The sequence below is a fragment of the Podarcis raffonei genome, chromosome 12, assembly GCF_027172205.1.
Source record: "Podarcis raffonei isolate rPodRaf1 chromosome 12, rPodRaf1.pri, whole genome shotgun sequence".
Lineage (NCBI taxonomy): Eukaryota > Metazoa > Chordata > Lepidosauria > Squamata > Lacertidae > Podarcis > Podarcis raffonei.
The window spans coordinates 44,497,944-44,565,392 of NC_070613.1; the positions used below are offsets into that span (position 1 = coordinate 44,497,944).

General features: G+C 42.1%; 3 protein-coding genes across 3 annotated transcripts in view; 1 reads left to right on the forward strand and 2 right to left on the reverse strand.

Moving 5' to 3' along the window:
* Nucleotides 1–454, forward strand: part of CMTM7 (CKLF like MARVEL transmembrane domain containing 7) — a 16,506-nt gene extending 16,052 nt beyond the window's left edge. The window contains exon 5 of the mRNA XM_053410416.1: nt 1–454. This exon is cut by the window's left edge and continues 428 nt beyond it. The gene's annotated coding sequence lies outside the window, so the exon portion shown is untranslated.
* Nucleotides 455–7,627: 7,173 nt separating this feature from the next.
* Nucleotides 7,628–25,341, reverse strand: CMTM6 (CKLF like MARVEL transmembrane domain containing 6). The gene is made up of 4 exons (XM_053410418.1): nt 24,900–25,341; nt 13,472–13,648; nt 11,657–11,755; nt 7,628–9,139 (listed from the first exon to the last, which is right to left on the reverse strand). The coding sequence occupies exons 1-4, from the start codon at nt 25,032–25,034 to the stop codon at nt 8,996–8,998; spliced, it is 555 nt and encodes a 184-aa protein (XP_053266393.1). The 5' UTR covers nt 25,035–25,341; the 3' UTR covers nt 7,628–8,995.
* Nucleotides 25,342–31,304: 5,963 nt separating this feature from the next.
* On the reverse strand, nt 31,305–55,432 carry DYNC1LI1 (dynein cytoplasmic 1 light intermediate chain 1). Its single transcript, XM_053410417.1, has 13 exons — nt 55,215–55,432; nt 54,291–54,364; nt 47,203–47,319; nt 45,500–45,730; nt 41,147–41,316; nt 39,463–39,556; nt 37,605–37,740; nt 37,007–37,118; nt 35,571–35,630; nt 35,420–35,464; nt 34,455–34,575; nt 33,308–33,469; nt 31,305–31,925 (listed from the first exon to the last, which is right to left on the reverse strand). Exons 1-13 carry the CDS (start codon nt 55,373–55,375, stop codon nt 31,813–31,815), a joined length of 1,596 nt encoding a protein of 531 aa, XP_053266392.1. The 5' UTR covers nt 55,376–55,432; the 3' UTR covers nt 31,305–31,812.
* Between the last annotated feature and the right edge of the window lie 12,017 nt (nt 55,433–67,449).

Here is a 67,449-nt window from a genome sequence, read left to right on the forward strand (position 1 = left end):
CTACTTTGAGCTCCTTGAAGGAAAAGTGGGGTGTAAATGTAAAAATGATTATTCTATGCCACGATTTGGTAGGAGCTAGCTCCCCTCTCTTCACGTTGATAGCACTCAAGCTACCTGAGTGATCTGAACTGGGACCTGCATATAAAGGTTGAAGGTGGGAAAAGTACTGTGTTTCCTTTCATCTGCAGCTGGAAAATGCTACATTTTTATCATGGACCAGCAGCTGCTTTATATTAAGTTATACATGCAAATTCTATTGCTTACCTCTGCCTTTCCTGGCTTTTGGCTCCCGGTGCGAGAAAAGGCATTTGATAATTTATGTTTTTACTGGCTTACTGTGAATATGTCTTCAGAAGTGAAACAGAGTTTCCTTTGTGTCCTAGTGTTTCTTCTGTTTTTAAGTATTTTTATTCATGACAAAATAATTTTAAATAAATTTTATACCTCAAAAACAGTACTCGCTTCCATACCTGTTAGACAAAACCAACTCCCCTAAGTTTTCAGTTTTGATAATAAGTTGCTTGGCATTATTAATAGTTAACTTTGGTCTCTGTGAAGATCAGCTCTTTTGGCTGGAAGACCCCAGTTAAATACAATCAAATCTTATTTTGTGTTGCAAAAGAGCAGTTCATAGGGAAGTCTTACGGCAGCTATGTAAAAAAAGAAGCAGCAAGTTTTCTTGTTTCATTATTTCAGTGTTCAACATGCTATTTCGGTTTATAGGGATTCTATTGCTGATGGTTTGTTGTTTTGTATTCCCCTGTTGTCTGACTGCAGTACATTGGACAGTATCTTCTTTCTATGGTAGCAGCAAGCTAATAGAATGCCCCTCAGTGAGGATTAACTTCATGACCTTCAGGTACCAATTTAGGAAAATTCCCTTCCAGAGCACTTTTGAGTCCTAGATGGTCTTAACATTATCATTGCAGGTTATTCTCCCGGTCTCTGGTGTGTTTATGTGAAATTGTGTTTTTTATTTTGTTTCATTGTGCTTTTAATGTTTTTATCCACTTTGCAAATCTACAGGAAACAGAGGAGTGGAAACATTTGAATAAACAAATCTGCAAAAGGGTTTGAACCTTTCCACAAGATAATCTAAAACTGTTTAGCTGAGAGCAAGTTAGTGGGGCTTGCAGCAAAATCCTATGCTTGCTTACTTGGAAGTAAGCATTTAACCCAGTGCTTTCATTTCACAGCCTGACAGCATCTCATTGCTGTTTCAGGATAACAAGGTGGGCAGTTTGGGGTGGGGATTCTGTAATGTTTAGTTAAAGATCAGTCAAGTAATTTATGCTGTCAAGTTGCTAGCACTATTAGTGAGGAAAAAACAGGACAATGCATGAATAGAAGTACGCCTTTCAAAAAGGCTCTAGGTAACCAGAGATGGTTCATGTGATATGCTGTCTGTTGGTGACTTGCTTTTGCATGATCAGAGGCCAGAGCAAGGGTGCAGAAGACTGGCCATTAGTGCTACAGGCTCACGGAAAACCGTCATTAATACTGCATGCACAGCAGTTTATCATGCATGACATCAAAGTAATTATGCTCTTGGCAGACTCGGGATACACAAGCTATAAGCAAAAACAACCCCATTTTCCCTCAAAGCAAGGGTTTAATTTATCATCATTATCTCCATCTTTTATATTAAAAATTACTTAAAAAGAAGCAGTTGCTCAGGTGCCTAAGCGAAACAGAACATGCAAGCGAGATAATAGGACATGGCGAGAAAAAGCTGGTTAATGGAGAAAAACAAAACAAGGTAGAGAAAAGTAAAGGGGGAATTCAACAGCCGTTGAACTTGGAGAATACGTGGAATCAGTGGTCTCTGAGAGCCTTGCAGTCAGACCTGTAGCTAGGTGATCTTGCACCCCTGGCAGAACCGTCCAGATTACGCCCCTAGCCACGGACAAATTAGTTCTTCTTTCTGCCTCTCCTCCACCCCCACCCTCCAATTCAATTCATGCTTTATTTTAAACCATTTCTTATGAGGCAACAATATTTATATTTATAGACTTGTTTTTTAGCAGATTTTTGGGGCCCCAAAATGTTTGCGCCTCTGACGGGGGCCCACCACCCCCAAGCTACAGCCCTGCTTGCAGTATTCCAGTAAAGGTGTCAGGGATATCCTGCAAATAAGTGCCTCCCTGCTTTTAGCACAAAGACGCAGCATATAGCTAACCTGAGGCTCTACTAAGGTGAGGAACATGAGACTTCTGAGTATGGCTGCCAAAGCAGCTCTGAATCCATATGACATATTTAGGGAATGGCCAAGGAACTGATGACTATTCCAGAGTTTAAAGTACTGGTTCAGTGGAGAAGTCAAGATGAATCCTAGCTCCCACATCTCACCCAAATCATCTTCTGCATCATCCCAAAAATATCACGGGCCAAATTGGCATTGGGTTCACAGCAGTGTCAACAGGTGGTCTTGCTTCCAAGACTGAATAATCCAGGCTTCCAAACCTTATATTAAACTTAGAAATGGACAAAAATGCAGTGCCTGAGCAAATTAATACTGAACGAAGAACACAATGGTTATAAATTAAACCTGCACTTTACACCTTTCCTGTTTTACCTGAGCAAGGTGGCTTACAAAGATACCAACGCAACACAACAATTCACGGTGAAGACTGGCTAACTGCTTTAAACAGCAGCAGAATACATTAGAAAAATCACTTGAGCCAATGTAGTAGAATGTCTGACTTAGACCAGGAAGAGCCAGATGTAAATCCAAGTTTAGCCATGATGCACACTGGGTGAACTTGGGCCAACCCTCCTATCTAACCTCCCTCGTAGTTGTTGTGGGGATAGACAAGGGTGGCAGAACCTTATGTGCACTCCTTGGAGAAACAGAATGTAATTAGTAAAAAAAATTCAATAAGAATAAAATGTGTCAACAGCAGGAATGTATCTTGGACAAGCTTGATTGAAAGGGGGGGGGGAATAATCCATAGAGCAAGAACAACAAGCAGCGTACGAAACACTATTGTGGGCTGCACTATAGTTGGCGGAGCATAGCTAGAAAACAGATGACGTCATGCGTGCCTGGAAGTGTTAATGACTTGTTTCTGTCAAGCATCCTTTTTTTGCTCTGCTTGCTTAGAAACCACCCACATTTTTCTTTGCATAGGATGCACCACAAATACAACCTTGAAGCTTCCAGTCAAGAAGCCTGATCTAACACTTTTTGTAGCCCTAAAGAAAGAATACAATATATAGCAAAACAAGTCTTGCGTTGTGATCTGTAGGAAGGGTTGCATCAGGAAGAGTTTAGTGCACCATGGGATATTTTCAGGATCGTTCATGAGAGATTTCCCTGAGAAAACACACTGGAAAAGGAAGGCCGGTACTCCAGAGTGCTCCCTTGTAACACAGGTCAATGGTTCAGCCCTTGGGGGGGAAAGGACATTACCATTTATTCCTGTTTCTTCAAGAAAAAGTGGGTTCTTGCTGCCCAGTTACCAACAGCAGAAAAGAGAAATACTCCACAGCAACATGCTTTCTACAACTTTTTAATAAAAACATAATCATTTCGTAATCAAGTGATTCCAATGAAGATAAAAAATAGGTAGTAAAAAGGCCAGGCTACAATAGAGAAGGTAAAAAAGTTGACATAGCATACAGTTTACAGTAAGAATCTATACAGTAACAGTTTAGGCAAGAGTTGGTTTGTCATTACACATTTCCAAAGTGAAGACAATGCTATAATTCACAGTTCAAAATCACCCAAACCTGTTTCACGAAGCATATGCTGTTAGAAAAGTTTGCGCCTAGCCTACATTTAAAAACTCCATTATAAATAATTTCTCAAAACCGCTGAGTGTCTTCCCATCTTCACAGTGGGCCATTCTTCAAAGCGTTTCCTGTATGGAATGCAGGTGATCATACAGGAGCTGAGATCCAAAGAACAGCACCCTTCTGTGTGCCCATTCACCATTAAGCTTATCCAAACAGTGGCTCTCTGTGTCATGTGGGAAACCACTTCTGAAACTAAGGGGACTTTCTGACTTTCTCTCCTGGGAGAATGGGGAGCTGCTGTACGAAACAGGGAAAGTTAAAAAAAAAAAAAAATCCCACCAAGTGTGGGGGTTGCCACAAGTAGTTGTTTCGATCTTGGCCTGTGCCCCTTCTACTCAAGGACACTGCAAACACAATGGGTTGGATCCAAACAGTCAGCCTTCCTGTTTGGGCAAGGGGCAGCTGACATTTTTGGGGGGCTGACGGCTGCATTGAGCCAAGATTAATTAAATGTTTTGGAGGGGTCTAGAGGCCACAAAAAAACCTTTTGATGTCATGGCGTTATAGAGGTGGGTCCATAGGAGAAGTCAATTTTTAATTTTTTTAAAAAATAATTAATTTAAATGGGTTAATTTGGTGGATCCTAGGGGACCACAAATTGGACGCGGGTGGCGCTGTGGGTAAAAGCCTCAGCGCCTAGGGCTTGCCGATCGAAAGGTCAGCGGTTCGAATCCCCGTGGCGGGGTGCGCTCCCGCTGCTCGGTCCCAGCGCCTGCCAACCTAGCAGTTCGAAAGCACCCCCGGGTGCAAGTAGATAAATAGGGACCGCTTACTGGCGGGAAGGTAAACGGCGTTTCCGTGTGCTGCGCTGGCTCGCCAGATGCAGCTTGTCACGCTGGCCATGTGACCCGGAAGTGTCTCTGGACAGTGCTGGCCCCCGGCCTCTTGAGTGAGATGGGCGCACAACCCCAGAGTCTGTCAAGACTGGCCCGTACGGGCAGGGGTACCTTTACCTTTTAGGGGACCACAAAAGACAGCTTGGGAGGCTGCAAACAGCCCATGAGTTAGCTCCCCCTGCTTTAGTCCTATGTAAATCTATGCAAAAGTTACTCACTACTTAACAAGTCATTTGATTTAAATGGGACTAAAGTGCGGCAAGCAGTCTGGATCAAACACAGTGTGTTCAAAGGCTTTGGGTCTTATGGCACTGAACTACTGGTATAAAAAGGAGATCATTGAATGGGGGGGAGTGATTGTTCTGAGCCACCAAGGAGTGTGTTTGTGTGCACATGCACATTAAGGACGGAAACTTAGAAGGCCGCATGATCAAAATCTGCATTAGATTTTGAAGCAGAAAGTGCAATAATAATAATAATAAAAACTGGCAATTCCAATTTAATCCCAAAACAGCTATACGCACACTGGAAATAAGCTAGTGTATTTTCAGAGACACCACAGTAAGTTGCTTAGTGGTGCAACCTTGAACAGATTTACTTGAAATTAAGACCCACTGTATCCATTCACATGAGCAAGATTTCAGCAAGTCTAATATAGTATCTGGATTCTTTAAACAGCAACAAAATTAAGAATGATAAAACGTTCTAAACTTGGAATGAATATGATATGGGGGCAGTGGTATGAAGGGAGGGGACGGGAACACAGAGGGGGTTTTTTGGGGGGGGAGAGCCCAGGTCTTTACCATTTGTGCTGAAGGAAGTAAGAACAGCCATGTAAATAAATATCTCATTAGTTCACCTCTTAATAGTTCATCTGTCCACAGATATTTTAAAGTTCTAACACTCACGACTTGAAGCCGGGGGGGATGACACTAGCTAGCTTCCTGTCTACAAGAGCTTTCCTGCCGGATCACTTTGAGGCTATCATTACTCTCCATGGAAAAGCAGGCAAGTCAATATTTCCAAACCTACATTGTTAAGCAATAGCTGCTGTGTACCTTTTCTTCTATGTGAACTCAGCCTGAACAAGCAAGAGGCTCTAAGCTGTCGCATTTTCTGCCATTGCCCAGCTATGTGGAAAGATTACCAGTCTAGCTTGCTTGAGGTGGTGCCAATTAGGGCATCTCATATTTCACTGTTTTGCAGAAACTTCCTATGACAGCAAACAGAAATTTACAGCACGACCCTATGCAAATTTACTCAGAGGCAGGCTCCACTGCGTTCAGTAGGGTTTACACCCAGGTAATTGGGTACAGAATTGCAGCCCTAGTTTCCCTTTATTTGCTTAGTAGAAACAAGCTGCCTCCTAACAGCTTTCACAATTCTTCCCCCCCAAAACCCATAGTTTAGGGCACCCGGGAACTATACAAAGGAAACAGCATAATTGCATCCCAGCCCCTCAAGATAACTCCCAACAACACAAACATCGGAAAGGGAATATTTGACAAATGAAGCTTGAGGTCAGTTGCCTGTAACTCTTTGCTCAAAGACAAATCCATGAGAGATTGTGCAGGAGAGAGCTATCAGTGGCTGACAGTTATATTCTCCCTCCACTGTCAGAGGCATTAGGCATCATTATACCAGTTGCTGGAAACAGCAGAAGAAGAGAGAGCTGTTATTGTGGGCTTCTCATTGGTAAAAAGGTAAAGGACCCCTGGACAGTTAAGTCAAATGTGACTATGGGGTGCAGCGCTCATCTCGCTTTCAGGCCGAGGGAGCCGGTGTTTGTCCACAGACAGTTTTTTGGGTCATGTGGCCAACAGGACTAAGCCGCTACTAGTGCACAGAGGACCGTGACGAGTGCCAGAGTGCACAGAAATGCCATTCACCTTCCTGCCGCAGCCATATCTATTTATCTACTTGCACTGGTGTGCTTTCGAAATGCTAGGTTGGCGGGAGCTGGGACAGAGCAACGGGAGCTCGCTCCATCATGGGGATTCGAACTGCCGACCTTCTGATTGGCAAGCCCAAGAGGCTCAGTGGTTTAGACCACTGTGCCACCTGTGTCTAGTTGCTACTGTGAGAACAGGATGCTGGACTAGATGGGTTACTGGTCTGATCGAGAAGGTGGTTCTTACATGTTCCTATTTCACTCTACAACCCAAATACTCTTCCTTTAAAAACAATAAGTCCTATTCTATCCAAAAATACCACAAATATGTCACAACGGCATCCCTTTTCTACTTTCAAGGCTACATCAATGTGCAAAACATGCAGGCTCTGTCCCGGCAGAGTAGGTTGTGTGGGGGTGGGGAGAGGAGTTGTATTAGCATTTCACACCGGGAAGATGTGGAAACCTCACAAGAGGTTACAGTCATACCTTGGAAGTCGAACGGAATCCGTTCCGGAAGTCCGTTTGACTTCCAAAACATTCGAAAACCAAAGCGCGGCTTCTGATTGGCTGCAGGAAGCTCCTGCAGCCAGTCAGAAGCTGCGGAAGCCCCGTTGGAAGTTCGGCTTCCAAAAGAACGTTTGAAAACCAGAACAGTCACTTCCAGGTTTTGATCGTTTGGGAGCCAAAACGTTCGAGAACTAGGCTATTCGACTTCCAAGGTACGGCTGCATTGCCTCACTAGCTGTCACATGTAGGCTGATTGTTATTTTTATCATTACTTGCAAAACAAACAAAAGCCAGGACGCCTCAGAACATTTCACTGCATTCGTATCGCTATATGGGCATTATCCGTGGCCAAATGAAGTTACATTTCTGGGCTTTGATCATCATGCACCACCTTGACTATGATTCCTTCTACACATCAATGAAACTCTTGGGAGTCAATGTGGGCTGCAACACCTTGAGCAGCAGCTATTGGTTAACTTCCTGTCACCAACAGCACACTCACCCCTGCCCTAAGGTCTGCAATATTTCATTCATAAACAGGAGAAGCTGCACATGCAATTGACTACACAAAATAAATAGCCCGAAAGCATCACACTATTAAATGTTTTATGAATAAGATTGGAGGCGGCAAGTGTTGCTCTTTATACTTCCTCAACACATGAACCAAGCCCTTTTTATATGAATACAATCTCCTTTTAAAATTTCAGGCAGCTTGTTACAGTTTTAAAGTTGTTTCCTCTTGGCTGACTGCTTCTTTGTGTCTACTTAAAATTGTAACAGCTCTTTCAGAGTCCTGAACATACAGCGAATGCATATGCCTACATACTGCATTGTACATAATTTAAACCTGGACTTAAAAGACACACAAACACACAGAAATAAAATAAGCTGTATGTACTGCTATGTTACAAAATGGTATAAGACCATATGGACAGTATTATTACTATCATGAAAAATCATATACATCAATAGCAACATTAATTAGACAGTCAGAGGAAAAAACCACCCACACATGCCAGGGAATCCCAAGATTTTCACATGTATAAAAAAAATATTTAGAGGGGAAAAACCTTCAGTAGAGAATGCCACTCCCCAATGGGGTCAGAGTGCTGATTAACTATTGGGGTGGGAATCAAATCAAACAACTGTGATCCTGAATAGAGGACACTCTATGCTGCAACACTATGTTGGAGGCCCCTGGCTACATTATAAAAACCTTATTCTCAAAATGCCAGCAGTAAAAACCCAAAGTTTATGGGCAGGGAGATGAACATGATTTTAAGAGGGGAAAACAATGATCCCCTAGGTAAAGAACTGGGACCACATCCTGGGGTGTGTGTGTGTGTGTGTGTGTGTGTGTGTGTGTGTGTAAGAGAGAAAGAGAGTGCCTACTGATTTTCACATGAGGATACTCCATAGGCCACACAATATCTAATTTCCTGTCTTTGTTTTTATTTCTCAGTTTCCTAGTTTTTCCTATATAAAAACATGAAATGTATCCCTTCTGTAATTAATATGGGCAGAAACCTCCCACTGTCCCTTTCTCTTCAGCTATTATCCCATCCCCTTCATTACTGGGGCCTGTTCCGTACCAAACTAATTTTATTCTGAACTTGAACCATTTTTCACCTGTCGAAAATTTTCTTCTGGAAGAAGCAAAACCCAATTATTTCACGATCCTATCGCAAGTTTCCCTTGCCTACTGGTGATGTACAGTCACATACAAATGAGTGTGCAATTGCACAAAATCGAGTGCTCATTGGAGTGTGTGTGGAGAAAAGAAGCCCACAATTCTTGAACTATTTATGTGTGGGAACTGTGCAAAGACGCAGCTCTAGGACGGCGAGTTGAAAACTGAAACGAAATTTAACTATCTGGGCATTCTTTAAAAGGCAGAATCATTCCAGCTTCACTCGGCATCTGATAATAACAATAAGGGACGGTTTAGACCTCAGGCTTGCTAGTTATTCAGTGGCTGATTCTCTGTTGGATTCAGTGTATTGGCTGGGTTCTCTGTCTTTCTCTCTTCTTTCGCCTTACGTCTCTTCAGATACATCAGAACAGCGTCCACAGAAAACGTTATCGTTGCGAGAAAGCCAAATACCTGTTAAAGTGTGAGAAGAGTCTATATAAATAAACTTCAACTGAGATTCAAAAGTATACAAGAATAGTCTGATTATCTCCAGGTACATTTTCCTGTTGGTCTCTATAAAAAGGGGTGGGATTCCGGCCCTGGTGACTCTTCCCCTACTCAGCCACACCCCTCCCTGGCCCTCCTTTGCACCCTCCTTAAGTGCTTTGGCCTAGCTGGACTGTGCCCTTCAACTCTGATAACGCTTGCCTAGATGAAGGATAGAGAGGGATGTGTGAGTTTCTACCAGTCTCCTGTGCAAAACATAAAGCATTCATTGCTCCATCCACTTTGCCTCTGGCTCCACCCACCACGCATACATGGGCCACCAAAACGTCACCCAGAAAAGGATATAGCCCTTTCCCCATCCCTGCTATAAAACTTGCCAATGACGAATGCTGAAAGGCACTTTGCGGCTTTTGAAAAACAGAAGTGTTTGGAACTACTGCCAATAGGCAGTGCAAACTAAGAGAATGAGATGAGAGTAGGAGGCCCGGTAAGACATCCAGGAACAAAACAAGAGAAAACCGGCTGGTCCATATATCTCCAATCCCTAATAAAAGGATCACAGGTGTAGCTGGTGCTATTTTAACGGATTTTTAAAAAAAATTTTACAAGACCACCTGCAATGAAGGTAGATCTCCCACGCAGTGAGCCCCAAGTACAGAACAGGTTTCTCCCCTTAGATTCAGAGACTACATGCTTGCCCCATCTCACTGAAATTTATTAGGCCTACTAAGTCACAGTTTTATGACAGCCCCAGCTTTGGCAATCCCTACAAAGCCATATGTTGCACCGTCTGATGAAGTGTGAGCTGCAGAAAAGTGTGTGGCTCTACTCTGCTGTAAAGATGTTGTGCGATTTGGAGGCTCTTTATCAAATGCAAACACTAGAAAGGTAAAGGGACCCCTGACCATTAGGTCCAGTCGTGACCGACTCTGGGGTTGCTGCGCTCATCTCGCTTTATTGGCCGAGGGAGCCGGCATACAGCTTCCGGGTCATGTGGCCAGCATGACTAAACCACTCCTGGTGAACCAGAGCAACACACGGAAACACCGTTTACCTTCCCGCCGGAGCGGTACCTATTTATCTACTTGCACTTTGACGTGCTTTCGAACTGCTAGGTTGGCAGGAGCAGGGACTGAGCAACGGGAGCTCACTCCGTCGCGAGGATTTGAACTGCTGACCTTCTGATCGGCAAGCCCTAGGCTCTGTGGTTTAACCCACAGCGCCATCCGTGTCCCTAATGCAAACACTACTAACTTCCTAAAGCAGGGTACCAACCCTCCAACTCACCAGCACAGTGCATCTGGCGTATGTTGAGCTAGGCTGAAAACATTGGGTTTGTTTTTTTGCTACTGCAGTGCTGCATTTCCACTTGTATTTATTTCCTCAAGTTCTGCATTCTGTGCTTCTGCCAGTGTACCTCCCTTCAACACAGTATTTCATTTGGTTTATTTCCTGGCTTTTCACAGTGCAGCACCTGTGAAAAGTTTCGTGCATCCTGTCTGCATTATCCTCTTCTCATGAATACTTGGCTATGATAATGATATGCACTTTGGGGGCAAGCTTAGACTTAAAAGCGTGGTGCAGCAGTCTGGCACCCAGCCAGATGGGTGTGCACCGGTTGTGGGCTGTGGGAAATTATTAAGAAGAAGAAAGGGGAAGAACCATTAAAAGGAAAGTGCATAAGAACATCAAGGCTAAACATTTTATTTAAATGGCAAGAGGAACTAGGAGGGAATGACCTAGTAGAAAATTTATAACTAGCACAACCTTTGTTCAAATGGGAACCATCAGTAGCACTGAAGCGAAATCAAGGCAATTGTAATAACTATTCTCAGAGGTCATCATTTTAGCACAAGAAAACAACTGGGATCAGACATGATGTTGTGGTGCAGACTGTACAAAACAACTAGTGGTATTCATCATTTCACACACAAAATCAAGATGGGGTGAATTTTCCTCTAGCATCAACAAGCCCCAATCTAGACTTTAGGATGTCTGAAGAAATCCCTGCCCAAATCTTAAGTTGTCAGCCCTGGATAACATAACTCATAAAATGACCTGAGGCACTGATATTTTTCTTTTGTTACTAGATCCCCTGTAGAAAGAAAGGGTGCAGAGAGCAAGAATAACCGGTCTTTATCAAAAGACAAGAATGTAGCGAACACCGTATTTAAAAATAACACCAAGACTACCCAGATGGACAAGAGTTTTTCTTCCCAAATGGGCCAATAATCAGAGGCTTCGGGCAGAGGGGAAGCCACATGCGAGGAATGAAGCAATTTTCAATTGACTCTTAAAGTTATTCCACAGCAACTTTTTCACTAGATCTTAACAGCCCAAGTTGCAGCAGCATACTACTGCGTTCTTTTTGCATCGCCTGTGCCACATCTTCCTGTACATATAGAAGGGAAGGCCTGAAAATGCAAAACTGATTCCACACATGAGATATTGAACACAAATAATGAGGAGAAAAGTACTTACAATAGCAGCGGTTTCAGGGGGTGTGTTATCGTTGGTTGCAGCAAACACAATTGAAGCTAGCAGGAAAAAGACCGCCACTATTGAAACAATCAAGAAATCCTACAAAAAGGAAAAAAAAGTGAAAGGTAGCTTCAGAATTATTATTCTTTGTTTTTTTGCTCCTCTTTCCTAGCACACAATAAAAATTATAATGCATATAAATATTTCTATAGTACTACTGCACTTCTGATGCACGAAATGCCTCATCCTTTACCTTGCTGTCCCTCAAAGAAACCTGCCAAGGGAGATCACTAATATTCCCATTTTACAGATGGAAAATGAAGTCAGGAGCTAATGACTTGCTCCGGGCAACTCAGTACATTTGTGGCTGAGTGCAATTTGAAACTGCATTCACCCAGCTCAAAGTGTGCCGCTGGTATCAGTTCACCATACTTGCTTTCAAAGTAAATCCCCTCTTGCCCTCCAACTATTTTAACTGTAAATGCTCAACAGAATCTTTCCACCAACTGCAAAGATAAGTACTATATAGACACCAAAACCAAGCTGAGAAAATTAGGAAGCAAAAACTTCAGTGCTGATGTTATTCATTGGGAAAATGTCAAAAGGAAGCTAGGATGTGAAAAATGTGTACTAGTGATGCATGGTAGTAAAGCATACTGCTAAAGCATACTAAGATGCTTTGAATGCATCTTGAACTGGTAACTTCTGGAGATATAAAAGGCTTTTGTAAACCCATGCAAACAAAGGAACATGACACATGCTTGGCTTGTAAAGCAGAGAGTGGAGAACCTTAGGCACGGGTCATGAAATGAAACGCCTGCTTCCCAGACCATACCCCCCCCCCTCTCTAGTTTTCCTGCCCGCCTTTGGGGCTTTTGCCTGGCTGGAATGTGTCTTTGAACTGTAACCATAATGCTTCTTGCTTGCAGGAATGAAGGGTGGCGGTGTGTGCATTAGAAGCCCCTGGAACGTCGCCAACTGTGCAAAGGCCACAATGGTTGCTCCACCCACAGTTGTCTCTAGCCACGCCATCCGCTAACATGTAACCCCTGGAAGATTAACCAAGAAAGCGAAGTGGTCCTTGATTTGAAAAAGGAACCCCACCCTTAATATAGGCACTGCTACACATCTTGCCTGGGACGCGGGTGGCGCTGTGGTTTAAACCACTGAGCCTAGGGCTTGCCAATCTGAAGGTTGGCAGTTCGAATCCCCGTGAAGGGGCGAGCTCCTGTTGCTCGGTCCCAGTTCCTGCCAACCTAGCAGTTCAAAAGCATGCCAGTGCAAGTAGGTAAATAGGTACCACTCCGGCAGGAAGGTAAATGGCATTTCCGTGCACTGCTCTGGTTTCACCAGAAGCGGCTTAGTCATGCTGGCCACATGACCCGGAAAAACTGTTTGCGGACAAACATTCCTTCCCTCGGCCAGTAAAGCGAGATGAGCGCTGCAACCCCAGAGTCGTTCTCGACTGGACTTAATTGTCAGGGGTCCTTTACCTTTACCTATCTCGCCTAGTCGTCCTAGCAGTGTCATTGTTCCACAGGCAACCCCCTGGGGTGGTGGCAATAGACCCTGTAAACATAAGCTGCCATCCCTGTTCCTTGTCGGACAGGTTCTATGCCCTGCCCACCAGCTGACATTCTCAGTAAATTAGCATGACATGTTTAAGTTGCCAATACAAGTTTGGATTTTCCTAACTGCAACTTTTCCAGGCTCCTCCAAGCGCTGAAGCAAGGCCCTGTTGACTAATCCTGAGCATGCCTATGGCTATTAAAAATGATGATATTCATAACATATATAAAAAGCGGCTCCCTTTACCACAGTTGCTACTTTCTCCTTCCCTGTCCTCTCGTACAAAGAAGTGCAATATGTAACCAGGATCGGGATATTCAAGAGGAAGGCACTGCAGCTGACAAATTCAAAGAAGTAAAGGCCACCGCAACTGCTGCAATGTTGCACGATTTCTTCACACAAGAAGGCTAGGAAGGACAGGACCTGTTGGAGAAGAAGAAGAAGAAGAAAACCACTGGCTGTTAGAACATCCCTTCGGCAGGAGAACAGTTAGCAGATTGCACGGTGTTACCACAACTCAAGCACTATGTTTATGAAAGCACTTTTAAGATCTAGAATGCTTTACAATCTTATCTCCTGCAACCTTGTGAGAAATGTTCTTTAAAGTTCCCATTTCACAGGACTTAAGCTGAACCAGAGACATTTGAGCCACACACGCTAACATGCTTCTCATTTGCATTAAACCGTCCATTTCCCCAGTAACTGTAGGGGCAAACTGCACAGTACCTCAAAGGTGCAGAAAACTAACTATGATGGCATGCGATTGCCAGCCAGTTTTGCAATGCATGTTCTTGGGAATAAGAAGCTCCACTGCAGGCAATTATTGATCTGAAGACTATTTTGATAATATTTATAAGTCACGGGAGAATTTCTAAAATTCCCTGCTTTATCTGAAAACAAAGCAAAATGATGTTCATGTGTCTTTCCAAGAACACTTGGGTAAAGCCACACTGCTCCAGATTCTTATCATTTCCAGAAGTCAGCTGCATATGAATTCTTCCACTTATTGTCTATCTCACTGCAGTCCATTTCCTGACTGCCTCTTGCCTTCGTCTCTCGATTGCTAAGGGAACAGGGGACAATATGACTCCTGCTTTGTTTTACTTTCAGTTTTTGCACTCTTTGTTTAAATACCAGCAATCACTGCTGCACAACAACAAAAAGAAGCACGTATAAATTGTCCAACAGCTCTGCCTCAAAACAGATTTACTGTAGGTGATTAAATCCAAGCCTACACAGAAATAACATCAATTGGTCTTGCACAATAAATGTGCAAAGTAATCTGGAATCTGGTGAAATTCTAGAATGGATCAATTCCTTCTACTTGACACGTATTTCAATGGCACAGAAGAGGGCATGAAAATATCCATATCCAATTACTACTAAGCATCAAGCTTGTAGTATCAAAGTAAGATACTCCAGCATAGAACTGAAATTTTCCCAGCCCTGATTAGTGATGCTACAACTGAAGCAACAGCAGATATTCTCAAGAAATCAATGCACATGGATGATTGCTCTCAACTGTTCTTCCTAGAATGCAAGCTTCCAATTTCTTATTCGTTAATGTGGCTTAAAATTAGCAGCAGCAGTGACATAATTAATACACCTTTGTCCATGTAGATAGAAATGGAACTGATGAAGAAGTCTCGTGCACACGACCAATTTTATTGGTTCCAACTCTTGACAAGTTATCAGAGCTCTCTGAGTATGCATCAGTACAGATCCTTCCTCCAGCAGTATACTTGGAGGCTGCCAAAACTACCTGCCAACTGTAAGCTCAATTAAGCTTGTGAAAAGCACAGATGCTCACTACTAGGCTTTTCCAGCTAAAAACTCAGCTGTCATGTGTATTATCCACCTACCAGCTGAGCACTGCTTCACAAAGAGCCAGGGCTCAGTTGCAAAGTACAAGCTTGAAATGCAAAAGGTCAAAGCTTCAATTCCTGGTATGCCCATGTAGGGCTGGGAGAGATGCTGGTCGTACCCTGGTGAGCTGTTGTCAGTGCATGTGAATGATACGATGCAAGATAGACCAGTGGCTTGACCTCATATGGCACAGCTTCCTATATTCCTCTCCAGTGTGCCAAGCCCATGCTTGATGTACAGTTCTCTGTAGTCAAGTTTTGGCTTTGGAAGGGCTAGAGAGAAGTACAATACCTACCAATTCCTGCTAAGAAGCACTGATACGGTCATGCATGTGTAAGGTAAAGGTAAAGGTACCCCTGCCCGTACGGGCCAGTCATGTCCGACTCTAGGGTTGTGCGCCCATCTCACTCAAGAGGCCGGGGGCCAGCGCTGTCCGGAGACACTTCCGGGTCACGTGGCCAGCGTGACAAGCTGCATCTGGCGAGCCAGCGCAGCACACGGAAACGCCGTTTACCTTCCCGCCAGTAAGCGGTCCCTATTTATCTACTTGCACCCGGGGGTGCTTTCGAACTGCTAGGTTGGCAGGCGCTGGGACCAAGCAGCGGGAGCGCACTCCGCCGCGGGGATTCGAACCGCCGACCTTTCGATCAGCAAGCCCTAGGCGCTGAGGCTTTTACCCACAGCGCCACCCGCGTCCCGCCACGCATGTGTATGGTGCAGTAAATTTACTTCCTGGTGATATGCAAACAGTATTGGTTACGGGAAATGCATCTGCATGTACCACGGCTATACTGTGTGCAAAACCAATAACACTTTCATACCACCAGATAAGAAGTGAATTACACCATACACAGTGTCAATGGCTTTTCCTTCCTGGTAGTATTCAATCTTGCAATTTAGAACAGAATTTCTGCTTGCAAAAGCAAAGCAGAAACCCAAGAAGTCATCAACCGAAGATTGTTGAGAGACAGTCCTGTTGACAGGTAGTGTCACCCAATGTAGAGTCAACATAGAATCACAGAATTGTAGAGTTGGAAAGGACCCCGAGGGTCATCTTGTCCAGCCCCCTGCAATGCAGGAATCTCAGCTAAAGCATCCATGGCTTAAAAACCTCGATGCAGCATCCTGTAGGGACAAAGAAATCTAGGGACAATATTCCATACTTAGGAAGTTTGCACCTAGGAGCCTTGGGTGACAAACTGCCCAGTGTAACTAATTGGCCGAGTTGCTGCTAGTTAGGAAGGTGTTCTTAACACCTTTAGGAGTCGGGAGATTAGGCTGGTTAGGTGTTAATTTTAAAAAATTGCTTGGTCTATTACTGCTAGCTGGAGTTTGGTCTGCTCAGAGCATTGTGAACTGTGGGGCAGTTCTGTAGTTTGGCTGCTTGGAAGTAAGGGCAACCAGAGAGGCTGTAAGTTTTAAAGGGACATGCCCTGGAAGGTGGGGACGCGGGTGGCGCTGTGGGTTAAACCACAGAGCCTAGGACTTGCTGATCAGAAGGTAGGGGCAACCTAGCAGTTTGAAAGCACATCAAAGTGCAAGTAGATAAATAGGTATCGCTCTGGCGGGAAGGTAAATGATGTTTCCGTGTGCTGCTCTGGTTCGCCAGAAGCGACTTAGTCATGCTGGCCACATGACCCGGAAGCTGTACGCTGGCTCCCTCAGCCAATAAAGCGAGATGAGCGCCACAACCCCAGAGTTGGCCACGACTGGACCTAATGGTCAGGGATCCCTTTACCTTTACCATGGAAGGTAGACATTTCAAAAGAAATGTCACTGCTTTATACAGTGTATATGTCATGGAAAACAAAGAAGACTTTTCCTTACAGTCTGTGTCCAAAGGTAGCAAATACTTTGCATTTTATGGTGAAATGACCGTGGCTTTCCTTCTAGCACTAAATAAAAAAATCAAAGTGAACACAAAGTTTAAATCTGAAACCATCACAGTATTGTGGGATTATTGGTTTCTTAAGTCATTTTGATTCTGGTATCTTACTGTAATGGGAAATATTCCATTCTCTCAAATGTGATTTAAAAACCACACAAAATCTAACAGATGGGTTTCCCCTTTCAAAGTGGACTGTTGGCTTTCATTTATTTACCTTGTAAGTCCTCACATTTGGGAAATGACCTCCATCTACCAATTTCCTCAAAAAGGCAGCTATATTGAGACCATGCAAGTTTATTTAATATTTAAGCCACAGAAAGAGGGACATGCAGAAACACCACGGCTGTGTGGAGGCAAATGCACTAAGCAAGACCAGGAAGCAGGGGTGTGGGGTGGGAGGAAAAGAGATGCATTGTGTAAGCCGATTAGTTAGAAAACACCAGAATGAACTGGTCTCTTAAATTGCCTAATAACCACATTGCAAAATGAACCACATGCCAACACTATTTATCTCCAAACAATTGCTGGTGGACAAAACAGGGCAGCAAAGAGTCGCCAGCAACCAATTGTTCAGAAGCCAACAAACCAAATTCAAGTTATGAACGCTGCACAGAACTGAAGAAGCAGTTCCAAATTTTAGGCACCAGAACCACATTTTTAGGAGGCAAGTAGGTCAGGTACTTAGCATATTTTGACACTGGGGGACAAGGGTGGGCTGCATTTGCCCTGTACATAAAAGGGTTTATGTTAACATATTTAGGGTAGGGAACCTCAACAGAAAAGGGTCATAGCTTTCGTCAGAGCTCCTGAAATGTTAACGTATGGTATTAAGTTGCTTCACACAGGTAAAACGACTAGCTTCTTCATCACAAAAGCGGAACAAGCCACTTGGAGGAATATTCCTGGAATATGTGGGGTTGGATTTGCCTTTTGATTTGCCTAGCTTTGGGGTGCATGGGAGCTTGGTGTTTTGAAGTTTAAAAGAAGTGTCCTTGGAGACACACCTGAAATCCCCAGAGCTGGAAACTCTGTCATTTGTACCGCACTGTGTAGCCTAGTGCTTCATGACAACTGCGAATTTCCCAGATGATATCCAATCCCTACCCTCCCAGCTGTGGTCTCGAGGGTGGGGTCTTGCTGCACAGGAACATAATCATGTGGTAGAGTAATAGCCTTCCTATTATTTCCAATATTCACTTATGGAAGCCTTCTAATCTAGCCTGGTTTCAGAACTAGATCAGTCTTAGTGCAGCACTTCTTTATCCTCCAGTGGCTTTTGATACCACTGACCCTGGTATCTTACTGAACCAGCTTCTTGATCAGGCTTAGGCAAACTCCGGCCCTCCAGATGTTTGGGACTACAATTCCCATCACCCCTAACCACTGGTCCTGTTACCTAGGGATGATGGGAGTTGTAGTCCCAAACATCTGGAGGGCCAGAGTTTGCCTATGCCTGTTCTAGATCTATCACTGTGACAAGAGGCCCAAGTGGCCATGTTGACTAAAAGCGTCTTCCATCAGCTTCAGCTGGTGGGATAACCTGGCACCAGTGGCCCAAGCATTGGTTACCAGTTGTGATTGCTCAGTCAGTAGAGCATGCGTCTCTTAATCCTGCATTGCACAGGGTTGGACCAGATTACCTTTGTGGTCCCTTTCAAAACTAGAATTCTATGAAGACTAGATTACTGTAACATACTCTGTGTGGAGCTGCCCTTAAAAGTAGGTTTGGAAGCTGCAGGAACTGCAAAACGCAGTAGATGAGGAGGGCAATCTTAATGCAAGCATGCGTTATCACTTCTGAAAGAACTGCACCAGCTGCCAATTTATCACCAAGCCGAAGTATGAGGTTCTTTTGTTTAAAGCGGTAAACAATTTGGGAGCTGGATATTTGAAAGAACAACTTCTCCTATACAGACCTGTCCTTATTGATTTACAAAACATACTTAACATATCACGATTTCGGGGTGGGGAGAATATTAGAGCAGTTCACAACAATTATATATACAATAAAAACCACATAAAACTATTGTTGCAGATTGTTGTTGTTGTTGTTTAGTCGTTTAGTCGTGTCTGACTCTTCGTGACCCCATGGACCAGAGCACGCCAGACACCTCTGTCCTCCACTACCTCCCGCAGTTTGGTCAGACTCATGCTGGTAACCTCGAAAACACTATCCAACCATCTCGTCCTCTGTCGCCCCCTTCTCCTTGTGCCCTCCATCTTTCCCAGCATCAGTGTCTTCTCCAGGGAGTCTTCTCTTCTCATGAGGTGGCCAAAGTACTGGAGCCTCAGCTTCATGATCTGTCCTTCCAGTGAGCACTCAGGGCTGATTTCCTTAAGAATGGATGCGTTTGATCTTCTTGCAGTCCATGGGACTCTCAAGAGTCTCCTCCAGCACCAAAATTCAAAAGCATCAATTCTTCGGCGATCAGCCTTCTTTATGGTCCAGCTCTCACTTCCATACATCACTACTGGGAAAACCATGGCTTTAACTATATGGACCTTTATTGGCAAGGTGACGTCTCTACTTCTCAAGATGCTGTCTAGGCCTGTCATTGCCCTTCTCCCAAGAAGCAGGCGTCTTTTAATTTCGTGGCTGCTGTCACCATCTGCAGTGATCATGGAGCCCAAGAAAGTAAAATCTCTCACTGCCTCCATTTCTTCCCCTTCTATTTGCCAGGAGGTGATGGGACCAGTGGCCATGATCTTCGTTTTTTTGATGTTGAGCTTCAGACCATATTTTGCGCTCTCCTCTTTCACCCTCATTAAAAGGTTCTTTAATTCCTCCTCACTTTCTGCCATCAAGGTTGTGTCATCTGCATATCTGAGGTTGTTGATATTTCTTCCGGCAATCTTAATTCCAGCTTGTTGCAGATTACCAGCTAGCTATTACAGAATTATTATTATTTCCTTAATTGATGGTGGTATTGAAAAGTTTTCATCAAATATTTAAAGATGAATGCAGAAGCCGTGTACTTAATGTCTCCTGGAATAGCATTTCACACAAATATGCTAAGATCTCTGCATGAGGCCCTCTTGGTAGAAAACCCTGGGGAGGAGCTGTTCCGCTTTGGTGCGCCCAGCCTTTGTTGGATCACCTCCCCTCTAAAATAAGCATTTTGATGTGCTTTGGATGATTGCTAAAGACCCTTCTGTTTACACAGGTATTTGCAGGCTGTGTTAGTAATCGGGCTGTGTAGTATCTGGGTGGTCTGCTGTAGATTGTAGTGGTTCAATTAAGGCTGGTATCAAAATGTTTTAAATTCATAGAATCTTAGAACCTTCTGGTGGTTCCCTCACTGCGAGAAGCCAAGTTACAGGGAACCAGTCAGAGGGCCTTCTCAGTGGTGGCGCCCGCCCTGTGGAACGCCCTCCCACAGATGTCAAAGAGAAAAACAACTACCAGACTTTTAGAAGACATCTGAAGGCAGCCCTGTTTAGGGAAGCTTTTAATGTTTGACAGACTATTGTATTTTAATATTTTGTTGGAAGCCGCCCAGAGTGGCTGGGGAAACCCAGCCAGATGGGCGGGGTATAAATAAATTATTGTTATTATTGTTGTTATTATTATTAAATTTGAGGGTCATCTAGTTCAACATCCTGAAATGCAGTAATCTTTTGCCCAACATGGGGCTCGTAGCCACAACCCAGTGATTAATAGTCTCATGCTCTACTGACTAAGCTATATCTGTATAAAATACAGAAATTACTGTGCTGGCCTGTAGTTGAAGCAGAATGCATTTCCCCTGTGACAAAAAGTGTATCAAGTGATGAGGAAATCTGCTTTACTTGCATAAGAAGTGCTGCCTTGAAAAGAAACATCTAGATCACTCCCAATTTAGATACTAATTTTAATAAAGACAAAAACTGTACTAAGTAGCAACTTCCAAAGGGTGTAGCCATATTAGTCAGTAGCTACGAAAACAATGTAGAGATTTGTGGCAATTTAAAGGCTAATGGATTCATTATAGCATAAAAGTCTGTGGAACAGAGAGGACTTCATTAGATACAAGAGGTGTTATCTTTAGTTGGCAGGTGCACTAGGCATGCTTCTGTGCATATATAATATAATATTATATATATATGGGGGGAGGGACAATGTACAGTCATACCTTGGTTGTCGAACGCCCCAGAACTCATACATTTCAGCTCCTGAACAATCGAAAACCGGAAGTGAGTGTTTTGAACGATTTTTGGAAGCCGAACGTCCGGCGGGGCTTCCCATTGGCTGGATGCTCCTGCAGTCAATCGGAAGCTGCGTCTTGGTTTTCAAACAGTTCCAGAAGTCGAACGGACTCCCAAAACACATTCTGTTCAAGAACCAAGGTACGACTGAATATGTGTGTGTTATACCTGCCATCTGATGAAAACAGTTCCTGCACCTGATGAAGTGGATGGACTCACTCTAGTCCACAGAAGCTTATGCCATCATAAATGAGCCTTCAAGGTGCCACAAGGCTATGCTGCACAGAGGAAGAGTAGCAATTAAGAAGCCAAGCACTACAGCAGAAACAAATAATTCTTTTATTGTGGCTTTCATACAGACCACGCTACATGTCTACCAGGCGTTTCAGGTGGGGAAATGCATGCTAGTGGGGAGGGCTGTAAAGATCTCCCAGGTTTCCATGCTGTGCTTTGAACAGCATACCACTCTCTGAGATTCAGCTAGGGACGGAGCAAGCAATCCTAAGCAGGCAACTATGTCAAGGGGCTGCTTTGCCCCCGTATCTCCTGTGTAAATTAAGCTGCAGCCTAACTGCTTCTGGTGAGGGTGTATTCATTGGGGAGGGGGCAGTGTAAACCTTCATTTCCTGCCCTTCCACTGACTCCTATGGGGCAAATATAGTTATACCTGCATTCCTGAGTTCTGTGTGTAATGGGTTAGGATGCAGCGGAAATTTGCTTATCCCTCTCCCTGCCCACAATATGCCAATTCCCTGGCTCTTGATATACACCTTATTGCTCTCTACACACAACATAACTTCCACTGGTTTAACTTCCATCAGCAGGGTTTCCTCTCACCTAGTGTAAGTAGATACACCATGGTAAGTCATTTATTATTGAGGTCAGCTCGGCCAGGGCAGGGGGGAACGGACGGGCACCATATCCTAACCTCTCCAGCCACCATATATGGGGGTTACAATTCCTCTGCAAGGCTGCAGCCCCGCATAAGCTTATGTAAGAGTACAGGTGAAACTCGGAAAATTAGAATATTGTGGAAAAGGTCATTTATTTCAGTAATTCAACTTAAAAGGTGAAACTAATATATGAGATAGACTCATGACATGCAAAGCGAGATATGTCAAGCTTTTATTTGTCATAATTGTGATGATCACGGCGTACAGCTGATAAAAACCCCAAATTAACAATCTCAGAAAATTAGAATATTAAATGAAATCAGCAAAACCAGGACTGCAAATAGAGCAATATTGGACCTCTGAGAAGTAGAAGCATGCATATGTACTCAATACTTGGTTTGGGCCCCTTTTGCATCAATTACTGCCTCAATGCGGCGTGGCATGGATGCTATCAGCCTGTGGCACTGCTGAGGTATTACGGAAGACATGGCTCCCCAAATCTCATATGATAGTTTCACCTTTTAAGTTGAATTACTGAAATAAATGAACTTTCCCACGATATTCTAATTTTCCGAGTTTCACCTGTAAGTCCCATTCAGCTCAGTGGGACCTACCTCTGGTTAGCCAATTAGAGTTGTGCTCTGTGATACTATTGTTTGATATGTAAGCCAGGCATAGGCAAACTCCGGCCCTCCAGATGTTTGGGATTACAATTCCCATCATACCTAGCTAACAAGACCAGTGGTTAGGGATGATGGGAATTGTAGTCCCAAACACTTGGAGGGCCGGAGTTTGCCTATGCCTGATGTAAGCTATTTCTAGAATCACTTTATTATAGAAGTACCATGAAAAATGTAAAAGACACACACAATGGACATAATACTCCCATATTTGGGGGAGGTTTTTTTGCTGTGATCCTACTGTATGTGCATTCAGTTACAAATGCAGTGCAAACAAAGGGAATTTAAGTCAAAATGCAATTTTGAATCCACCTGCCTAGAAGGATATAAGCCTCAGTTCCCACACATTTTAAACTGCGTTATAGATATTCACACTTGCACACCAAGGAGCATGAGAACTAAGGGTTTCTGGTGTTAGAAGACCTGCTTTGCGTGCAGAAAGACCCCAGGTTCATCCCTGGTATTTCCATGTGGGGCTAGACAAAACACTTCTTCTGAATCCCTTCAGAGCCACTATCGATCAGTAAAGAACAATGAGAGACATACCAAGCCAGAGCAATGGGTCCAAGGCAGTTTCTTCTGCTCTTAAAAAGCCCCAAATTAAGCCACCTGCGTTTAGATGACAAATATAACATCTGCTCATACAGCCGTGTTTCCCTCATTATCAAATCAACAATACACATACAAGGGAACCCTATATGAAAGGTGCCCAGGCTAACTCAGTTGGTTAGAGCATGGTGCTGATAAAGCCAAGGTTGCAGGTTTGATTCCTGTATGGAACAGCTGCATATTCCTGCATTGCATGCAGTTGGACTAGATGATCCTCAGGGTTCCTTCCAACCCTACAATTCTATGACTCTGTGATTCTACTGCTGCTGAAGTTGGTAGAGCATGAGACTCTTAACCTAACAGATGCGAGTTCAAACTCCACGTTGGGCAAAGGATTCCTGCATTGAAGGGGGTTGGGTTAGATAGCCCTTGGGATCCCTACCAACACTACGATTCTATGACCCTATAGATGTGTGTTTGTATGAAAGGTGCCACACTCTTCCCCGGGCATAGTCAGGGGGGCAGCTGCCCTCCCCAAATCAATAAATAAAAATACTTAACTAACTGGCCAATCACATCACAGCTCTGTTCTGTTCCCCCTAACATAAATCCAGGCTGTGCCCATGCATCCCATTCCCCAGCCCCGTGCCCCAATAGGAGAGTTTGCCCAGTGTTTCTCAAACCTGGGTGTTGTTGGACTACAATTCCCATCATCCCTAGCTAGCAGGTCCAGCAGCCCAAGATGATGAGAGTTGTAGTCCAACGATGCTGGGAGGACACCCCCCCCCCATTTGAAAAACACTGGGCAAACGTGTTGTTGGACTACAACTCCAACAACGACAGAAGACCCCCCTTTGAGAAACCCTTCTTGTTGCACTACAACGCCCATCATCCCTAGCTAGCAGGCCCAGCGGCCAGGGATGATGGGAGTTTTAGTCCAACGACAGCGGGAGGACTCCCCCCTTAAAGAAACACCGGGCAAACTTGTTGCACTACAACTCCCATCATCCCTAGCTAGCTAGATGATGGGAGTTGTAGTCCAACAACGACAGAAGCCCCCCCCTTTGAGAAACCCTTCTTGTTGCACTACAACGCCCATCATCCCTAGCTAGCGGGCCCAGCGGCGGGGGATGATGGGAGTTGTAGTCCAACGACAGCCAGCGCCCCGAGCTGAGAAACAATGGCCTGAGCGTTTGCGGGTTCCCCTTCCAAGCACGCCCCGAGGACCCTACAACTCCGGAAGCGAGCGACCCAAGGGCGGAGCTCGGAGGGCCCCAAGCGCCAGGGCCGCTCTCCCTTCCTCGTCCGAGGCGAAGAAAGCGGCACCTGCTGCTGCTGCAGCGCCGCCATGAGGCCAGGCGGACTCTCCTCTCGGCTCCGCCGCAAGACCCGAGCTCAGGAGGCGGGCTGAGAGGCCGGCTAGTAGTCCCGAAGCCCCTCACGGAGGCTGCTGTGGGCCTGGCCGTGCTCGGCTCCCTCCCTTTCCCCAGCGTGTTGTGTGTGTTTAATCCCCGCCCTCCGTCCCTCAGCCTCGGCTAGGCGGGAAAGAAGCCCTGGCTGAGGGGAAAGGGAAGAGGAGGGCCGCCATCCCGCCCTCCCTCACGCCGACTCACCAGCTGCGAGGCCTTCAGCGCCAGTCGCCGCGCTCCCAAGTTGTCGGCGGTGCAGCCGGTGCAGCGGGGGCCCTTCCCCGGCGGCTGCTCGGCGGGGACGGTGGTGTCGGCGTAGACCGGCGCCCCGTTCTCCATGGCCGCGAAGGGAGTAGGCCCTGCGAGGAAAACGAAAGGGAAAGGCGGCCTCCGCTTCAGCTTCAGGGGGAGTTGTCCCCACACAGGGCCGGGCGCCAAGGCCTCGAGGAAGGAGGAGGAGGAGGAGGGCCGTCGAAATTTCCCCGCCTTTTTTCTTCTCCTCCTGCGGAAGGAGGTGAATCGGTCGCCTATCAGGAGAAACGGGGCTTTTGCCTCAAGACCCGGCGGCCAAATTCACCTCACGCCGTTTCACCTTGTTCATTTATTGCCCAGAAGTATTGAGGAGCAGGCTCCAAGCGCCGCCCTCTTGCCGTTGGCAAGCCCTCCCTGCATACCGAATAAATTGGCTTTTTTTTTTTCTTTCCCAAGAGACGAACCCGCCAAATAAGTTGCATTATTAACATAAAACTGCAAAGCCCAGCTGCCACATAATAGGCAGCTTTTCTTAGTTCCTCTGAACTCTTCATCAGGCTGGATGTTTAGCAAAGGGAGGGGGAAGAGAGGAAAAGGCTGGATTTTGGTATTGAGGCCATTATAGCTGTTTTGGTCAAAAAATCATTTTTGTTGCTTAGTCTTAGAAGGGGTGTGGCTTGTGTTCAAGAAGCCCCACACTTAATAATTCTTCCACTACATTTATTGCTTGTAATTCACAGTTTCCACCCCACACTGACTGCCAGAGCAAAGGTATTTTTAAAATGGATAGAGCAGGTTATGTAAGTAATGGCAAAGTGTGTTTTAAAGGACAGACGGTACACACCGCTAAAAAAAGGGTGTTGCTAATAATAATCATATTTATTTATTTATTTATACCCCGCCCATCTGGCTGGGTTTCTCCAGCCACTCTGGGTGGCTCCCAACCGAAAATTAAAAGCACGGTAAAATATCAAACATTAAAAACGTCTGAAGAGGTTTGAGCCCCTGCATTTGGCAAAATTGAGCTCTATCCCCACAGTACCCACAAAAAAAGTTAAGCAGCAAATGTCTCCAATGAAACAGCAACAATTCTATATTTTTAGCCTCTATCAGAACTTATGCCTGATACTGACATTGCAGTTTAACATGACTCTTCCTCTTTCCATTTCATAGAATCATTGAATCTGAAGGGATCCCGAGGGCCATCTAGTCCAGCCCCCCCCCCCGCAGTGCAGGAATCTTTATGCCCAGTGTGTGGCTCAAACCCAAGACCCTGAGATTAAGAGTCTCTTTAAGGGACCCCCTCAGGCAATGGCTATTTCTGCCAGTGTAGCTAAGCCTCATGCACAGAAAACCTGGGTTGGAAGCCTGGGCCCTCCATATGTTGTGATCTCCAACTCCCATAATCATCCTGGAACATTGAGCATGCTAGTTGAGGCTGACAGGGTGAGAAAGTCCAATAACCAGTGTTTCCCCCTCCTGCTTTAAGAGGTGGCACAGATTTTAAAGAGGGTAAGGGCTCCAGATGACCTGTTTATTGTGTGTACTTCTGTACAATAGAGTGTTGAACTTTTGGAGCTGGCAGACTTGGATTTTAGTTCTACTGGTTCACCTTGAGCAAAGCGCTCTTGCACTTATTAAAGGTAAAGGTACCCCTGCCCGTACGGGCCAGTCTTGACAGACTCTGGGGTTGTGCGCCCATCTCACTCAAGAGGCCAGGGGCCTGCGCTGTCCGGAGACACTTCCGGGTCACGTGGCCAGCGTGACAAAGCTGCATCTGGCGAGCCAGCACAGCACACGGAAACGCCGTTTACCTTCCCGCCAGTAAGCGGTCCCTATTTATCTACTTGCACCCGGGGGTGCTTTCGAACTGCTAGGTTGGCAGGCGCTGGGACCGAGCAGCGGGAGCGCACCCCGCCGCGGGGATTCGAACCGCCGACCTTTCGATCGGCAAGCCCTAGGCGCTGAGGCTTTTACCCACAGCGCCACCCGCGTCCCCTCATTAACCAAAAGCCTCATTAATTTCAATGTGATTTACTTTCAGGTAAATATGTGCAGAACTGTAGCACTAGAAGATTAGTGTCATGCATCACAAAGCTATGGGGATCAATGCATCCTTCCAACTCTCACAATTATATTTGAATCCTGAAAACATGCTACAGGAAACCTAATCTACATTATTTGACCTTTACTATTTTTTTCTTTAAGCCTACTCAAAAGTGTGCTACCTCCCCCTTGTGGACATCTATATGAAGTACCAACACATTTTCTTTCTATATTTTAATGTATGTCAATTGATACCCTAGGGCAGGGGTTGTCAACCTGGTCCCTACCATCCACTAGTGGGTGTTTCAGGATTCTAGGTGGGCAGTAGGGGATTCTACGGCACAAGCTGAATCCTCCTTCCATCGAGCACTGGTGGGCGGTAAGGAAATTTTACCGTCAAGAAAAATGCATTAGTGGGCAGTAGGTATAAAAAGGTTGAGTACCCCTGCCCTAAGGGGTATGGGGCACCAGGCCAAAATGTACAAGAGAAGACTGAACTTGTACATAAAGACAGTAAAGCAAGTGGTAACACCTTCCGTGTAGTTATCTCTCATACTATCTGAGCAGCTTATTTTTGTGTGGAAGTTGTTGCAACATTGGGTCAAAATGGAAATCGCAGGATGTTTAAGAAATAAATGCAGAAACTTGCTGCAAACAGAGGAAAAAGTTGTTTAACACACACACCCAGTGAGTGGGGGATATGTGTGAATGGGTTTCCTGCAGCCTCAATACTAGGTGAGAAACTCTTGTTTAGCATTATTTTAAATTTACATTTAAATAATAAAGCTTCCCTTTCTTGATAGGGTGTAGTGTAAACAAGGAGATGACAAGTGTGTGAGAGAAGAATAAAATATTAAGTCATGATATCTGCCAGAGAGCTCAAATTAATTTTAGAGTCATTACATGATTTAGGAATATAAACTAATGACTAAGGCTGTAATCCTATACCTTAGCAGTGGGCTCCAGCCCATGGGTCTAATTAAGTCTGCCAGCCCATTTCCACCAAGCCACACTAGCTGCCTTACATTTGATGCCATATATGATGATAGCAATGAGACAGGAAAAGATGGAGCTGGACCAAAACTTCAGGGACAGCTGATCCGCAGTGGCTACAAAGCCCTGTGCAAAGCAGACTGTCAGGTCTTGTGAAGCTCCATGCACAGTGCTTTGCGAGACTCAACAATTTGCAGGCTGTACCTTTGCCTGCATGGCTTGATTTCAAATCATGAACAGTAATTGGGCATTGCAGGTAATTCTAAGAAAACGTCGTTCTGAGTACAGAATATGCTTTGGGGGAAATTCCAGTAGTTAAAGAAATACTAATTTAGATGTTATTTGTCAAGCGCATTTTCTGTTACTAAGTAGTATGTCACACTGTTTCTGAATTTATGTATATATTTATGCAACAACTATGGCTTAATGCAAATTATTAGTGTGCCAGTTCATGGTGCTCAATAACTCCCAGGGTAATATTCCCCACTCCTCCTCATGCTGTGCCGTAGACAAAACAAGCCAGGCCTGGATTATCATGTCATCCAAACCCAAGCTAGTTTGTTTTCCCCAAATAAATCATGAGCAGCAAGCTAATAAAAAACCTTGTTTACTTCTCATGACTTCTTGGGGGGGAAACAGAACTCAAGCCCAAGATCAGACAAGTCAGACACCGGCTTGTTTCGTCCACAGTGCAACAGGAGAAAGGGATGAGTTATGGGAATTTCTGAGCAGTGTGCACATTAAGCTATGGTGTAATGTTATGTACAAAAAGTTGGAAGGGAGTTTCGTGTCAGTACATCAGTAAGGGGCGGAGGGACCACTTGTATGTTTTTCACCTTGCAAAATATGGACCTAAATTTTCCTGTACTTTTTCTACAATGCAAGACGCTAATGATAACGAGTAAAAAAACACTGAATGCAACAGTTAGAGTCCAGCCTACCTGAAAAGATGCTTCTGCCATTATATCTCACTGTGATCTTTGATTCTGAACTATTTGACACAAACCACGTGCAAAATTCAAATGAAGAGGGAATGGATAATGACATTTTCAGTGATGGTTCCACAATTATATTTTCCCCTGGTAACTCCACAATCATCTCTTTCCCTGGTAGCTCCACAATCATCTCTTTCTCTGGAAGGCAGATAGAGCACAATCTAAAACTATGCTAGGCTTGACCAGCACTTAGTGTAGACAATTAAGCTTAATATATTTTACATTTGTATGCTACCCATTCTTTTACTCATTTCATGATGTTGCTATCTGCGTCATGCTCCCTCATATTTCATCCCCTCCAGCTTCTTGTGTAGGATTGGTAGCTGACAAAGTAAAAGTGCTTCTGGCACCTTTTTGTCCTTTCAAAGCTTTTATTGCTATTAAAAATGCACTTTACACCAGCAGAGAGAAATGTATCTGCCTATACTTTTGTTTGCAAGAGGGATACTTTCTTATGAACTCCACAGTGTGTAATATGTATCTTAAATCATTTGTTTAGTGTCTTTAGATAAGCTATTTCATATATTATTATGTGAACAGTAAAGATACCTTCTACGACGCGTAAGAATTACAAATATATTAAACAAACAATTCAACTCTAGGATACAAAGTAACTGAAATAAAGATACGTTACTTACCGCATCAGTAGCATATACTCATGCACATCTTAAATACACTCAAATAGTTCGCTGTGTTACATAGTAGTAATCTGTTCAAAAGTACAATTTGTGCCATGCATGTGATTGGAAATGAAAAGCTTTGTAGAGCTGCTCCTTTCATACAGTTGCTCCTCGTCATGTTAAGCATTCAGTCAAGAAAGTTAGATCTAAATGATGTAAAATACTACAACCATCAAGTAGTTGTGGAATTCCTTAAGGTCTCAGAAAGGAACTTTTTTTGAGGGGGGGGGGCAGAATTTCAATCCAGAGCGCTTTACATTGATAAAACTATTCTTTAAAAAAAAAACAATAATATGGGAAATGCAAAGAATGCCCCAAAGTAGACTACTAACTTTTCAAGCAACGTTGGCCCAAGAATGTAGACGTTCTACACTAGAGAAGTTTCCTATTTTCTGGAAGTTTTAAAAGCAGCACTTTCAAGTTTGCTATACTGTTCACATATTCATGTTTATTTTCTGTTCAAAGAAACAAGCCCAAAGTATTCATAAACACATGGATCTACTTACAGATCATTGCCAGTCTATGTGCAAGAGTGTTTTGGACTTGTTTCTTTGTTCAGCATCCTTACATGCTACATGGCTTTTGAAAGTGAGGGGAATTGCAAAAGCTGTTGCATATGCCATCATGGCTGAGTGTTTGAAGGAGGGGGTGGAATCTACTGAGGACACACAAGACTGTGGACAATTCTAAAGTAGCTGTATGGCTCCCAACCCATGTATATCTTAATGAAAACTACCAGTTAACTGCTCATTATCATAAAGTGTAGGGTCTTGTGGCAAAGGTTCTGCTCTGAAAGCAAACAGAATCTAACCTTTACGAATTACAGCATTTCATTTGCAATTACATCTATGCATTTGACAGGCATTTGTTAGAAATTCTGGTTTGGAGTCCAATGATTGGCCTGGAAGCGTCAAAGGCTGCAGAATCATTAAGGATAAGCAGGTACTAACCTAATCAGTTTCTTGGTGTGAGACAATTGGGAGTCCTATAAGAGAACAGTTTTGTTTTGTTAAAGGAAGAAATATTACTTTGAGCAAGAAACAGTGAATACAGCACTGTCTTACAGAAGTATTAACACTTATTTAACTGATCCGGAAGACAGCTTATTTAAGAGGTACGTGTGAAACAGATGTAGGCTTTATCAAAGGCAAAAATCAGCATGGCCTTTTGTTAAATGTATTGAGAAACAACTTAGATCTTTGTAAGCCACTTTGAGGGGTGTTTTTTTTTTTTACAATCAAGTAGTGTATAAATTTCATGAAATAAATAAAAATATATGTTGAGAAGAAATTGCTTGATTATGGATAACTAATATACCCTTAAAAATGAAAAGTATGGTAGGTCTATTGTACATATATATCTGCAGGTGATTATACTGTTTAATTTGAGAGCAACCTTTGCTATTTTCAACATACATCCATGCTCCAAAAAGGTTTTCCAGCAAATTTAGTTTCAGGACCTTCTCCAGTTAGACTGGAAACATTTATTATTAAATTCCAAAATTTATTCAGCTTTAAGCCTAGTAATATAAAGACTACACTGAGCTTGGTAGGAAATCCTCAATAGAACAAAATGTTCTTGTTTAAGAGTTCAAGTTTGTTCAATACAGTTTAGATTTCAAATGAGACCAGCACAGTCTGAAGTCATATTCCAAATGAAGTGTTAAATTTTATTTGAGTTAGTTTATTGATGATGCACAAAAGAACAACAGTTGATCCATCTCTTTCCAACAAAAACTAGTAAATCCTCTCGAGGTTAATTTGCAAAATTGCATTAAACTAAAAAGTTTGGGTGATCAATATAAATTAAGTGCCCATGTTGAGTATCACCATTCCAACTCTTCAAGCAGCCTTTTGCATTACAAATGATTAAGTGGACACTTTCAATTTTACAGAATTACACTGACTTTTAAACAAAATTCAGAATTCGATATTTCTGAATGCCACATTGTACTGTGAACAGCAGTCTTACATTGTGTGATAATTTTCCATCTGTACAGTTCCCTTTTACAAAGTTGGGCAACACAAAAGACATCAACTGCTTGTCCTTCTCTGAACGTGTTCAGCTCCCTAGTCCCAGTCACAGAAGGAAGAGGCAGAGGCAAGTTTAAATTATCCCAGAAAATCGAATAAATGGCTATATTTGGTGTCTTCAAGATGTTTCACCTTCTGTGGGGGATGTAGGTGTTGTTGGAGAGGCCAGATCTGGTTTTCGTGACATTCTGTCCAGTTCAGCTTGAACATCCGTTAAGACAGGCTTCTGGCCTATAAATAAAGGAGGGCACATAACACAAGATTTTAAGCTAAATGTTTTTCACAAGTAGCACACACAAAGGCAGGCTAAAACTAAGGTGAAACACAACACACAACAGGTTCAGTCCCACTGCAGGAGATCATGTAATTCCAACATTAATTACTACAGTACTCTGCATTCAAGGCTCTTACTACCATTAGCTAAATTGTCTTAGGGTAAGTTTGATAGGAAAGTATATTTGCTTACAAGTCTGCAAAACAAGTGTCACAATCAAATGGATCTACACCAACACATGAGAAAAGAGCAGTTCTGGGGGGTATAACCCCCCACATTTAGCCACCATGTATGCAGACACAGTGTACCTACAATATATGTGAACAGCCATATGTTCTCTGTGTATGTCGTCTGCTCATACAGGTAGAATGCCATGAATGCAGGCCAGAATCTGAGCTGAACAATGATGTGACATCCATGGCTTTCACCTCTGGATCTGCTTCAACTTCCTTACTTAAAGGCCCCTAGCTTGTTCCTCATAGCATACAGAAAGGACAGTAAGGAAGACCAATATATCCCATATAGATGATATGCAAGTAAAACTTTAGAGTTTGTGAAAGGTCCAGGTTTTTACACTGGTAAACCTAATGTTTTTCCTGGCTACCCATTATGTGCCTTGTGCATATCTCAGTGCCATAACACTATCCGGGGGTTACATGATGCTCAGGTTGTGTATTCCAAACCCTGATGCAATACGAGACAGTTTCACCCCAAGTTCTCTAGCAACCACAGAGGACTCAAGAAAGGTGCGGGTTCAGAGACTGCTAAGGCAAACATTTGTGAATGCTTTCCCTTAGGCATATAATCAACTTGCTCCTTGATCAAACAAGGGCTATCTGCACACAGATATCATTACAAAGGGGCCACACATGCAAAGGAAGGATAATGTATTTCGTACGAAGGACTGCTCACATAGTGATCCTTCTTTATCAGGTTCAGACACACACATCCAAAATGGTTTTGACAGGATCCATCATTTGTTTTGGGAAAATGACAAAACTCAATCCAGTCTGTGCACCCACCCACTCCCCCATAGCTGAGTGAGACTGTCAAAGGGGAACAGCACCATCTATCTTGGGAATTCAGAGACAGTTAGTACACGGAATACCACACAATCCAATATGCACAGGAATGTATGGATCCTGGATCCTACCCAGCACCCAACATTATAAGGTGAGATCAGATAAATAACAGTAAGTAATATTTTAAATGATTTTTTTATGTCATACATTTGGCACTACTGTATAAAGACTCGCTTCAGCAAAAAACTGCATCTAGCTTGGAGTGTCCATTCTATGTAATACCAAAATGTTTTATATACTGTTCATACTGTTCTTACCTGACTTTTTTGCAGATGGTGGCAAGTTGCTGCCACCCCCACCTGCAGGACTCCCTACTCCTCCGGGACTCCCAACACTACCAGGTCCACCAGGTGAGCCAGTTTTCTTACTCAGCAAACTGTTGAAAAAGTTAGCCAGCACTCCTTCGCTTGTGGCTCCAGCTGAAAAGAAGTTACACCCCAGATATTTTGATAATGCATATTAATTGTATTTGAGCTCTTAAAACATGAAATGGCAATACTAAACATTCAGATGTAAATCATCTTCTGTTCTTATTCTCTTACAGTTGTTTTAACTGCGTGTCTTTGTTGGTTTTTAGCTCTTATCTGTTTTAATTATTAGTTTTTTATCCATCCATTATCTGTGTTTAATCTTGTATTTTATTCGGATGTTTTATGTCTGTTTCCCTGTCCTCATTTGCCCTAACAATTATCGGTCAAAAAATCCTAACTGCTTTTTTATCTATAGGCTTTTTTTAAAATCCTGGTCTGTGACCGTTCATTCACCTTCTGTTACACTGATTTCAGTGCGATCAAAAGAAGAAGAAGAAAAGTTTGGTCTTGATAGTCTGCCTTTCACTCCCATTAAGGAGCTACCAATCTCCTTTCCCTTCCTCCCCCACAACAAACACTCTGTAAGTGAGGCTGAGAGACTTCAGAGAAGTGTGACTAGCCCAAGGTCACCCATAAATAAAACTCTATCTTGTCTCACGTTTTTAGGGGACTCCAGTTCAATTAACTTAGTCTGGATCTAACCCACTGAGGAAGTCAACCATATCAAAGTGATTACCTTGCTTAACTACCGGAACAGTTTTTCTTCAACGGACCACATTTCTAGTGTTTACTTAATAGATCAAGCTATTTCTCGCAAAGTCTTAAATAGGGGAAATACGCAATGAACTAGAACTTCTATTTCATTCAATTCACAAGAACACTTCCTATTTTTAAAAAGAAATCCTCATCTCAAAATTTCAGCAAATTTAATCTGATTAAAGTATAAGAAATTGCCTCCCTTAGTTTGAAGCTTAAAAGTTATCAATACTCCATAGAGTAAAATTATTTTAGAAAGGGGGAAGTATGCAACATTTTGCTATCAGGATGTCAATGTTTAGAATAATTAGGTTGCAAAACTATTATTATGTCTTACCTTTCATACTAGGATCTATTTTTTTGGATCCAGCAGGGATGGTTGTAACACTGGCAACATTGGAAGTAACCGATCTGTTTGGTGTCCTAGGGGATCCTCCAGGGACTCTCGGTGAGGTATCCTACATAGAATTAGAAAATACAATGAAGTACTTCGACTGAAATGCTGAGCTGTCAGTTCCATTTTGAGAGGGACATTTCTAAGTTATGAGATATTCATAGCAAAAAAAAAAAAATTAATTAATTAGCTTTAGATTAAGAAGTATCTGGTAAAAAGAAAGCAGTTATAGACTACTTAGTCTATAAAAGCAACTACAAAAATACTTATTTAAAAGATTATGGAAAAATGCGATGCCACTGCCCCAAACACCCCAGTTTTATCAGATGAAGGGCATTACAGAAAAGTCAGGCACAGCCTATGGCAGGCTTTTAAGAAATATTTTCTAGGCTAGGAAAATATGTAATCATTTCTATTGGGAAAGAAACAATCCCCAAATTTACTTCATGGCATTCACATTTAGAAATTGGCAAAGTTTTGAAATGCACACTTAACAAACAAAACAATGTTGACTAGCACTGTATTCCATGTCCCCAGAGAGTAACTTGAAAAATCTGCACATTATAATATATGTTTTGGGAATTTTTTCTGCAAAACACTCTTAAGACAAAAAGCTGATAAAGGCACTGAACTGTACCCGACAAAGTTGTGCAAACAGGATGACTTCGTTGGATACAACCCATTATCAGCCCAACCTTGTACATATCTGAGAATAAGTCCCATTTTGTTCAGTGGGGCTTGTTGCCAGGTAAGTAGGTACAGGACTGAAGCCTAATAGCAGCAAGCAAGCTTTCAGCTACAGATATCAAAGTTACCAGAGTATTAAATACTTCACCAAAATGAGCACCAAAATTGGATCCAAATAAATGTACTGCTAAGTTATTAGTATTTAAGTATTTACTACTAACCACTGGTCTTCCAGCTGCAGTAGGTGGCTGTTTTGCTAACAGAGACTGAAAAACAAAATGAAAGAGAAATTTTGGAACAAAAAGTTGTTGGCAAATTCCAACACAAATTTAATCTTAGTTTAAATGAAATGTAGATTAAATGAATATGTACCTGTTGCTTCATAAGAAATACTTGGTCATCTTCTGCTACTATCTCTTTCTCATGTACAAACTGCAATAAAGGGGGGAAAGCCATTAAGAGATGTCCAACTAATTTTTTTTTCAAAATAACACAATCACAAATATTTACTGGAACAAGTGGATGAAAAGCTCATGAAGATGGCTCAAATGTTGCAGCTAGTGCACAATGAAGCAGCCCATTCATTTGGCTACAAAGAACACATTAGTTGGCTCACCTGGGCTGGCTGCCTATGCGCTACCAATCCCAGTTTCCAAGTATTGATTATGACCTTCAAAGCCTTGTACAGCTTGGACCCAGTCTATCTCTGGAAGTGTCTCCACCCACCTGAGTAATACATTTTTCTTGAGATGTGCTGGGGAAGCCTTGCTCTTATCCTTTATTGGGACATTAAAATATGCTGTGGAGTCAGGATACGTCTCCACCTCACAATGGTGATTTACAGCTTTGTTACAGCTGTTGAGATGCTTATCAAGCTCTGCCATTTGGCTTGATTACTAAAGAGATCTCCTATGTTCAAGATATTACGTCTGAATATGCAACACCACCACAAATAGGGTTCACAGGGCATATGCACTGTCCCTGCCTCCAATATTGCTGTCCCATATTGAGTGGGAAGTCTGAAGGGGATTTCAAAACACATTCAGCAGAATGCACTTAGAGACCTCTATGATCAAGAAACCTGTGTTTTCATGATTCCTGATCACAGGGAGGCTTTTAAGCATGTTCAACAAAATGCAATTAGAAGCTCCTTTCAGACCTCCTTATTCAAGGCAGTAAAGTCAGGGATTGGGCAGGTGGAGCTGGCACATGCAGCCTCACACCCCCTACTTGTTTTATCTTCAAACACAATGTCTGAATGTGGACAGTAACACTGAATACCAGCTGCTGGAGACAAATGAGGGTGAACTATTGCTTTTATTCCTGCTGAGCTTCCCTGGAAAATGGCTGGCTATTGTATAAAAAAAGATGGAACACATGGACTGCTGATCTGATCAGCAGGACTGTTCTTATGTCTGTAATTCAAGATCGTTGCACTGAGGTTCATTATAATATATTATTAGGCAATGGCATTTTGCCTGCTTTATTGTGTGCAGATTTTTTTTTAGCTGGCACAGCTCCTTAAAAACTGCATCTTTGTTGTCATGTAGTGTGAAGGCACATAATAAACGACACTAATTTATTTGACAAACCTTATTACACATTTAGATCAGCTGTGTAGACTAAATTAATATAGAGATGGCCAGTTTATAGTTAGTAGTTATGATGCTGTTATCAGTGATAAGCTTCCTCGAGTTGTTGTCACTGCACTGAGCAATCAGTGTTACAAATTCCCGCCACCCCACCGATCACTAACAAGGCAATGTGTTAAATTAAAGGTATTTCTTCTAAACACAGGAAACAGTTACCTTTCTGACCGGAGGCTTTGTTATTATATCCTCAAAATTGTCACCCACTTTTAAAGTCTGAAAGTTCTCATGTAATATTCCTATCTTCTTTTCATTGTCCCATCCTGCAGGACTGAAAGCAAATACAATGTCACATCTTGAATTTCAGTTGTTCAAGGTTTGGTTCACATTCTGTCCAATCCCATCCTATACAAAGAACCCTGTTTCTTAAGGCAGAGCAGGAATTTTATTTTTCAATTTAAGTCCAAGATGGATGCTCACCATGAAGTTAAAAAAATCCCCCCTGAAACATGGGAAGAGGTTTCGTTTCTTTTTGCAACCCCCACCCAAAATATAATAATAAAGCACTTTAGTTTGGAATTGAAAGTCCTTAGCACTAAATATAGCACAGAAGAGAGGAAGAAGATAAAACAGTAGTCATTTTTCCTCTTCCACCTCCTGAAATTTTACCATACCATTGAACTACAAACATTGTTACAATACTCTTATTTCAGACAGGCTTGGTTCCTGAACAAGAGCACTCTTATTAAGGGTTAGGGATACAATGAAACACTTATATTTTTTATAATGCAAGACACCCAATAACTAAGTAACTTACATAAATACTGCATCTTTTTCCACAACAGAAGCAGATATATTGAAGGGGAATCCATATAATTTCTGGACAATAAATTTATACACGTAATCAATATTCTTATTTTCCTTTACTGAAGTGTAAATAAGTGCTGCACCATCTGAGTTATTTGTTAAAGAAAACACGGGTGTATTTTTCTGCTCGGCAGTGGCAAGAAACTATTCGTGATACTTTAATACTTCTGTAACATTCATCCAGCGGCAAAGTGTTATAACATTAAGTGTGTGATGACTTACTTAAAAATATCTGTGTATATTACCTCCTCTTGTAAAGCACGCACCAGAGTATAGAAGCCAAACATTGACACATAAACTGTTAGGGGAAAGCAGGTTTGCCCAAACTCTCAAGCGGAAGAGCAATTTCATTTCATCAACAATTTCTGTTAAAAGACAAATTGGGTGTCTTCCTAACTTTTGCACTGTTTTCCTACACTAGCCACACTTCCATGTAGGTAGGAAGGCTTCACACCTACACAACAACTACTTTGTTGACATCACTGGTTTTGTGATGTTCTGATACTTAAGAGTCTTCTTCCCCGCCCTGTAGCTCCATGTTGATTTTTCTCCTTGGGAGGAGCAAAGGACAAGGAAAGCCAGTTCTCTTAAGGGTTTTCAGGTGGTTCTTAACAGACTTTTGGGATGGAGAGGGGAGGGCTGAATTGGTTGTTTGCATTTATTTGCGTCTGATAGATCTACCTACCTAAATGCAAGGGGTTAGTCATAAGCTGAAAAATGTTCAATCACCCCTGTGATGGACAAACTTGCTGCTATCTACACGGGATATAGCTTTTCCTTCACTGAAATGATATCCTTTGCATAAAGCACCCACCTTAACTTTCAAATAACTAGGCGCTATCCAGCTTCCCATCTCGGCTTATAAGGCACATGCCTAGCTGTGTTTATTTCCCTGAGAGTCTTGGAAGCAGAACAGGATACCAGTAATTATTGCTGTGCTTAATACTGTAATCACCATGTTTCAGTTCTGGTGTGAATGCCAATTACAGAATAACAGCATTTGTATCTGCTTTGTCAAAACTAACTTTGAACAATATAATTGCTATGAAACGGTAGTAACAGGGTCAGACTCCAAAGAACAATAAAGCTTCTTCTGCATGCCCAGGGCATGCTTTTGCGTTGTATTTATCAAACAGCAGCTCTTCATACCACACAGATAGCCACTTTGGAAATAGACTATTTAAAATGCAGGTTCTGATATAGTTCCTGATATAGATCAGTTTCTGATATTTGAAGTAAAAAATTCCCCTAGGCATGGCCAGGTCCTTGGGCATCCCTGAAATAATTCTGGGCCATGGCACATAAGTGCACCACCAAATATGCTTTGCTTATCAACTCTCATAGAGCCATTGGTTCAGACAACATTATATCCAGGCTTTGTGAGCTGAGATAGGAAGTTTTTGCCTGTATATTAAACTCCTACACTACACAAACAAACAAACAAACAAACCAGGAAGCCTTTAACTAACCAGTTTGCAAAATGGGATATTATGGTTTCAAGAACAAACAAAGATTTTAAACCAATTCAAACTATACTTTAACCTAGTTTCCTGGTTTGGATGAAATTGGAAACTATGGTTGACTAGAGGTTTATTGGTTCAATTACAGAGGGTCTGTAAAGGCCATTCATAGCTTAGTAAACAGAGGGATGATCATCTAAACTCAGCACTTATCACTAACATTCAGATTACATGAGAGTCCAAGGCTTGCAGTGACTTGATAAAAGATGACCCAGCAAATCATGGGGCTTCTCAGATTATCTTAATCCAGTTGTAATTTTAATAATAAATCTACATTTTAAAGGATACATTGTAAACAAAACCGTCGGATGTGCGACTGAATGAAGTCAAAGTGCTCATCTCTGTAATCGTGCTCTTTTTCCAGGAGACTAATGGCATCACACTGTGGAGTAATAATAATAATAATAATAATAATAATAATAATAATAATGCAATTTCGATCATGATTGCATCTGTAACTTACCATCACTGCAATTATAGAAATTCCCACTGTTCATATTAGCTATGAAATATATAATCCTTGCATTTTACTACATCCAATGTGAAAACCTTCTATAGAGATATCTTAATATTTCTCTTTTTCTGGAATCTATTCATGAAGGCCAGGATCCAAAGAGCTACTGCAGCACATTCCAGGGCTACCATGCACTCAGCAGTATTTTTCATTCTTTCTTTTTAATGGCAATCTCTCACACACTGTTGCCTTGATGCTACATTAGAAACTGAAAGTCTCCTCGGGATGGCTTTAGGAATTCAGGCTTCTTGGGACCTGTGGAACTAATTTATGGTTCTTGGGAAGTTAGCCTATTAAGATTTAGAACATAAAAAATTAAAATACAAGAGATATAAATAAAAACCTGAACCAATATTCGGCATTTGGTAAAACTTGTAAAAATATTTATAGGATAAAATATATTCTAAAAAATTTGTCTAGTATGCATTTTCTTACTGCATGGGAAGATTGATCACCCTTCTCGGATATAGAGAAGACAGGTGATAAAATATAGAGAATAAACAACAGAATATTGAGGGGGGGGGTTCTTCCTGAAAAATTCCAACGAAGTTTTTAGTTTAAACAATAACTTAGCTGCACTCCTTGACCCACTTACTAGAGACTAATGGTTCTTCCAGACAACTTTACTCAAACCTCTATCATAGCTTAAAACTGCCATTTTCCTCCCAAGGCCTCTCCATAACTGCTTTACTTCAACCTCTGGCACTGTTTAAAATTATAGCTAATTTTAACTTTTCAATGTCCCTCCCTCCTTGCAGAACTCAAACTTCTCCATCCTTCGTTCTTCAGCTGCCTCATGTGAGAGGGATAAATGATGTGGAGCCCTCAAGTATTCCAGTTTACTCAAACCTCCACCGTTTTCCTCAGTTCTATCCCTGCTTCACTCAAACTTCTGCCATTATATTAAACCATGAGTTTTCCCCTCTCAATGGTTCTCCCTTCTCACTTCCATGCCATGGCCTTGCAACTGTGCAACCTGCCTTCACTTTTGTTCCCCTATCCTGCCCTGACTTCATGCAAATCCAGGATTATGATGTGGTACTAAAACTCCTCCAGTGGGTGCTACGCAATGACATTGTTACATTTTTGTTATATGGCAAAAAATGGTTAAAATAACTTTCTGATTTTTAATATAAAGCTGCCATCCATTATACAGTCTTGCGGAATTCAGGCTATTAATTAAAATCTATACCTGCAGTACAAAGCATCTTTGTTCAGTTGCTCAAACAATGTGTTAAATATTACACTTGAGAAAGTGAAGAATACTTAAGCTGATGGAAAACCAATGTGCAGTATTGAAAATGGTTTTATTTAATAGAAGTTTTCCCACACCCACTCCATTTAAAAATATATTCTGTAAGCTCTGTTTTCCTTGTATAGATATGTCTCGTTACTTGAAATTAGAAATCATTAAAAAAAATTCTGATGTACAAACATAATCTGAAACATGAAACAAACCTTTGTACAAACTACTACTACAGGAATGCCTAAGTTGCATGTTAGTGTATCGGCACCCAGCGGTAAAATTACACTGTCATCTTTGTCCTCCTGTAATGAAGTATTTCTCCTCTGTGGAGAAGCTGGAAAGTCTTCCCCTGGTTCTGTGTATTCCTGAAAATCTCTTACAACTGAAATAAGAAAGAAAAAAATGAATCAAGCAAGTACTTTGTTCCTGGGAGTCTGTATTTGTACCAAATACTTTTTATTCTATTTAGCTTTGCCAGGTTTTAAATGTCAATTTATGTTTTCCTAAGTACTCAAAGAAGCATTACTACTACTACTACTACTACTACTACTACTACTATTATTATTATCTATATACCACCCTTCATCCAAAGACCACGTGGCGGTTCACAACATAAAAATACAAAATGAGTACACAAAATACATAATAAAAACAAAAACAAACCAATAACCCCCTCCCACAAATTAAAAGGACATAGGGACAGATAAACAAACAAACAAACAAACAAACAAACAAACAAACAAACAAACAGGGATTTAAGGAAGCTGCAAAATTTAAAAACCAGTCTTTCAAAAGAAGTGTGTTATTTCAATTAATAGTTCTAAACATTTTGAAATATACTCTACGTGTAACTAAGTTCTTCGACACAAGTTTACACTGCACAATAGACAGCAAAGTTAAGAACTAAGGCAAGCAAGTTAATAGATAAAACATATATAAATATAAGTAGTTATAAAGTGGCAAACCCAAACATTTTAGGGTTTTGTTTTGTTTTTTAACCATAAGGGCAGCAGTAGTTATTTTATTTAACCCAAATTCTGTAAGGTTTATGTCAAATACAGGATGTAATAGGTTATCGAATTTACATTCTAAATGTTTCAGTGAAGACTGGTAAATCTAGCGTCTGGCATTTTAAAAAGATGCTAAGTTACCCAAAAAACAAAACTTTCAACAATACTGGAATTAACTTACTTCTGGACCCCAAACTAAACATACATACAGCAAAAAAATCCTCCCATGCAGATCTTTTAGGCACCTTAAACTCCCTAAATGCCAGCTTTATTACTAATTTGTTTGGCTTTAAGCCAATATTGCTTTGTTCTGGAAATTCCAGAATTTAGATTGTATCCAAGAAAGAAGTGACAAAAGCTGTTGTTTTGTTGTTGCTGATTTGTACCTTTGTCAACAACACCTATTCGTTTCAGTGGATGGTATATTGATTGGTAATTGAAAAGTAGATGGTAAAAAGACAATACAGTAGAAGCATATGGAAGGGAAGACAATGGGAGCATTTTGCAGCAAAGATGCAATGCTTATAAGACCTCATAAGGCCTCTTCTGTATGATGGAGAAGACAATCAGATTTCTGACAACACATGCAAGCGTCCACTATCATACCACCACAATCTTCTTTTGGGACTAATCTAAGAAGGATTTGTTTGTTTTTTAACTTTATAAAGCCAACTTCTCAGCAGCTGGAATGTTAAAAATATTTGTATTACAGTTTCATACAAAATATCAAAACAGTTTGCAACAATTAAAATACAGGAAGAACACAAAACTTAAAAGAGATCATATTTATGAAATGTGTACGGATAGTAGGGCCATATAGTAATTACAAGGAACTGACTAGTTACATTAAGAGGCTCAGTCCACGTTATGGGCCAAAGGTACATGTCAAAGCACAAACATTATTTTATGAACCACTTCAGAAAGGTGTGATTTGGGAAAAGGAGCTGGTAGGGGGAAAAGCACCTCTTCCTTCCTAGTATTTATCCAAGTCTGAGTAATCTTCTCTTGAAGCTGCTTTGCTTTAAAATTAAAACAGAGGGGTGAAAAGACGAGAAACTCTGTTTTGGTACTCTTATATGCATGTTTGTATGTAACATTTATTTAAACCCCCCAAAATATTTATTTCAAAGATCACTCCTTTCACTAGCTTGCAATGAGAGCTATGCTAATGCAATGTGTACTTTAGATAAAGGTAAAGGGACCCCTGACCATTAGGTCCAGTTGTGACTGACTCTGGGGTTGCGGCGCTCATCTCACTTTATTGGCCGAGGGAGCCGGCGTACAGCTTCCAGGTCATGTGGCCAGCATGACTAAGCCGCTTCTGGCAAACCAGAGCAGCGCACAGAAACGCTGTTTACCTTCCCACCAGAGCGGTACCTATTTATCTACTTGCACTTGGACGTGCTTTTGAACTGCTAGGTTGGCAGGAGCAGGGACCGAGGAACGGGAGCTCACCCCGTCGCAGGGATTCAAACCGCCGACCTTCTGATCGGCAAGTCCTAGGCTCTGTGGTTTAACCCACAGCACCATCCGCGTGTACTTCAGATACCTGCTACATAATGCAGAATGTGTACAGCAGGGGCAAGGAACCCTCACCCATCAACAGAATTTCAGCTGGCCCTCTAAATATCCTCCTAACCATCAGCTGTTGAGTAGGGAGCTGCTGCGAAGTAAAGGGGCTGTGTTGTGATGGTGTGTAAAACATACAAACAGCTCCTTCCTCTGCAAGAACATCAGCTGCAGAAGGGAAAACATCTTGAGAGAGAGTGTGACGGGCTTCCTTCAAATATACAAATAGTGCCCAAGTAATTTGCAATTGGATGCAATTTTTGTGATGCAAGACCATATTGAAGTTCGTGACTGTGAACAGTTCACAGTTCAACTGTACTTTGATGTTATTTTAATTCTTGTGTTGCGACTGTGCCTTAGGTAAAGTCAGAACAGAAAAAAGCTCACCAGCACACTTTAGCAAACAAAACTCTATGGAGAAAATTGAAAATGAAACCCGAGTAAATACTAAAAATTAAATATATACTTCCATCTCCAAGAAGAAAGACTTTTGTGTGTTAATGTTATGGTGTGTTAACAATGTGTAGGTCTCATTAAAAACACTATTGAGGCTGGAATGCAGTTCCTGTCAGCTTTCCACTAGAGTAATGTGGTCCTTGGCCTGAATTTAGGTCTTCACCCCTGCGTGTACAGGGTACACTGAATTTAGAGGGCAAAGTATTTCTATTTTCTTTTATACAGGAAATTTCTATCCCAGGAAGCTGCTTAGAAGAGTATGAAAAAGGTATGAAAGCAGAGCCTTCCGAAAAGTCAAAGCAAAGGTGACAGCGGTAAGACCTCTGCTAAATAAAAACTGCTCTTTTTACTAATGCGTAGAACTTACTCTTCTCCTTCACCATTTTCTACAAAAATAAACAAATACCCTGAACTATATGAGAAATAACTATATGAGAAATAAAAATATTGCACTCAAAATGATTAAATTGAGTTACTATAAAATTTGTTGAGCACAGGTTTTGATCTTCTAGGTGAAGAATTTGCATTCCACAGAACAGAGAACACCCCCCAATGCATCCCTTCCAAGCCCACTAAACTTAAGCATTACATCTTCACAGTTCATTCTTCCAGCTGTTGTTTATCATTTTAAGAATTGTTTATCAATTTAAGAATTGTTGTTAAATACCATTGATGTGCATTGCATTTTATACCTCCAGGTATAGGGCGGTAAAGAAATTCTAATAATAATAATAATAATAATAATAATAATAATAATAATAATATAACAACAATAATAATACACAATATGGCAGGGCCCTGTCTCAAGGAGCTTACAATCTAAACGTTGGCACAGGAGACTAGACTACAAAAGAAAAAAGAAAAAAATGGGATCAATTTCCATAGATATAGCAAGCCAATGTTCATGATTCTGCATGAGTAAGGACTTCTCTTTTATTTGCGTATCAAAAACTATATAGAGAAGCTCTCAACAGCTCCATGCATGCACAAAATGAGCTGCTGTAGCAGAATAGATTTTAGTAATATTTGCTTTCAGAAGTTTTGAGCCTACTGAATCACCCTATCCACATGACTAACATTTTAGTGCATCCAAGTCCAGATAACATTTCCGCATTATTAAAGCTAAAAGCTAAAAACTATCAGAATTAAAAGGATGTAACTAACTTTTTTGCTCTGGCACTGAATTTCATATAACAAAGTTTTACAATGGATTTAAAAATCTTATGTTGACAACAAATATTCAACAGAATCTATTATCATGTGCTAAACCATGACATTCCCAAGACAGGTTGCAAAGATAATGCTACATACATTAGATACTATAGTTATATTATAATGAGAATTCACATGGTCAAGAGAAACCCCTTATAAAACTGTTATAAAGCATAAGAGTGAATATAGTTAAATCAGCTGACAAACATGTTGGCATTACATTTCCTGTAATAGACAAACATATCACAAAAGCGTACATTTACACAAAGATGAATTCAATAAATATTTTTCTAGCATCTATAAAGTGTATGTACTCACTTTTTTGCTCCATTTCTTTCATTTCTTCAGGAGGGATTTTTAGTTTGTCAATATGCTCCCTTACAACACTTGCCCATTTTTGTAAAGAGTCTAAAGCAGCCCATGGCTTAGACATGTCCACCACCAACATAATCAAAGTGTCCTTTAGAGAGATAGCTTCCAATGCAAATTTAAGTAGACCTTTATGATAGAGGTCACCATCCAGTATCCATACATTACATCGTGTCTGATCTGTAAAAAAGAATAAATAAGGTGTTCTTAACATGTACCATAGTTTATTATCAGTGGACAATATCCAAATGAGTTATTTTCACTCATTAAAAACAATGAACTGATTTAAATGGCTCTTCTTGAAATATGACTACCATTGGTACTCACTGCTAGTATTTAGAAATATACTATTAGAATGATAATGGTTAAAGGTCAAAACTCTTGAATGAATTTGGATAGCAGATAGTTCTCAAGCACGGTTTTTAAATCTTTTGACTAGCAATATGCCTGGTGAGACAATCTTGATGTTGATCAGGTTTCTTAAGCTTGCAGTATTCTAAGCTACACAATATGGATTCTTATGTGTATTTCAGAGCACAAAAAAAGAAATTTTAGAGAGTGGAGAAAGGAGGGAGAGAAGGAGAAATATAAAAGGAAAAGGCAGGAAGACTAAAGGAAAAATAGGTTGGGAAGATTTAGGATAAAAGGGGAGAAGGGAAACGGGAAGTAGAAGGTGAGAGACCAGGTCAGAGAAAAGAGGCAAAATTAAGGAAATATTACAAATCGAGGGCTTTTTAATATATAAAAGGCAAGTAAGGGAAAGGATATACAGTGGTACCTCGGGTTACATACGCTTCAGGTTACATACGCTTCAGGTTACAGACTCCGCTAACCCAGAAATAGTACCTTGGGTTAAGAACTTTGCTTCAGGATGAGAACAGAAATAGTGTTCCGGCGGTGCAGCAGGAGGTCCCATTAGCTAAAGTGGTGCTTCAGGTTAAGAACAGTTTCAGGTTAAGAACGGACCTCCAGAACGAATTAAGTACTTAACCCGAGGTACCACTGTAATAGAAGTGTACAGGTGTGAAGAAAGTCAATCGACAGTTTTCCTTCCCTATCTCATAGCACTAGAGCTAGGGATCATCAAATTAAATTGAAGAACTTCACACAATGTGTAGTTAAACAATGGAATTTGCTCCTAGAAGATGCTCTGATGGACCGCTTTAAGGGAAGGTTATACAAATTCATGGCTATCTAGTCCTGATGACTATGCTACTTCCTATATCAAAAGCAACATGCCTCCAAGTGATAGTTGCTGGGGTTCACAAGCAGGTGAATGTTATGCTGTTTGTGATCTTACCATAGACATCTGGTTAGCCACTGTGAGAACAGAATGCTGGACTAGGTAGGCTTTGGGCCCATCTAGCAGGAACCTCTTTCAGTTCTTATTCCACTCTGGTATTGTTAACATCACTCACCACCACCACCCAAAACCCCCCACTCATTCTCCCTAAAGGCACCCTCCCCATACCATTCATCCTCCTTTGCCTGCAAACTCCCTTCCCCGAACAGAAAACAAGGAAATGCAGTGATAATAAGTTGAGATAGAATCTGGAAGTTGCTGACTAGTGAAAATGCCATACATTTTTAAAATCTGGAATATTCCCAAGCAATGAATACTCATTGTTGTTGTTATCAGAACTGGTACTTACCATCTCTGTCTTCATCATGTACATTTAAGTACAAATATTCCATTCCTCTTCCTTTCTTGTATTCAGCAATTCCCTGAAGTTTTCCAATTAAACTTGTTTTACCTGCACCATCTTCCCCTGGGAAAAAAGTTTAAAAGTGGACTTTATTAATAACATATATGAAATATATTTCTTGTAATATTTCCATTTCAATCTGTGAAACTTACCAGTATTTTGCTTTAGGACACATGGCCCAAATAGTAGTCTGTAGCAAACATTGCCATGTAGACATGACTCATGCTTCTGTCATGTGTATTGCATTATTAGCAAGAAAAGCACATGAACAAGTCCTGTTGCTGCTATCTTATTTGTACAGTGGTACCTTGGGTTACATACGCTTCAGGTTACATACGCTTCAAGTTACAGACTCCACTAACCCAGAAATAGTGCTTCAGGTTAAGAACAGAAATTGTGCTCCGGCAGCAGCAGGAGGCCCCATTAGCTAAAGTGGTGCTTCAGGTTAAGAACAGTTTCAGGTTAAGTACGGACCTCCGGAATGAATTAAGTTCTTAACCCGAGGTACCACTGTAGTTTTAATAATTCATATGGGGAGGTATGGTGGGCCCCTCTGCTGCCACGGGGAGGTACAGCAAGGCCCTCTGCTGCTTTGGGGAAGCACAGTGCACCCTCCACCACCACGGGGAAGTATGGCAGGATCCCCTGTGGCCGCAGGAAGGCATGGCAAAGCCCTCTGCTGCTATGGGGAAGCGCAGTGCACTCTGTAACTGTGGGGATGTATGGCCCTGTCTGCTGCCATGGCGGGGCACGGCACACCCTCCACCGCTGCAGGGAGGTATGGCTGGACCCTCTGCCCCCGCAGGGAGGCCCAGCAAGGCCCTCCACCCCTGCAGATATATATCATGAAATATTGAGATATTGTGATATTTTGGTGGTAATATGTCTAAGAAATGTGGGTTTTTGGCAGGCAAGTAGTTAGTTTCTGAATGGTCAGAGAAGTCTGGCAAAGTTCCCAGAAGCTTCACTGTCATCCCCACATTTCAGATCTTTTACACATTATATATGCAAATCTTCTGTTTTCTAGGTGCTTTTCTGCATATATTTTCTATAACATTAGTAGGAACATACAACTCTTAGAAGACACCTTAACCTTTCCCTACCCCCCAAAAAACTCTATCAAGTTAGTCTGTATTGCCCAATTGGGAGGTGTCACTAACCTAGAAACAGAGCAACAGACACTTTTGAATATATTTTATAAAATATTCTCCACAAAATATGCAATTCCTAGTGTTTTTAAAACAAATTTGCACTAGTAAATTTCAGATAATAAAGTTTTAGTATCACAAATATTGATACAATGTTTTGGGTACATAACATTTAAATAAAAACATAGCTACAGAGAATCATTTTTAAAGTTAGCTGCAAGGCATATCTGCTCAGCTGAGATGTAAGAAATTTAGATTGCTAAACCACCATTTATTGGCCCAAGAACACATACATTCCTGCATTTCCCTTCTAACCCCTTGCCTCAGTTCAATACCATGTTAGGAAGCAGGGAATAAAATCACAGTTTCCCAGTTAAGATGTAATGGGAAACAGTGGCTTAAATAAACCAAAATGTCAGCACTGAATCTTGGAACACAAAGAACATGCAGCCATATAATTAATTCTTGGGCAGATAAAACCATGGTTGATCAGTTTGAGACTGTTACCTCTGTGCTAGCCATAAACAGATGAGTTTATTTCCAGTCTGTGCCAATTCTGCATGTGTTTATTCATGAGTCCGATCTGTCCCATATCATCTTTGACCTGCATTTTTTTAAGTCTGTGCAAAAGATTGTATTTAAATTGTACTTAAATACATAATTTATCTCAATGTACAGATTTCATGCTAAAATATGCATTTAGGTGCTTTTTTGAGCTGAGAACTAGAGAAAAGCAAACTCTGAAGAATAATTATGGTTTATTAATCCAGGATGTGTGAATTGGGTCAATTCATTTAAAAATGCAAACCCAATGAAAATCTCCTCCATCCCTATTCTGCCCTAGGCCTTAGTGTATAAAAGAAACTTAAATATCAATGGCTATCAATGGCTACTAGCTGTGCTCTGCCTCCACAGTTGGAGACAGCATGTTTCCAAATATCAGTTGCTGGACATCAAAGGGGGGAGAGTGCTCTTGTGCTCAGGTCCCACTTGTGGGTTTCCGACAGGCATCTGCATAAACACTGGGAGAACAGGATGTTGGACTAGGTGGATCATTGACCCAATTCAGCAGGCTCTTATGTTTTTATGTCATAGGAGTAGCAGAAGATATGCCTGCTGGTATTATGTAGTGCTTATAACAACCTAACCTATCCTCATGTAAATAAAAATTTCAGTATAATCAGATGCTATGGGGAAAAAGAAGTCAAGATAAAATGCCTTTTAACAAAACAGGTTCAATTCTGAGGCACATACACTTCAAAAATAAACTTTGTGCTCTCCTATAATACATCATCTTATTAAAAAAAAACCCAATACTATTTGATGAGCATGAATCAAAAGAAAGAACAATCATAAGCGCCAGTGTAGACATGCTTTTCAACTTCATAAGCACAGTTAAGTGGTTGGGAATGAGCCATGAAATTGCATACTCCACCACCAGATCCCTCTCTATCACTTCATTCCACTTCTCTTTATTATGGTGAAGCTTTGCACAGGCACCAAATCTAAGCAAAAGGATAGCTAGAGTTCCCTGTTAATTAATACAACTAGGATAAAGTGGAAACCCCGACAAGCCCCGCAAAGTGGCTTGCCTGGTGGGGTGGAGGTGCAGCAATAGCCTCCTGTGTCAGCAGAGTTGCTGCCACTTACCAGGCCAGAGAAGGGAAGGGGCAAGATGGCAGCAAGGTTGGGCCACACTGGCCAACCTCATCCAGTACTGCCTCCAGTGCATCCACACAGCCCGAACTACACCTTTCCTTCTGGTAACAGCAGTGACATCGCTGCTGGGAGGCTACTGTTCTGGTTGCACCTGACAAGCTCCATAGTTAATATTGGTGCCAATAAAATACTTAACTGAGGGGTATGGATAGAGAAAGAAATTGCTCCCAATACAAGAGGAGTCTTGGCTGACCAGTTTTTGAGCATGCTTGCAATAGTGAACATTTTGACTACACCAGACCCTGGTTAACTAAAGCAGGCAATGCTACCATCACATTGGATTTTACAACTTCACTGGCCATCCTATAGTCATGCATATCTAACAGGGATCTATAATGATAAAAATAATTAGTACCTTTCTCATAGAAAAGATCTTAATTTAAAATTTAAGACAAAATAATGGTCAAGTAAATGGTTTAATAAAGTTAAAGGTAAGGTAAAGAACCCCTGGGCAGTTAAGTCCAGTCAAAGGCAACTATGGGGTATGGCGCTCATCTTGCTTTTCAGGCCGAGGGAGCTGGTGTTTGTCCACAGACAGCTTTCTGGGTTATGTGTTCAGCATGACTAAACTGCTTCTGGTGCAACGGGACACCGCGACGAGTGCCAGAGCGCATGGAAATGTTGTTTACCTTCCTGCCACAGCGGTACCTATTTACCTACTCAAGGTGGTATGCTTTCAAACTGCTACGTTGGCAGTAGCTGGGACAGAGCAACAGAAACTGATCACCATCATGTGGATTCAAACTGCTGACCTTCCAATCGGCAAGCCCAAGAGACTCAGTGGTTTAGACCACAGCGCCACCCACCTCGCATAAGTTATAAATAAACATTAAATGGCTTAATAAAGTTATAAATTACTGAGAGTATAAATATAAAACTTAGGATGCTCAGAAGTAAATTTCCAATGAACAGACAACCCTCCTTGACCAGACCTATTTAGTCCAGCTTCCTGTTTCTCATAGTGGTCAATCACATGCCTTTAAGAAGCCCATAGGCAAGACACGAGTGTGATAGCACTCTACTGCTATTGTTTATCTGTGACTGGTATTCAGTAGCATATTGCCCCTGGTGGCTATATACCAGTGTTTCCCAACCTTGGGTCTCCAGCTGTTTTTGGACTACAACTCCCATCATCCCTAGCTAGCAAGACCAGTGGTCAGGGATGATGGGAACTGTTGTCTGAAAACAGCTGGAGACCCAAGGTTGGGAAAGACTGCTATATACCATCTCCTCAATCAAACTAGTACCCATTGATAGTCTTATCCCCAATGAATTTGTTTAATCCCCTTTTAAATTATGCAAGCTGGTGGACATCACTACATCTTGTGGTAGCAAATTCCATAGTCAACCATGCTCACTTTTTTTCCTAGACTAAAAAGTCCCAAATGCTGTCACCTTTCCTCATAGGAGAGTTGCTCCAACACCTTGATACTTTTGGTTGCCCTTTTCTGCACCTTTTCCTGCTCTTCAATATCCTTTCTGAGGTGCAGTGACTAGACTATTCTAAGTGTGGCTGTGCTACATATTTATATAAAGGCATTATAAGATACAGTACAGTGGCACCTCGCAAGACAAATGCCTCGGAAGACAAAAAACTCGCAAGACGAAAGAGTTTTTCGGTTTTTGAGTTGCTTCGCAAGACGATTTTCCCTATGGGCTTGCTTTGCAAGACGAAAACGTCTTGCGAGTTTGTTTCCTTTTTTCTTAAAACCGCTTGAAGAGGTGCAGTTGCAACTGACCGAGCTTCGCAAGACGAAAAACCGCGCAAGACGAAAAGACTCGCGGAACGAATTAATTTCATCTTGCGAGGCACCACTGTAATTAGATTCCTTTACCTAATGGAGAATTTGCCCTTTTCACAATGGGTAAAGGCGAGCTACTTACCATGACGCCCCAAATCCCTTTCCTGGTAAATCATTGCCTGCCTACCCATCAGTGTATGTGACATTATAGTCTTTTGCTCCAATGTGCATCACTATACACTAAACTGCATTTTCCATTTTAATGCCTATTCACCTGCTCTGGAGATGTCCTCCTGGAGCTATTTGCTATCCCTTTTTGCTTTTACAGAATAATTCTGTGACATCAGCAAACCTGGTGACCTCACTGCTCACCCCTAATATATTATGTATGAACTTACTAAAAAGCACTGGTCCCAATACAGATGCTTATGGGGCTCCACTTCTTATATCCTTCCATTGGAGCACTATCCATTTATTTCTGTTCTCTGCTTCCTATTCTTAATCAGTTACCAGCCCATAAGATATAGCTGTGGGGTGACATCGTATCTTATCCCATGGTTGCTTATGCATAATTAACTCATTGAATTCATTGCCATGGTAAAAAAAATAGCACAAAAAACAGTATTTTAAAAAAGTTAAGTTTATGGGAACATCAGTCTATCAATGGTTACAAGAAGGCATGAAAGTTAAAAGTGCAATATCAATATCCATCCAGTGTATTATCATGCTTTTCCACTATGTTCTTTTTACAAGTTTCCCAGAAGCACTTGATCAGCCAGTGTTGAATACAAACCAGTAGAATGTTTGGATCTTTGATCTAACTCTTAAAAAAAGAGTTCATACTATGTTTTTTATGAATGAAATAATGTAAATAATACATGCTAAATATCTGTCATTTTGATTTTTACAAATCTCTCTGCCACAAAAAACTTGTAGTACAAAGTAAGAGGGCTATAGCATGTTATTATGACTATGAAACATTATGCATTTTTAGCTCTCTCTATGGCCTTGTCTACAGTCCTTTCACATTCTATACTCCATGTTTTGCAGAACTATGTGTTTCTCTCAGTTTTTAACTTTATTATTTACCTTCATAAATTGCCCCCCTTTTGTCACATAGAACCTCAGGGCAGTAAAGACACATAATGAAACTATGAAACAATTAATTTAAACTTCATTAAATCAATGAAGTGCTCTGCAGCAGCATAAAAAAGTTAGGCCCACTCAACAGATTTTCCTGAAATGCCTGTGCGAAAGTATGTGTTTCAAGCGGTTATATAAAAACTATCCTTGAGGGTAACAGCTTTTTCTCAATAAGAGAGTTCCACAAACAAGGGTTTGCCACAGAGAAGATCCTACCTCTGTATTACCTCTCCTTCCTAAGCTTTTCTAGTAAACTAAGAGGTAAATTCCTCCTTGTACACTGCTGTTCTGTAATATCTAGTAGTACAGTAGTGTGTTTATCTACAACCAGTATTCACTGCAAGTACGTAGAATTTCAAGTGTTACAGTATTCTCATCAATGTCACCCCCAAAGTGTGAAAACTAAGCCAGGAGTTGCTTGAAAAAGCCAGCTGGAAGGATTACCCACATGTGGGTCTACTCATAAACACTTTTAAGATTACTCTTTCAAGCAACAAGCTTATTGAGAGCACCATATTGCAGGGGAAGCTAGTAAGAGAACTAACTTCTCCAAGGACAAAACCCAGAACCTATTCAGGGACACCAGTCAGTACAAGATGCAGATAGCACAAGACATCCCATCAAAGAAACAAAAATAAACCAGCTGATGCAGCAGATGTACCCTAACACACCCAATTTTCAGTTTCTCCCAAGCACCCCAATGAAAGCAACACCTCTAAGTGTGAAGAAAGAAAAAACAGAAGGAGGTGCTAACTATATCAAATGGGTGGAGCCATGAGGGTATAAGGCAAGCCAGCAACGGAGAGGCAGGCTGATGCTGACACATAATGTGACAACAATGCCTTTGGCAGGCCTTATGCATACGGGCAGAGCTCATTCCCCTAGCCTGCCAGCCAACAAACAGTAGAGGCCTCTATGGATTTTGGAAGTCAGGCTTGAAGTACCACACAGCATGCAGCTGTAACCAGAAACAATAAGCAGAAAAGGGATTTAAGCCCTGTGCCGATAGTGCATTTCCAGTTCTGCGGAAGGGAAGCTGCCAGTTTCTGCACAAGGCTGGGGGTGGGTGGGAAGGCAACGGTGCGATCAATGAACCACTGCGGATGCCCCTCCCTCCTGCACAGCTTACAAACACAACGAGGTCCATGGCCAACAATTCGGCGCGCACACCCTCCGCCCTCATTAACAACAAGTGAAAACGATCGCAAACGGGAAACGAGACGTGCAGGCAAAAAACCCAAACAGAACAGAAACAAGGCGAGGAGAAGAAAGGGCCGCTTACCCAGCAGCACCACGTTTTTCCCCGGCGGCAATTTAGACCTGGAACGAGTCGACACCTCGCTGAGGATGCAGGACCTGCAGGGGCAAAGAAGAGAAACGAGGAAGGCAGTGAGGAGGCAGGAGGGAAGGTCCAGCGGGAGAGAAACAAGCTCCTGTCAAGCGGAGGCGAGGAGAAGCAGAGGGAGAAGAGGATGGGCAAGGTGGGGAGGATGGGGGAGAAATTGAGGAAATGGGGATAGGGAAGTGGGGAAAATTAGGGGGAGATGGGAATAGGGGGAGAAATGGAGGAAATGGGAGTGGGGGGGAGATGGAGCAGTTGAGGTGGGGGAAAGAGAGTGGGGGATTGAGATGGGGATGGGGTGTAGGGGGTAGATGGGGAGAGATGAAGGAAATGGGGGTGGGGAGAATTAGGGGAAGATGTGGGGAATAGGGGGAGAGATGTGGGGGGATGGGGTGTAGGGGGGAGATCGGGGAGAAATGGGGGTGCGGGAGAGATGGGGAGGTGAGGGAAACGGGGAGATGTGGGGGGAAAGAGGGGGAGAGATGTGGAGGATGGGGCGTGAGAGATGTGGGGAGAGAGGGAGGAAATGGGGAGGTTGGGGGGAGGAAGAAGAGACAAACCTCCCCCGCCCACCTCAGAGAGGGAGGACCAGCAACATGGCGGAGGGGGCATTACAAGGGGGTTTTTTTCCTCCTCCCCCCGTTCACGGGACGCCCCACTTAAAAACAAACAAAAGGCGGGGTGTGAAGGGAAGGGAATCCGCCAGGTGCGGGAAGGAGGGCGAGGAAAGCACCTTTGCCCGCAAGGACTGGAGTGCAGGTGGGGGGGGATAAGAGGAATGGGGAGGAGCTACCAGGTAGTAACGGTCCCTCTCTGAGGAGGCGAGGCGACCGGGTGCGGGTGGGGGGGGGCGTCCTCAATTACCAGAGATTCTGCCCGTCGTCCTCGTCGCCACCCGCTCGCGAGTCCGCGCCGCCGCCGCTACTCGTGGCGTTGAAAGCGGCCGCAGCCCCGTAGCCTGAGCCCAGCCCCGGCGAGGAAGAGGAACCGTAGGAGCCGGCTCGCCCTCCTATCGCCGCCGCCATCTTCGCTGTACACACGCGCGCGCACACACACAGAGTCGCAAGAGCGCGCAGAGGGCAGGCGCGCGCCCCTCCCGAGGAAAGCGCGCCTCTGACGCGGACGCCGCCGACGCCCGACGCCTTCCCTTTCTCTTCAATGAGGGAGAAAGAGGAGCGGGGCCGGGCGGCCGACACCCGGCGTTGCCGAGGGACCCGGATGTAGGCGGGCCTGCGAGGCGCGAGGGAGGAGCGGCGGCGGCCGCCCCCACCCCACTCCGGCTGCCTCTGCGCAGCCCACCCCCCTGACTGGGACGTTGTTGTTTGTTGTTGTTGACGTTGACTTGGCGCGTGACGGAACCCCCCCCCAAAAAAAAAAAACCCGGAAAAGGCGCGCATGGCACGTTGGGCGGAGCTCACAGTCGCCTCAGCGACCTGCCACACACACCTTTTCAGGTGTCTTCGAGCGGCTTTGCTTTCCGGCCAGGTGAGGGCTAACGCCGCTGTCAAAGCATCCCCTGAAGTAGCTGCGACGGCGGGAAGCGAAGGTATCGATTCCGGCGCCTGAAAATGGCCTTAAAAAGGGTTGGGCTAGATGACCCCCGGGGGTCCCTTCCCTACTGTGATTCTGAGAGAGGCGCCATCAATGACCAAGCCCTGCCCTCTATGGAAACCCGCCGCCTCTGGCCTGAAAACACAGGAGTCTTGGAAGCAGTGCTTTTTCCCCTAAAATAAATAAACATATTGAAATACTGCCCCTCAATGAGGCCAAACTTCGATTCACAAAATGTTTAGGGGTATGCGTATCCCCAGAAAAAAGCACTGCTTGGAAGTACCTTCCATCCTGTTTCCAGAGAGGAAGCTGTGCCAAGTCTCCTTTGCAGCAAAAGCAAGGAAGAGTCTTTTTGGCTCCTTTCATGACCTGACGGATTCATTACCGCATGATCTTTTGTGGAACAGATTCCAATTCATCAGATGCATGTGTTTGAGATTACACTCCCTGGTCCACAGACACGTATGTCCGTAATGAAATTTGCGAGTCTTTAATGTGCAGAGGGACTCTTTGTTTTCATGATACTTTAAGCTCAGCAGGTTGCTTGTGGCACATTTCAACCAACACACTAAATATTTGCATGGGTGAAATTGGCTTTAGCGTATGCTACAATAAATCTGTTTGTCTTTAAGGTGCCATCCACAAGACACTTTCTTAAATATTTGCTGTAACAACTGCTGCCCAAGTGGAATTTATAATCATCCAAACCTGAAAGTCTGCCTCTCCTCTAATATGTGAACCTTGCCATTAGCCTGAACATGAAACATGTTGATGTCAGAGGTGAAAAACCCAAATGGACCAAACTAATAATTCTCAAGGGTCCCATGCTCTACCACAACTCATGTTTAATAGATCCACTTTCCCACCCTTAATGACAGCGAAAAACTACTATGTAATAAAGCTGTCTCGCCTTGCCTCATGGAAGGACTGCTGCTCTGACAGAGTAGATTTGGTTATTCAAGAACAGTTACGGTACATATGTACTGTATCTTGATTATCAAATTGACTGTGGAATTGACTACTGACTTAGATTCATAGAATTGCAGAGTTGGAATGGTCATTTAGTCCAACGCCTCTGTGATGCGGAAATCTTTTGTTCAGGGCATGCACACATGTGAGTGCAGTTCTGGTGCTTTTTTCACAGTTGGAACACTGGCATCTGCTGGAGCGGTGTTTGCCTGTGGCATAAATTTGGAGGGTGAAGGAAGTTCAGGTCCAGCGCATGATCTTTTTGTTAGGCTAAGGCAGTGGCTGGTTCAAGCTGATCAGCAATATGAACCCAGGTCCCCTCAGCCAAAGTCCGACAAACTAACCAATACCCTACACTTTGCCAGTTCACTATTCTAGTGTCAGCTGACACTAAAGCAGGAGTGGGTCAACACAAGACAATAAATGGGTTAACACAACAGTCTCCATTCTTGTGCTGTGCTTGGGGGCATAACTATAGACTCTATGGTGGTGTGACTATGGGGCTGTCATGATGAGCTCCTACACTTTAAAATGCACCACTATGATGAGACAGTCAAATCAGCCATGATAAAATGGGCACAAGATATTGGATACAACATTATGTTTGAGGACTGGGAAAGGTTATGGACCACCGGTATGAAATTTACGGCATGTAGTGCCTTAAAGGAAAATATTATGAAAATGATGTACAGGTGGTACATGACCCCAGTCAAACTTGCAAAGATATACCATTTGTCTGATAATAAATGTTGGAAATGTAAGGAGGCTGAAGGAACTTTTTACCACCTCTGGTGGACATGCCCGAGGGTGAAGGCCTTCTGGGAAATGATTTATAACGAGTTGAAAAAGGTATTTAAGTATACCTTTCAGAAGAAACCAGAGGCCTTCCTCTTGGGCATTGTGGGCCAGAGGATACCTAAGAAAGACAGAACCTTCTTTCTATATGCAACGACTGCAGCAAGAATTCTCATAGCTAAATACTGGAAGGCACAGGAGCTACCCACACTGGAAGAATGGCACACACAACTGATGGACTATATGCAACTAGCCGAAATGACTGGCAGAATCCGAGACCTGGGAGAAGAGGCTGCGGAAGAGGATTGGAAAAAATTTAAGGACTATTTACAAAAACATTATAAGATATATGAATGTTAAAAATTTGCTAAGGTTTGAGGTAAATATGCTTCAGTATTGAAATTCGGAGTTGATAGAAACAAAGTTAATGATTGAGAAAAGTTTTAATTTCAGAGTGAATAATTAGATGAAAATACAAAAACACAGGAAACAAGGTATTAATTTGCTGTTTATATTTATTATAAAGAATGCAGGGATGGAGGAGATGGGGAAGTCCAGTGGATGATGAAAAAAAAAAAAAAAGACTTCGAAAAATGAATTTTTTCTTGTTTAATTTCTTTTTCTTTCTGTAAAACCGCTTTTGTTGTGTTATTGATGATGGATTTAGATTCTGGAAAAAAGCAATAAAAAAATTTATAAAAAAAATAAAATAAAATGCACCACTATGCCACTGGGGATGTATATAAATTAAAATATCCACAGAGAGAACCTTCCTGACATGTTAAACACAGTACCATCGCACATATATAGTTTGTGCCGCACTGTAAGTTTTAAACTATTCATTTATTAAAATTGTATGTATTTGTTTAATTAAATTTATATCCAACCCTTTCTCCCAAAGGACCCTAGAGTAGCAATCTCAAATGGGAACCCTATGTTACTGCTTTCAGCAGATAAAATGACATGGAGAGATGCACAATTAGTTTGATCCTCACTCTGCTCAGGATTGGGCAAAGCAACTATGTCCGACTTCATGCATAGAGAAAGTATTGGAGGGTGAAAGCTGAAAATAATCGTGGATTTGAGAGCAGGGATCCTATTCTGACAAATTTTGAAATATGCTGTGATTGTGCATGCTTCAGTATGCTGACTCAGGATTGTCAAGAGATTTTTTTGGACACATTCCAAAATATGCCAACACGTTAAGAAATTTATATCAGCAGCCATTCTGTCCTTCATTATGGAATTGCAACATTGCTAATCCATATTGTAAGATGCTCTTTATATGGTCTTCCCTAAATGAATGTGCATCACAGAAGACTTCTGTGTTTTCAGGTCTAGTTTGAAAATGGTAAGCAATGTTACACATTATTGTAGAGTTTTATAGTTAAAAGCCTCTAAACTGCATGTTATTTCATATACTCTAATCGGGGGGTGGGTGAAAAAATTATGCTGAGAGCCAGGATTCTGTGCCAAGGTGCTCAGTTTAAATAGAATCAGTAGCATTATTAAATTAAATGTGATTAATTTTAATTTGTGTTGGTCTGCCGTAGTCAAAATAAATTAAAACAATTCTTTAAAAAGATAGTTTAAAAGACTCTTCTTTAAAACCTAAAAACTCCCTTAAAAGAATCAAGTCTTCAGAAAAGTTAGATGATCTAAGAAAGTCTTTAAAAGAATCCTTCCTTTTGGATTTTTTTTTAAAGTCCTTTTTAAAGACTTTCTTAGATCATATAACTTTTTTGAAGACTTGATTCTTTTAAGACTGGCCCCGGTCAATATTTACAGTATTTGCATCTGTAGTGTTTATTATGAGTTTGACCAAACTGCGGGAGGCAGTGGAAGACAGGAGTGCCTGGGGTGCTCTGGTCCATGGGTCACAAAGAGTCGGACATGACTAAATGACTAAACAACAACAAGAAGTGTTTATTATTTGCAGCATATGGGTTAGATCCCCCATCCATGTTGCCCTTTTGGGAACCTCATAAAAATGAAAAATGTATCTGGTGAGGCCAATGTAAGAAGCAACTTTAAAAATAAATGAATAGCTAAATCAGGGTGGAGGCAAAGTGTGACGGATGTAGAAACCTTTGGCTGCCTGAAGTAAACACATATAAATATGCCTGGAACAGCACATGATGATAATAAAAGAATCACTGAAGGAAAGAGCTGTGAAGAGAAATGCTGTTTCTAGACTCTTGTATCCTTACAGGCCATTATTCCTTCCTGAAAATATATAGCTAGTGACAGACCTGCCAGATTTCATTCGTTTTGCTAGAGGCATCATCCCTTTTCTCGCCTTTCCTTCTGCATCTATTTATGCTATATTTTAAAAGTTATTTTTAATTGCTTGGCCTTTTTGCAATGGAGGATTTTGCTGCAGTTATCACCGATTCCTCTTGGCTATTTATATATCCTGTCACACTGTTGTTCAGATGGTCATAGCCTTGAAATGTCACTGTTTGCCATTAATGCTTCGGCTTCCCACACACAATCTACTCCCAGCAGAAGCCGAAAAGGGAAAAGGTTTGGCCATTTGTGCTGATTTAGGAACCACCGCACAGGCTCAGAATCAGCAGAAAGCAGTAAAGGAAAGCAGTGCCTTTGCACATACATTTGTGTCAGAGAGAAAAATGATAACAGTACTCATAATGTTCCTTCTGTGTGGTACGGAAGTGCTATACTAAAAAAGCAATGGTGGAGGAGGGCAGCCACACTTGGAAAAGAGGCAGGCAACTACATACAGTTTAATCCTTACCTTACCCATATTCAGCATATCTACATTTAAGAGAGACTTAGTAACCAAGCAATTCCATATGCACTTTCCTAAGAGTAACCCCAATGAATACAAGGGGATTTGTTTTGAATAAGAATACATAGGATTTTTTGGTTAACAGCACCATCATATACATGCCTACCCAAAAGAAGTGTAATTGAGCAGGATTATAGCCTAATAGTCATTGCATCTCTCCAGAGGCTTTTGGAAACTATAGTTATGTGAGGCGAGAGGTGCCTTTTTTATTATTTTAAGGATCTCTAAAAGAATACAGAGAGAGAGAGAGAGAGAGAGAGAGAGAGAGAGAGAGAGAGAGAGAGTAGTACCTTGGGTTAAGAACTTAATTCGTTCCGGAGGTCCGTTCTTAACCTGAAACTGTTCTTAACCTGATGTACCACTTTAGCTAATGGGGCCTCCCACTGCCGCTGCACGATTTCGGTTCTCATCCTGAAGCAAAGTTCTTAACCTGAGGTACTATTTCTGGGTTAGTGGAGTCTGTAACCTGAAGCGTATGTAAATATAAAATTCTCACAACCCCACAATCTTTATATGTGCAAGGCTCTGTGTTCAGTCCTTGAACACTACCAAGTGAATTAGGGATTGATGGATTGAGCTTACTTACCATATATGCCCCTTTTCCACAAAACGCTGTGCCCAAAGCGGCTTAAAGCAAACATTCAAAACTTTGAAATACAGAGTATTGGAAATACAAATATACAAAATATATGTCGGTAAATTCAGAAATGACAAAACCCAACAATTTGGCAAACACAAAATTCAGTATTACAAAAAAATTATTATCTAGGCTTAATTACATAAATACAAAGCAAAATAAGTGTTAACTTGCAACATTTTTGGATGGAGAGCCGCAGGCCCAACCAGGCCTCCCAATCTGGCTTGCAAAGCCATTTTGTCCAAGCCACACCCACCTGCTGCACACCTGATATGACATCAGATGTGGGGCAGGTAAAGACCTGGCTCAGCCAATCGGTGGCACCTGCAAAACCCTGTACAAAGTGCTTTGCAAAGACCAGTGATCTGCTGATTGTTCGGTCTTGCAATGCCCCTTGCAACTCCTGTGTTTTGAAAGGTGCTTCCCAGGCTGTGCCTTCAATGGCAGTGTTTGGTTCCTGTTCATACTAGGGGGCAGGAGGATCACTAGACATCATTGTGACACCAGGTGATAGACAGGTGGCAGCCCGACCCACCTGTCAAATTAGGCTGGCCAGATCTAGTTCTCCATCCCTGAATTAGATCCTGGGTAAGTGTGATGGAAAATAAGTTACTACCCACCAACCACCAATTTAATTTAACCAAGAAATATTTATTTTACGGTTTAGTATTGTTTTTATTTAGAGTTACATATGTTGGGGGCACAACACCACAATATTTTCAAGTGCTTAGGGCCTCTAAAGGTTTTAAGATGGCTTTGGGCTAAACAGCTACCAGTGGACCAGCGTATCATATTTGTACCTATCAGCTGCAGTCTTCTAATACAGAATTTGTGGAAGTGTTTCAGAGACAGCACTATATGAGCACATATAGTGAGCTGCGGTTTCCTGAATCTCTTAATCCTCCCCACCCCTCCCAAGCTTAATCAGAGAATCATAGAGAAGCTTATTTACTGAACACTGTTTAAAGTGCCCTGTAAATAGAGAAGTAAGAGCACAACTCAGGTTTCAGAATCCTAAATAAAAGCAAACATTTTAGAAAATTGATTGCCAGGAGGTGGATGTACCTCAATAAGTTAATGATCCGTGAGATATAAAATGATGTGTATGCTTGCATTGACCAGTCCTAACAGTCCAGTGATTTATTTGCATAGATGAAGAGGTAAATTAACTACTAGACACTTAATACAAACACTCAACCTATAAACATGAAGAGATAAACCAAAGACAACACATTGAATTTGCACTCTGACTAGTCTGAATAACTGGTTGTCAATTAGCTCTTTATAACTTTATATGGTTGTACTGTATACCAGCGCAATTAGTCCTCTGTGTTGAGAACTTTTCTATGTTACACCAATAAGTTCATTCACACACCTCATCCTTAACCTCTCTTATACAAAGCAAGTTCCTAGCCAAAATCAATGACTGAAGGAGCATCAGTTCTATCAGTGTCAGGACACCTGAGGCATATTCTCAGTGTGTTGTTGTATATAGCATCTTGTGTAATGTGCTTGTGTAACACACACTCAAGATACACAGCATTGATGAGAAACAGCTTTCCTGACTGCATCGGGATTTTAAAAAGGAAGTGTGAATGAGGGTAGCTAAAAGTTGTGTATAAAGAAGGAAGTAACTGAGAAATCAAACAACAGAAACCAAGAGGTTGTGGGTGTTAGCTCTTCCTTACTCTTGCTCTTCCTCATCCCATTTTCCCCTTTAGTTAAACTAAGGTATTTGAAGCTGAACACAATTACAATAAATTGGCCCCAAGTACTGAAATATCATCCCCACCAACTAGGCACCAGCCAAACATGTTGCACAAAACATAGACAATTATTTTCTGCTTCAGTCAGCTTTTCTTTCATGACCTCACCTTTTAAAATCCAGACTCCACCCTTGAAAAAAAAAGAGCACTTCTCATTCTATAACTGTGTTCTTGCCTGTTACTATTTAATTGGCTGGAAGTACAGAACTGTTTACAGATCCCAGCTCTTGCTCTTAGGCATTTTCTCTCTCTTTTCATTCTCTTCTGCATGAACCACATTTGTACAGGACACACATACACAAAATGAGAGCTGGTTCAAACGTGCTTCGAAGTGCCACGTATGAAAGTAGCTTTGGAGACTTTGGTCCTAGAGCTCTGTGAGGAGCTCAGAATCCAGGGCGAGCCCACTCATGAGGCTGGGTGAGGCAGTCGCCTCAGGCGGCAGGCTGCGGACAGCTGGGAGAGGTGGCAGATTTGGGGTCCCCAGGACAACACCACTCCCTGCCTCCTGAACTTATCTCTCCCTGCTGCAGCCATTGTGAAAACAGGGTGCTGGACTAAATGGGCCATTGGCCTGATGCAGCAGGCTCTTCTTATGTTCTTAAATAAATTATTCAGACCAGAACGAATGCTTTGTTGTATATTTTTGCATTAATTAGATTATTTTCACTCCACTTGTCATTTTACCTACCACTAAAGCATGGCATGTCTTTATTAGCCCAGCCGGTTCCGTTTTAGTCAGGGGCAACTTAACAATTGGTGGCACTGGCTGCCCATGTGCATCCCTGTTTGTGTCAAACGATATAGTCAGACATCTGCTTGGATGAGCATCGCAGTGCAAAACGGATGCTCGTGGAGAAGGATGTCTGTCTTCACAGCACACGTTGGAAGCTAATGACGTACACAGATTTCTCTGGGTCACTAGGTGTCTGCTGCCAAGAGGAGAAAAAAAGGCTGAGATGGTTTCAATGGTGTTTGCTCCTGAAGCATGTTTCTTGAAAATGTGAAGAAGATGCAAGTGGAATTGCCTGCTCAAAAAGATAAAAAAAATCAAGTGTGCTCCTGTTTTTTTAAAAATATGTAGAGCAGGCTTCTTTTAAAAGTGTGTCAGTAGAATCAGTCTCCAGCTATTTTTAACAGCCTCTGAAAGCTTATCAGGCAGATACAGTTAATCCATTAAAGGATTTCCAGGTATTCATAGCTTAATAAGTGAGCATGATGGAATTTAACCAATAGAAGATTGCTTTTACTTTGTGTACACTGTAGCAAAAATCTCCATATTTTAATGACTTCTGACAATCAGGTTCATGTCGTGGGTGACAACTTAATATTAAAGTGTTATGATTAAATAGGTTTACTATACTTAAGATGTATTTTTAACTGGAAACATTGTCTTCAGTACTAAAATACATTTTCTTCCCTCCCCCTCACTAACTACTTTCCATTCTCACAAGATGCTAAATGGGGTCTAACTAAGAGGAGGAAAAGAAGATTGTAAATAAGTTGAGTGGATTCTTTGCATCTGCCTTCATTCACTATGGAAGAGGTAGGGCAGATACCTTTTCCTGAACAAACTCCCTTAGGAAGGGAGCCTGACGAATAGAAGCAGACAGTGGTGACAAGAAGTTTTTAATGTTTGATGTTTTATGATGTTTTCAATATTCTATTGGGAGCCGCCCAGAGTGGCTGGGGAAACCCAGCCAGATGGGTGGGGTATAAATAATAAATTATTATTATAATATTATTATTACAAAATTCTAGGCCTCACTGACAAATTTAAAACTAACAGATTGCTGGGTCCTGATGGCATCCCCCCAAGGGTTGTTAAATAAATGAGTTGTAAAATTGCTGGACTTCTAACAAACTATGTAACTTATCCCTAAGATCAGCCTCCATACCTGAGGACTGGAGAGCCCAGAAGGTAATGTAGCCGTTGGTCTGAAAAAGGTTCCCAAACCCAGCTCTACAATGCCACCTTTTCCAGGCCACCTGTGCTGTGTTGTTCAGCTATGACTTTAACAGTTTACAGCCTTGAACAATTTCTCCTGGTTAACTAAATCATCATGGGTTCAGATGGAGTGTACTGTTGGACAATAAGTAGATTTGAACAAAACCAAACAAATATGATTTTGTTATTATGACATTTCTATACTGCCCTTCATCCAAAGATTACAGGGTGGTTTACAACATAAAAACACATACCATAATGACAAACAAGCAACAATAACCCCCACGTCACACACAGTTTAAAAGGCCATATGTTTAATTAGCCAAAGGCCTGGGAGAAGAGGAAAGGTTTCGCCTAGCACCTAAAGATATGCAACGAAGGCACCAGGTGAGTCTCCCTGGGGAGAGCATTCCATAAACACGGAGCCACTGCAGAAAAGGCCCATTTTTGTGTTCCCACCCTCTGAACCTATCGTCTCAGGTAATGATTGCTGGGTCCATATTGGTTCATATGGGGAGAGGTGGTCCTTGAGGTATTGCGGTCTTGAGGTGTTTAAGCCTTTATAGGTAAAAACCAGCACTTGGAATTGGGCTCAGAAATTAATTGGCAGCCAGTGCAGTCTGCTCAAAAATCCGCCTTGCCTCTGGCTGCTGAACTCTGCACTACCTGAAGTTTCCAAACTGTCTTCAGGGACAGCTCCACATATAATGTGCTGCAGTAATCTAGCGTAGAGGTTGCCTGAGCATAGATGACAGAAGTTAGCTGAAGCTGGTGGAAGGCACTCTGCACCACTGAGGCCAGCTGATCCTCAAGCGACGGCAATGGATCACTGCAGGCCCAGTTCCCTGCACGTAGGAAACATTTGCAGTTTAATCCTTTGTGATGTGATAGTGAGTTCTGATTAGTAGTCCCATTTCACGTGGAGATATTCTTTCCCTGTTGCACTTGCAGCAGCAAAATATACTGATGAGCCCCAGCACTGTGGAGATCATGCTTAGGGAGAGGATAAAGGAACAACTATTTCAGGGCTCCTAATCTGGATGCCATTTTTATGTTATTCTTAAACTCGTGATACAGTAATTGCTGTTTTATATAACAGTCATGCCACTTAGAATGATAGCCCTAAAATGTTATAAAAGTTGTGTTGTTGAGAGAGAAGAAGCCTTGTTTATTTTTAGCCTAAGGATAAAATACCACCATTTGGTAAAATGTATGTTTTGTTTGATGACATATGTGCAATGCAACAAGGAATTAAAAACTTTACTATCTGAATATCTTTGGATTCTTAACTAGGGTAGGGCAGGAGGAGAAACCTCTGGCAGGACACCCGTGGTCATAGCTGATGCCCAGCAGGTTCTCCACTTGTGACTAGAGCTTCTATTAAAAGTTGTTGACTCCTCCGGCCAGAAGTTACCAGCTTAGTCATAATGATTGTGTTCCATAATTTGATTAACCATTATTGAGAAAGAGGTATTTGTTATTTCTTATGGGATGAAAAAGGGACACGGGTGGCTTGCCGATCAGAAGGTCGGTGGTTTGAATCCCCATGACGGGGTGAGCTCCTGTTGCTCGGTCCCTGCTCCTGCCAACCTAGCAGTTCGAAAGCACAACAAAGTGCAAGTAGATAAATAGGTACCGCTCTGGCAGGAAGGTAAACGGCGTTTCTGTGCGCTGCTCTGGTTCAGCAGAAGCGGCTTAGTCATGCCGGCCACATGACCCGGAAGCTGTACACCGGCTCCCTAGGCCAATAAAGCGAGATGAGTGCCGCAACCCCAGGGTTAGTCACGACTGGACCTAATAGTCAGGGGTCCCTTTACCTTTACCTATGGCATGAAAATACAACTGAGAAAGCCAATTTGATATTTATGTTGTAAATTTGTGGGTAGCTCTACAATCCCATACTCAAATCACACTGGCTGATGAGCTATAGGATTTGCATCAGCAGGTACACCCTCACTATAATGACATATAGGGAGCAAGTTCAGGATTTTCCAAATGGTGGGTTTCTTCTCCCATCCTGGGCTGAGGGAGCATAGGATATGGCAGCCATTCTGCTGTTGTAGAGGTATTATGTCTCCCCACCTGCTCCCAGTGTAACTGGTGTTCTGGGTTGTTCGGTAACCCTTTTATTAGAATAAGTGGAACACAAGCATGCTTAATGGGGTGGGATTGTGCTGTTTGTGTTTTTTATATATGTTAGCAAGTTTATTTTAGAGCCATATAAAATTTTACACTTGTATAAATATAGTTTTATAGGGTTACATTTATCATTACGGGCTGGAGCAGAACAACTTTAGGCTTTTATATCCAGGTTTTTCATTACATTTCTGTCCAGAGTTATTCGAGCAATAAACAGCCTGTTTTGTACGCTTTCAAATAAGGTGAGCAGAAGGGTTTTATGCACACACACACAGGTGCCCCAATACATTACTTCTCAATTTCTACATTTATTTACTTGCCTCTTCAGCAGGCCCACAAGTACTGAATAAAGTCGCATATTTTCCTACAACATTTCCAGTATTTATCACTGACATTTCCAGAAGAGTGTTGAAAGCCGATACCTGTATTATACCATTGGACAACCTTTTTGTAGCTCAGTGGCAGAGCACATATCTTAGATG

Coding starts and splice junctions, on each gene's coding strand:
- CMTM6 (XM_053410418.1), bottom strand. CDS start 25,034: ATGGAGAACGGGGCGCCGGTCTACGCCGACACCACCGTCCCCGCCGAG. Junction 13,649..24,899: donor CGCTGAAGGCCTCGCAGCTG/GTGAGTCGGCGT, acceptor CTTCTCCAACAG/GTCCTGTCCTTCCTAGCCTT. Junction 9,140..11,656: donor CCCCTGAAACCGCTGCTATT/GTAAGTACTTTT, acceptor ACACTTTAACAG/GTATTTGGCTTTCTCGCAAC.
- DYNC1LI1 (XM_053410417.1), bottom strand. CDS start 55,375: ATGGCGGCGGCGATAGGAGGGCGAGCCGGCTCCTACGGTTCCTCTTCC. Junction 45,731..47,202: donor ACATGATGAAGACAGAGATG/GTAAGTACCAGT, acceptor TCTTTTTTACAG/ATCAGACACGATGTAATGTA. Junction 33,470..34,454: donor AATAGATCCTAGTATGAAAG/GTAAGACATAAT, acceptor ACTTCTTTTCAG/CTGGAGCCACAAGCGAAGGA.